Genomic DNA, 51,494 nt, shown 5'->3' with positions numbered 1-51,494 from the left:
TTTGAGTGTGGATCCCTTCGTCTTGTTTCAAGCGTTGCGTGCTATGTTGAAACAAACACTTACATTCGTAAAATACCAAGCATAGACGGTAAAAAATTCAAAGATTAAAATATGAGCGAAGCTTTTCGTAAAAACTATTTACATCATCAGTCTCTATGTACAAGTAGTTGTACATAGAGAAATGGCGTGTTATTATTTTACCTTACATTCGGTATTACATAAATTTGCTGACTAAATATTCAATTATGAGATGCGCGTAGTATGGTGAAATCTAATAAAGATTTATATCGAATAAAAAAATTCCTATGGTTCCGCATATTTTCATATCTTCTAATGGAAAAATTACGTTTGATGAGCTCGATGTTTAAAGGAAATAACTCTTTATATAAAATTGACTTAACAGACAAAACAACCTTAATTTAATTGGCCTTTTTATATTCGTTTATAAGCTAACTGTCTCATAGAATGACAAGGGAATACGACAAGAAAAACTTACTCCCAGCTAGCAAAGTATTTATTTTATTTCGCGATCTCAACGAAATAACGATTCACCCATTGTTTCATTACGAAGCCCCATAACCCTGTTCGCAGCAAGCACTAAAAATAACTTTAGTGTGACTTTTCACAAACTCCATGCAGTAAGAAACAAAATGAAGCAAATTGTGAGAAATAATCATGATATAAAGTGGTAAAATTTATGATAGAAATAACTATTTACAACTAAACAATAATTTAATATAATTACATTATCTTTATTAAATATTAAAACTGTTGTTTGTTATCCTTAACTTTTCTAAATATTGTCGTATAGACGACGTTTGCTTCCAGTTTTGATGTAGCGACTTGGTCCAAACATATTAACAACGTCACCAAGACGATTAAATGCAATGTTTAAAATGTCAAGATCATGGGCAAATATGATTCGAAACCAACCGTGTTCGATACATTCAAATGCAAATCCTGGTACTAAGTACAATCCGTGGTTCATTAACTTATTAAACATATCTATTTCTGCTTGTTTGTCGTCGCTCAAGAGATAATTGGATAGGTTCATCCAAAGAAATAAGCCACTTGTCGGGTATATGTATGGAATAGCCAATTTCTGTAAATGCTGAGTGACAAGATCGCGAGACTTTCTTAGTCGAGAATGATTGATTGATTTCAGTTTATTTAACCATATTTCGTCTGTGATCAGTTCTTCCAGAATGTATTGTGTTGCAGTTGGCACACTAGTGTAGTAACCAACAGATGTTAAAGCCGATTGCAAATCCACATTTTTTGTTATCGCAACGCCACATCGAAATCCAGACAATCCGAAATCTTTGCTGAAGCCCCATACAACATGAATCTTATCACTGTGTTTTAGGTAACTTTTCAGAGAAAGAACGCTTTTGAAATCAACGTTTTCATCGTAAACAGACATCATGTATATTTCATCACAGATAAGATGAATGTTATACTGACTGCAAAAGGTGATATACGATTCAAGTTCTTCTTCAGTGTATATGATTCCAAGTGGATTGTTTGGATTAGATAGAAGAAGTGCTTTGATGTGAATTCCTTCTTCTTCAAATTTGATAAATGCTTCTTCGAGGAGTTGAGTTGTTAACTGAAACGGTTTCACCTGATGAAGAGATTTACTTTCTAAATGCACAGGATATGTTTTAACGCCAATTCTTTGCTCCAAATCACTTTTAAATCCACAGTAGTATGGAGCAGGAATAAGTACACCGTCACCTTCATCACAGAGTGAATATCCAAGAGCTTCAATGACTGTTCCACAGCCATTCATCACATATATATCTTCTCTCTGAAGTTTCTCAGATGGCTTTAAATTTTTTGTTAAGAAAGTTTTTAACTTCTCACGAAATTGATCAGTTCCAGAAAGTTTGCAATAGTGTGTGTACTCCTCAGATATATTTTCAATTTTGATATCTTTGAGTTTCTCCTGCATAATATCGTGCAATAACCTGTTTTCAGCTGTTCCTAAATTTATAATACCAGTTGGATTGTTTTGAGCATCATATGGATTCGAATGCTGTCTGTACCAAGCAGAATGGAGAAGGTTTGGTGAAGATTTACTTTGTAAAACTCTTTTTGACAACATGGTAAATCTTGCGAAAATTTCTTTTTCAGTGTAGGTTATATGCTCCGATATTTTTTGTGAATGATGAATTTTCCTTAGTTGGCTGCTTTTATAGATGGTGCGACATTGCAAATTCTATGCGTTGGCATGTAGTTTGTTTTTTTAATAAACGCACATTGTGTAATTTATAGTTCCGTATGATACAATCTGATGAATTGTTGCTATAGAGTTCTTGTGGTTAAAATGCAGAGGTTTTATTTTAATAGGTGATAACAGTAAAGTCTCTTTTGGTATGTTTCGAAGATGATATTACTTGCTTTTCCGTATTTAGTTGTAATGAGCCGTCTCCTCGAGAAAGGAAATGTGCATATGTCTGATATTAACTGCTACTGTTTTTTTATGTCAACGGTAATGGTGGCAATTAGTAAAGCGTGGCGCATATGTGGATGAAAAAAATTGTAATGGGTGTTTTAATCAAAAAACGCCAAAAGAGTTATTTTCGCTACATTTCTCAATCTTTTCTTAGCATCTGCATAAAAGTACTAACACATAGAGGGTCCAATATCACTGGTACATATTTTGCTTATGCCAACACTAAATATAAGTTTCAAACTGTAATAATAATGATGATGATAATAATTATTTTAGCCTTCTTATCTATTATTTGCATCACTGTGCAATGAGTCTGTGTTTACAGGGGATGACGTGAGATTATCAAGCTTAAAATAACGGATGACACATTTCCCTTAGAATTCTTTTGCTTGTAAGGCATGACTTGATGCACATAATGCAGAAAAGCTGTCACGATGAGCAATTTTTTGGAGCATCGATTTGCATCGATTGGAACCAGAAAAGTAACTCTTTCTAACGGTGGGAAATACATTACTTTAACATCTCTTAAACGAATATAAATCCAGTGTTTATAGAATGTTATTAATGTAACGTGTTTCTCCAGCCAACGTTTTTAAAACGTTATCAATATACCGTGTCTATGTTGACGTTGAAACGGATTAGGATTAAACATTTATAAAACATTCTTATAACAATGTTAATGTTCTTTAAACGTTAGGATTGAGGGTCACGATAAAAACGGGTGACAAATAAACGTGCCGTGATGCAACGTGTCTTTAACTGCTGCCCTCAGAAATTTTTAAACTGATGGCAGTTAAGGTTTGCGTAAATTCCTTATAACTGATAAAACACATGTATATGGGACCTCACACAAAACAAAAAGTTTTTCCAATCTCTTTTTTTTAACAAGAAGATTGGCTTTATTTTTAAGATTTGGGAAAAATTTTGAAAATAAAATTCAGTTTTTAGATAGTAAGTCCTAAAAGTCTGAGTTTGGGTTCGAATAAGGACGAGGAAAAAAATTTTGGTCCCTTTTGCTTTACCGTCTGCGAATTAGGAAGAGATTAAAAGGACTTTTTCCTTGGAATTTGGTACAAATTTGTCCGCTAATTAAATTTTCCTCTAAAAGCTTTAGGGTAAGCTTTGTGCAATAAGATATTGTTATAGATAGTTCCCAATTAATTACAGCACTCCATCGCGTGGGGTGTTTGTTAATAACTACTTCAACTGTATTTTCAGAGTCGTTAAGAAAATCAACCACAATTAAATGCACCGTCCTAAGGACGGGAAAAACGCATGCTAAGATAAATTGCTGACCTCATCGTCACTATTTCCGTCATAGGTAGAACGTGTACTCTTTATTTTGAAAGTTGTTTGCCACAACATAAGCGATCCATTCCACAAAATTAAGCTTTTATTGATTAACAATCCTTTATAAAAGTTAACAAAGAAAATAAATAAATTAAAACATAAACTGTGACGAACAAAATATTCCGCATAGATCGTAACAGGATCATTCTCGAGCCAAGCAACATTCACGAATTTGGCTGAAATTTTAAACTGTCCTTTTCTGTAAACTCTTTGATGCTAAAGTAGCCAATTAGATTCATCTTGGTAGATGTTTGTCAATTGTGATAGAGATCGTTTACACGATGTGATTTGTCACATACTGTTTGTAATGGCTACTCTGTTTTTAAAACTTTTTCAACACAAAACAACATATGCTGTAGTTATGGCAAACTAAATTTAAGAAAACTCGGCATAAGCGTGATTGTAAAAAGTGATATGGATAATCGATTTAAAATTGTTTTTCTGAATGATGATGCAGTTTTATTTTTTCTCTTGTACCAAATGAATGAGCAGTGCCTCGTCATCTATGTGAACGACTTGACCATCGATCCTACCCACACTAGATTCGAACGTGCATTTGCAACCCGACCTACATGGTCCAAATGAACTCTATTAAAAGAAAACCTGCCTGAAATCTGAAGTACCAAATTAAAATAGTGTGCTTTATTATTTTTTAACTTGTCCAGGTATGAATGTAGACGAAAAAAATAATCTGTGATGTTTTAACTTCATGTTCTCCTGATTATATTAATATATTTGGTTTTCGAGAGTAAGAATATTGTGAATTCTCGAAACTTTCTTTGGGTAGTTTAAAGTTTACATTATTAAGAAAAAAACAGTATTAGGTAAGAAAATTGTTCATGATAAAATCCTGTATTTGATTTTCTTAACCAAAACATTACTACTTTTGTTCAGAGATTTTTTTTTTATTTCTCATTGGGTAATTAATAAGAGCAGCCCTGATTTGTAATTATAGGAAAACTGTACTATATCCTCGATTCTAACAATTACCGCGCATCCCACTCTACCACCCCCCATTTATTTAACTAACATAGCTATAAGTCATGTACGACTGGTAAAGTGAAAGTAACGCTGATTGACGTCTGTGGAAACTTAAACATTTTTGATTTTTAAATAGTATTAAAAAAATATGAATTTAATTCCTGGTCAGGTTTAAAAAGTAAAACTTGGCGTGATGTTATTAAGGTTTCACATTGTCTATGTTGACGTACAATATAATTACAATTGCCGGTATAAAAGATGTAAAAGAAACATTAGCACGAGATTTTAATTATTAAAGAATGCAAGTCAATTTAACAACCTCCAACGCCCTATTTGAGACATTAAGCAATATTCACCCACACGCCCATTTACTGACACTACCTTTTTAATCAGTGTAGAAAAGTATACTATGTTTTTATGCAATTAATCACCGTCATGAGTAAGGAATTTTTCTTATTATCATTTTTTCCACCCATGGCAGAGGAGTGTATTGATTTCGACATTTTTTCCGTGTAGTTGTTTTCCGTAAAGCTAAAAAAACAGACCTTCAACTACACGCATTTGTGTTCGTACAGTGCATCCTGTTTCTACAAAAATATTGTTTTTATTTGCTCACAAATTTTTGTGCAAAAACAATCATTGATGATACTTTCGGAGAAGGAGGTAGAAGAAGTGTCTTTGTTCATTACTTGCTCAAACTTTTGATATGACAAATATTAGAAGCAAGAAGCTGTTCAGCATTGTGACTCGGAGAAACCAGCAAGCCCTCAGGAAGAGATCAAGAAGGCAACTAGACTTCAAATACCCCTGGATTTTTTTGGCGCAACCTGATACATGCATATTTTACAATAGCTACATCTCCGGAATTAAATGGAATCATTAGAACAATTTTATAAGTAAAGTGAGGCTGGGGATCACTAAAATAAGAACCAATGGCGTAACTGAAATTTTGTGTTCCTAACGTGACATAACACGAGAAAATACATCTTTTAAAGCAGAAGTTTTCCCAGAATCAATTGTTGTGATTTTAAAAAAGCTTGCACTTCGATTAATTGATTTGTAATGTACTGAGAAAGGCAACAATTTCAGTCTGATAATGTGAAAGAAAAAAATCACTTGAAGCTGAAGTCAAATTTCATAGCTCTTATAAAAAATTGTAATTAAAATGATAACAAATCAGGATAAAACGGTTACTGATCTTTAGAAAACACAACTGCTCTAACATTAAATATTACAAACTAGGGTTTAGAAAGTACTTATTTTTTCCGTTATAACTATTATAGAAATTAAAACTTCAAATAATCAAACTTGTCAAAATATGACAATCAAAATTGTCATTAGTATGACAATAACAGACACAATAATCATATAGTACAATTTGATACATAAATATGTTAATGGCAGCATAATAAAACGTGATATTTACGCTTTAGTATGGCAGAAGAGATTTTGCAGTTTTATTTTGATTTCACGCTTTCTTATTTAAAACATAAAGTCAGTGAAAGCCGTACAACATACTCCAATTACTTCAATGATCAAGATAAACTTTCATATTGAGGTTTCTATGAGTTCATTCTGTGAAATAAAAAAAACTGGATGACTATTTTTAGGTACGGCAGTGTAGCGGCAGGTTTTAGTTCGTGTTTTAGAAACAATCTGTTGTGACGATACAATTATCTTTCGAAAAAATACCTAAAGCGGGCGGTACACGATGCTGAAGTGAATTTGTGGCAAAAATGCCGTAATGTTTTAAATAAACTATATTATTTTCTCATTTCTTGTCAATGAAACATAATTTTTCTACAATGTCTACAACATCGTGTTCAAATGGGGCTTAGTGTAGTGGCATCTATTTTGGTAATTTTGTTATCATTATTTGGTAATATATAATCGTAAAATCCACAGATATTCACCCATCTGGAAACACAGATATTCACCCATCTGGAAATTCATCTGTTGCTACTCACAACTACAACGGAAAATCGGGTGTAGTATTATATACACGATAACGGATTGGCAAGGAAAACGCTTTAGATTAACAACAACAATATTCAAGAGAAAAAAAAACAAGTGGCAGAAATATCAAATAATATTGAGCCCGTAATTTACTGCGATTTAAGAGGATTTTACGAATATCGAAAACTGAACATGAAACGTGGCAATATAAGTTTATTTGATCTGTATGCTGCAGAAGTGTATTGTAGAATCAAGGAGAAAATTAAAATTCTTCCTCTTGTCGGATATCTTGCGTGAAAAATATCCCAAATTTGAAAATATTTCTTAGAGTACAACGGTGAGCTTGATGTGGCGGTACGCTTGTAACTTTAGCCTTTTACAAGAAAATAACATTATAAGAGCATAACACTATTTTATGTTTGAACTTTATCTCTAGAATATAGTACAAAAAGATTGAATAGTTAATTTAAAAATCTAATTTTTCAAATCGCGCGTATTATTTATTTGCTCAGCTAATTCTTGCGCACCCAGGGACTGCGCCAATTCTAATACCAGTAAGGTTGTAAAGATGAAGCAAATACTCACCTTAAAAGCAAGCATATTTGTTTCAGCTTCGTTTCTCTTCGATACCGAAGGTTTTCTGGACGTTTTTGTTTAAAATTCGTACAAAATGAACTGGTTGAGACCAGTATACGCCACTGGTAATAGAAATAAAATTTTTAAGAAATAGTTAGTACACGGAACAAGAACAAAGACGCAAAATATTTCTGACTGTCTAGAAGGCGTATGCAGATAAACACGAGGGAGAGGGTTGGGAATTACTAGTTTTACATACTTTTTCTGGTAAATTCATAGACTGGACAGTCAACAATATTTATTATAGGCCTTCGAGCCTGGACATAGTATTTGTGACAATGACCGTTTTTTAGCTATTTTTTAAAGTGACTATAAACAGCAATGCATAGTACTGTTCACAGTACTGTTTCAGTTGATTGCGAGAGTTTTACTTTGGTGGATATGTGGACCAAGTGAACAACGTTGAAATGTGCGGGATGCACTTTTAACCATATCTGCATTACATAGAAATCCGCGCCACAGCCTAAAATAGAAGAAAAAATATTGAAAAATGGAGCGTACAAAGAATTGGGATCTATTTACCATGTTAACAATCAAAGCAATAGAAATGACCTTTTTAATTGCATGTGCTTACGATCTTAGAAATTCGCCCCTTTTTACTATATATTTCCAGGGTTGCAGCTACGTCAAGCGTGAAAAGCAAATTTTGTGCTATAATAAAACCCTGAACAGTTGCGGATGCACGATATTTTTTATTTTGCAAAGTTTTGCCCAAATTCATTGTTGTACTAGAAGGTGGATTCTAAAACACACAGGAAGCAGATTGCGAACAAAATTAATTAGATAGAATTCTGATACGTCTATATAGCTGAATTGATATTTCCAAACTCAAAATTTCAAAGAGAGTTTTCATTTCAACTTATTTGGTTTATCGTTGACCAATCTATCTTTTGTTTGTGCTTCTATTCTCGATTGGAACAAAAAATCAATTCACTACGGTTTTCTCCGTTTTTAACATTATGATTGAATTAATGTTTCTGTTTTGTCGGGTTTACAGCTCTAGTATTCAAGTTTTATTTTCTAACTATAATAATGTGACATAAAAGAGTAATTCCAGGATGAAAGAGGAAGCAATAAAAAATTGTCTCTTAAGTCATGCAAAAGGTGTAATGACTGTCAAGTGATTGTGAAATTTTTGCAGTGTCACATTGAGTACTGGTGTTTTTCTTTTGGCAGTATAGTAGTATCAAGAATATGTTGAAAGGAGATGGTACCTTTACCGTTGTGACATTTTCAGATTTAAGAAAAGTTTATTGATTCATATACTACAAAAATGTGGCGAATCGACAAACTATTTGTGTAGTAGACTAGTTTTTATTACTCACAAAATTTAAAACCAATGGTAGCTAAGATAATAACCAATTAATCGATCGTCCGCGTTGGTGACAAAACTAACAATGCCAAAAAAATCACGTTTTTAGTGTGCGCTAAACAGATTTCGTTAATTAGCAACAATTTGATTTCACGTCACTCTTCTTGATTTATAGCTATTATTTCAAATTGCTGATTTTAACAGATTGGTTAGGTTTCATAAAACATATAATAAATCTTCAAACATTCAATAAGTTCTTTTTTTTTGACTCGGTGATGAATTTGAATAAGTAAATACTTAAAAAAATGTTTTTTAACGACAACAACTTTGCGTTAAGCTTGGGTTAAAATGTTCTTATATTTTATAATCGTTAATATATATTTTGGCTATTACAGCACAACGAAGAAGGAGAAACTTCTTTGCTATCCGTTTGTCCTGATAGTTACAATGCAAATATCTATATTTAGATTGAAACTATAGCAACGTTCTGTTACTTTCAAAAAATCTCTGATGAACCAAAAAAGTGGGTTGGTTGTTTACGAAAGTAATTAACTTCAAAGGGAAATGGCGTTTTTAAAATAAGTTGCAATGTATGATTTGCAGTATCAATTACACAACCAAGTTCAACAATACGTTAATACGTTATCATGGTTACTTTTTGTTTCGTTAAACAAAATGGTATGTTAAAAACAGTAAAAGTACAATTGAATAATAGTTTTTATTTTCACATATCAAGCTAACTTACACAAGTTCAAGTTGAGATATTATATCATATAATTACAATAGAACGCCTTAACTGCAAGCTTTACAGAAACTTCGCTCGAGTTTAACACGCCTAACCCAAAGCTTTATAGAAAACTTCGCTCAAGTATCGTATTTTTTAAAGAGCTTATTATCAGATGAAACAGTGGTGATCTGAAGTTCGCATACAAACATAGAAAAGTCGTTATCATAAATGTGAATGTTTGTTGTTATTACACGTTTTTATAAAAATACTGAACTTCTAGACAAGGGGAGGGCTTCCAGAAGGGGATGGAAGAGAGGAAGTTGGGTTGAAAAGGTAATTAAAATTAGAATTTGGGGAGGATGAGTTAAAACAAATAGGGGCGGGGACGAAGATTATTTAATTAAATGAAATGTCACTGCAATGCAACATACAACATTGTTTTTGATATTCCTCAGATTATTTGCGTTCTGATATACTGTTTAATTTATAGGCTAAATTGAATTGACTGAATGTTAAGAATGAGTTAATAAATGAGACGAGTGGGTGTGGTTGCATTCGTACCTGCGCAAGCGCCAAAAAAGCAAACTTTTTTGCAAGCAGTTGAGTTAAAAGCCAGATCGTTATAACTTTCGGATGTTATTTCTTAGCATTACCTGCTTGATATTGGCACAATTAAAACTCTGATTGGCTTGCTTTTCACACAAGCAATCCGTGGATTACTCCAAATGTGTTGATATCATCATTTCGAATGGCTTGGATGAAACCAAGTCGTTACCTTAGAAAATTTAAAATTGTAGCCATAATACTGCTCTCATCAAAGTATAATGAATAACACTAACTTTTATCAGTTCAACTATTTTTTTTATATTTTTAATTAGTGTCAATGAATTCCGTAAAATGCACGTCGGTCATTTCTAAAGTGAAGTTACCATGGATAAATTTCGTAACTGTTTACTTGAAAGTCGTTTTCGTACATGACGATACAAAAATTTTTATACGATATCCTATTCCTGACAAGTTTCATCAACAAAACTTAGCCATTTAAAAGTTTCTTGAGCTGGTAAAATTAAGCGGAAAAAAGTGATCAAATTTTTTTCTGCAATATGTTAGAGCAGCATTTTAGGAGTTAAAAGAAGGAGCATTTTAGGAGTTATAATAAAAGAAGTGAGTTGGTGGAGAAATCCATCCTCAGTGCTACCCCCCAGAATAAACAGGGCTAAAGTTCATCTGTGTATGCGCGCACATCCTGACAGGCAAGATAAGAAGCACTACCTAACACAAATTGGCTGTTATCTTTTAACCAATTCCTGGGATCTGGAATTGGGTTTCCTAAACTAGCTATCAATTTCTCTTTTTAAGTGCAAGTTTTAATTATTTTGGCATGAGTTGCTTTTTTTATCTTTATTTCTTCCATCGTTGTGGTCTGTTGTTTATAATTTTTTCTTTGTATGTTCGTTGTTCTTAAACACAAAATCACAACATTACGTCACGCTGCAACTCGTCAATTATCTGGACAATTGCCAGCAATTGGTTTCAGTGTCATAAAGCTCTTTGCCATGCTATCAACAAAGATGTTTTTTAAGGGAGAAAATGTATAAAAAATTATTTTCGATCATGTTTTACTTCTCATTCACTCAAGTGATTTATAAAGTCGCTTTATAACATGCTTGTCAAACATCGCAATGTGCTTCAATCTTAGCAACAGTTGTAATCACATTTCAGAAATAGGGTTTAGCATGCTTTTGTATTAAATAAGGTTCTTATTATTGGAACTAATAATTTTAAAAAAAACAAGTCTGAATTTAAATTGCCTAAGCAAATTTATGCAACTTATCTCTTACAATAATATGAAGAGTGTGTCTGTAACAGGCAAAGTGGTTTATATTTTCACAATTTTCTTTAAAAGCGTCTATAATATATCCCCTATAAAAATGTTCCCTATTTTAAAAACGTTTTGTTTACAATTGCAATTGTCTAGAAAAAATCATGTGATAAAACAAAATGATTTTATTAGTTAAGAAATTCATTGTATGATAATATAAATTTACAGTGACAAGTGCTTTGTTATAAAATATTGTGCAGATAAGTTACAGGCAATTAAAGTTATTGATTTCCGCCCCTTAAGGGGGAATCTTTAAAATCACCTTGAAAGATAGAGAGATAGGGATCACCTAGAGTCTGGACGCGCGTTGTCAAGGATAAGGTATTTACACTGCGCTTGGAAATTGTTGTTTTCGGACTTTCAATTTCTTAAAAGCTAATAGAAATGCGTTATTTGATATTTTAGCTAATAGGAACTCAGATTGTCAGAATCTGATAGTCATGGCTTTCTCCTGCGAGATTTTCTTTCGAAGTTCTTTGAGTTCCAGGTCCCACAGGCCAAAGTTTCTTTCCCAAAACAGTCAACTACCCTTCCTCTTGATATGTTTGAAACTCCAAATTAATTTTTTGCAAAACAGGATGTTTGGTCGACTTCTTGGGTAATAAATGCATGCTGTATCTTTTAAGCTAGCTAGTTTGTTCGTAACTTAGCTATGAGAAAGTGATTTATATTTGCGATTCTTCAGAGTGTTTAAAGCTCTTTTTTTAAGCTACACAATTTTCTAGCATTGCTGCTCAACTAAGCAACGACCTTCCTTATTGCTTATGTAGTTAAGGATTAACATTTACATGTACGAAGTATTGCATAAAAAGTTTAACATAAAGAAGATAAGTGTCATCTTATAATTTTAACATCGCTGAAATGCAGCAGCAGCAGATCAAACGTTTTAATTCATTGTACGTACTTTTTCATTGAAATTGACAACAAATCACTTTGTGATATAAAACATAAATAACTTTCAAATGTTCTTGATTGGATTCCTCTAGGGTTTTCGTTTAAAACGTTTTTCAGCTTTCTTAATGAAATTGCTAACAAACATTTTTGTGATAAGAAGCACACTAAATTTTAAAAAGGCAATTAGTGGATTGTTCCACGGTTTAATTAACTAGTATAATATATAAATAGTTGAAAAACCGCACAGAAATACGCTTATCCCTACTCATAAAAGGATGCAGACAACGCGCATTTTTTGTTTCCGTAACAAGACTTTTTTTGCGCACGAGCAGACAGACGGAATACGGCTATTATTAAAGAGACGAGTCGTTAGCCCGTGGAAAGATCCACGGAGTTGCCTGTCCTTTATATATTACATTTCGTGTTTCCGTAACAGGATGCGGTAACCCTTTTGAACACACAGACAAAATACCGCTATTATTAAAGAGACTAGTCGTTGCCCGTCCTTTATATATACCCGTCGCAACAAAGTGGATAAAATTATATTGCATTTGATATTCGTGTTTCCGTAACATCATTTTTTAACTCAGCGGGGGGTCCCCGCAGAGACAGACAAACGGGATACGGCTATTTTTATGGAGACTAGCCGGGCAACCCGGCATCGAAACGGGGTAAGCCAACCGTTAAGGTGTGATCCGGCGTTGAGCACTCTGAGGAGCGCTTAATAAGAGCTGTAAACTGTGTCACACGATCAGGTGGAACACTTTAGTACAGGTATACAGTATGTCGTAAAACAAGTAAAGCGCATACACCATTATGGTGTGGCGACTGTAACATAATTTTCAAAAAATAACTTTAGCGCAGCAATAGCTGAAAAAAAGTTTACAAAGCGTTGTTACTCCGTTATAGCAAAAACAATCAAACAATATTATTTTATTTTGCGGAATAAGTTTTTGTTAACAGTGCAGCACAGACGTATAGGGATAATACCCTTTTGAAAAAAGCTTTCTCGTAGACTCTGTTTAAATTAAAACACAAGAAAAAGTCCATTGCTAACACAGGGCTGAGCAGTTAGTTCAGGTAAACAGTGTTGCCCATCCGTACAGGCGTGATACTCGATAAAGTTTAAAAATTAGTGCAGGTTTTACAAAAAACAGTCTGTGGTTAAAACTGGGCTAACCGCTTAGTACAGTTAAACAGAGTTGAACAGACGTATAGAAATACCCTTTTCCAAAAAAACTTCATTGCAACTTCGGTTTAAATGAACACCCTGTCGTTACCCGTCCAGCTAAAACAATTGCTCAGCCATTTAATTTGCACAAAAAAGTTTCAGGAAAATAATAAAAGATGTTAGCTACCTAGCTAACTGCATTTAGCATAAGAATTATCGCTTAAGAATATTGTTGTAGCCAAACGGCATTTTTATCTCTATGCTCTCACTCTGTAGCCAAAGATAGGAGCTAGCTAAATGGCTACATCCTCAACATAAAAATAAATGTTGGCTAGGATAAAAAGCTGTTATACCATACAGATTAGTAATAAGTAAGGCTCTAGCTAGCTAGCCTTTAAAATCTTCGTTCCAAGCCAAAAATTCTAAAAATAATGCGTTCAAGGCTTGTACATGGCTAAAAAACGTGACAGTATATTTATCCTAGCATTAAAAACATACAGAAAACAAATATTTCCAAAGTAAAAAGCTTTTAGAACACAAAAATGTCAAATAGATCAACAAACCTAGCGCTACTGACCACGACCACCTTCAAAACTAAAATTGCCACCATATTTCGATCCTCATGTTTCTTTGTTGGCATGTCCAGGCCGCGAAAATTTTGGATTGGTTTTTCGAAGAAACAAGCTTTTTAATTAGTATAGTACGTGCGAGCGGTCAAAACGAAGTCAGTTAAACTATCAGTAAAACTGTCCTATTTGTTTTTTGAGGCTCTTGCGAAACCGGCAAATGAAATCACGGGGGTAATTATTTTCAAAAATGGCGTATTAAAATAATTTATTTATTTTGTTGACTTAATTTATTTTCCTTGATCTATATAATAATACGCCAGTTCTGTCTGTCTGTCTGTGACTTTTGCAAAGTGGATAAACCTTCTTTGATAAAGTCTATAAAACATCGTCTATAAATTTGTTCTGTAAATTACCAAACTTTGACGTTAAAGTAATATTGACGTCAAACGAAAGTATATTAAAATTAGTGAAGCCATTGCATTGCACTTTTAAATATGAGGCTAAATAACTTGGAAACGGGTGGAAATAACTGACGTCATCTCCTGCGTAGGTAACTAGAGACCACCTGGGACCAATTTGGGTAAGTTTCCCAAACCTAGGTCCCCGAATCCGTTTCGGAATAGACGGGTTGATGACGTCACCAAAAAACCTTCAACCCTAATATCTCTGCAACCGTTTGTCAAAAACACGCGATCCTATACATTATCTTGATCAGCGTTTCAAGACCTATACAATGAAGTCAGCAGGTATACAAATTTCTAAATAAAAAATTTTGGGCGGTTGACTGGCCATTGCTGACGTCAGCAAAATTTTAAAACCCTTATATCTCATTAAACGCTTATCAAAAAGACATGATCATATACATTTTCTTGGTCAGCGTTTAAACCTCTGCACAGTACAGGCAACGATTAAATTAAATTTCACCAAAAATTTTTGTAATTGCACTGCTGACGTCAGCAAAAAATCTAAAACAACCTATTTTTCCATTGTCCTTCTGCCTAAGTGGATTTTTCCACGGGCCTTATCGACTAGTTATGGTAATAAAACAAAGTCATTAAATTAATTCAGGAAATAAATTAACTTCTTGAGTTTACTTCAATTAATTATTAATTTCAATTAAGTTTTCGAATAAACAACCCCATGGTTTCTAAAAACTCGCGGAAAGATCAAGAGAATATCGGTAACTCTTTTGAACAGACAGACAAAAATACGGCTATTATTATAGAAACTAGTCGTTAACCCGTGGAAAAATCCACGGGGTGCCTGTCCTTTATACATACTGCATTTCGTATGTCTCGGTACTTGAGTTGCCATCTTGCGCAGAGACAGACAGACGACGCTTTATTATAGAGATAGTCGTTGCCCGTTAAAAAATCCACGGGTTTGCCCGTCCTTTATATTTACCCGTTGCAACAAAATGGATAAAAATATATCGCATTTGATATTCGTGTTTCCGTAACATCATTTTCTAACTCAGCGGGGGGTTCGCGTAGACAGACAGATAACGGCTATTATTATAGAGACTAGTCGTTAGCCCGTGAAAAAAACCACGTATTCACCCGTCCTTTAAATTTACACGTGGCAACAAAGTGGATAAAAATATATCGCATTTGATATTCGTGTTTCCGTAGCACGATTTTCTAACTTAGCGGGGGGTCTGCGCAGAGACAGACAAAATACGGCTATTATTAAAGAGACTAGCTGGGAAACCCGGCGTCGAAACGCCTGGGTAAGCCACAAGTCAAGGTGTGACCCGCCGTTGAACACTCTGTGGAGCGCTTAATAAGAGCCGTAAACTGTGCCACACGGTCAGGTGGAGCGCTTTAGTACAGGTATGCAGTATGTCGTTAATGGAGTAAAGCGCACACAACACTATAGTGTTTCGGCTGTAGTGTACTTTTGAAAATATAACTCTACTGCAACTTTAGGTGAAATAAAACACAATTTAAAACCTTTTGTTACACCGTCATAGGAAAAACAATTGGTTAATTTTGTTTTGTTTTGCGAAATAAGTTTCAGTAAAGGTTAACAAATTAATTGTGACACTGGGCTGAGCGTTTAGTACAGGTAAACTGTGCGGTACATGCGTTTAGACTTAAGACCCTATTTAAAAAAACTACTGCAGCTTTGGTTTATATACAAAACACAGGATACACTCTGTTGGAACGCCGGGTTAAGCCACACGCTCTGTTACCCGGCGTTAAACACCAGAATGAGTGATTAATAAGAATTTTTTAAAAAGTAACTTTCCACAGCTTAAGCTGAAAGAAAGAACACAAATTACAATTCCTTGTTTCCCCGTCAAAGCAAAAAAAGCTGACCAACCTTTTTATTTTTCGGAGAAGGTCCCCGGTGAAAGTTAGCACAGATAGACAATGTGACACATCCATATAGGTATAATGCCCTTCTTCGAAAAAAACGTTATCGCAACTTCAGTTAAACACAAACATAGGAAACAGCCTGTCATTAACTCTGGAATGAGCACTTAGTCAGTTAAACTATGTCGCACATGAGTATATTGCAACTTTATTTTGAAGCATAAGTTTTCATAAAAGTAATAAAAGTGGTAGCTGCCTAACTTCATTTAGCTTAAGAAGTAAGAATTGTGTTGCAGCCAAACTGCATTTAGCTACTTTCACTTTTTAGCTAGAGGTAGCTAGGGAGCAACGCAAGAAAAATTTCACTTGCAAGCCTAAATGCCCTTCGTCAGCGTAGCATGTTTCCGTCAGCTTGTTGAGGCCGCGAAGAACTTGGATTAGTTGTTATTAAAACAGAGCCTCGTGATTGGTTTATTACGCGTAAGCGTCGGTCATTGACCTGTGGAAAGTCCATAGAAAATTTTCCCGTTGCAGCAGAGTCAATAAGATTATATCGCATTTGTTATCTTTAGTTTAAAGATTTCATACGTGGTTTAGCATAATCCAGTGTTGTCCCACATAGAAAAAACGAACTTAGTCGAAATTTTATGCTTATGTCTACAATTTCAATTTGCATTTGACAAATTCAAGATTGAAAAATGCTATAAATCCATGTTGCCAATACAATGCTTTTTTAAATGTGTGGTTTTGAAATATGGCATGACATTAGAACTTGCTTAAAAAGGTTCTTGCAACGACATCTGCTCAATTTCATTTTATAAACTCAGATTAGTAAAACTTTTGGATCGTTAATATGTACCTGAAAAAATTGTTAATTAGCCCATTTAGCTACCTAGCTACCATATTTGCTCTGTCTTTTCCATTAAATTTTCTCTCTTAGTGAAACCTTGAAAGGGTATTTCATGAAATAAGAGTTAACGCAGACGAGTAGAGGCAAATGCTTGGATCAAATATCTATTGGGACACTGGGAGCGATTGACAAAGAGCGGTTGCATTAATGACAAGGAATTTATAAATCATTAAATTGGAGAAAGGAAATCAATGTGCATCCGTAAAAGCTTCGATGTCCCGTAGATTGATACTGTTAGATTAATGTCCGGGACTGAGTCCTATCGGAGATTGGAGAGGTTTTAAAAAGGACTATGGAGAAGTGTGTAATGACTGTCCTGAAGAAAGATGTTTTGGAAGCAGCTGACAACTTGCAAATGTGTGCGGGTCAGAATTCTGGCCGTGAAATGCCTTGCCAGAATTCTGGCTGTGAAATGCCATGCCATGAATAAAATATTGACGATTTTGAATGATTTTGAATGATTTTTGCAGATTGATACTAAAAATGCCTTCAATTCACTCAATAGATCCATGATTATTCATATTATAAAATTTTTTGTCCAGTGATTGCTACTTACGTGTCAAACTGTTACAACATACCTGCCAGACATTTCGTTCTTGGCGGTACAGAGGTTTTTCTGCATTTAAACGGCAGCTGATATGTAGATTGTTCTTCAAGGAACCACTGATCAGACCATATTTTAAGTCTGTCAGCTATGAAAACATCTTTATTCGTTCCGAAATGTTCTAGAATTATGTGTGTGTATTAGAAAAAAAAATTTTTTTAAAAAGTTTATGTAACCATGCTGAAAAATATATAAAAAGACAGAAAGTTAAAAGAAAGACTGCAGGAACACATTTTGTTTTATTACATATTTTACATAATTTTCACAGCAGTTTGATATAATATAGTCTAACAGTCTGTCATTGTTTTGTATCCAAAGTTTGTCCTTTTTCCTAATACGATGGTTGAGCAAGCCCTCATTCTTCTGCAGAAGTCTCGAGTTTGGATATAACTAAAACCCTCAATGCACCAGCAGTCTTTCATTGTGCGAAGTGTTTGTTTTTAGTAGTAATTTATATTTTCTGTTGTTAGACTAACAAATTACAAGGGATATACAATGTTAATTGTTTCTAGGTGGGACTAAAAAGAGAATTTATTGCATTCTCCTACTCAGAGCTCTTTTAGATGTGTTTTGTCAAAGAACTCTGGGGACGAAAATGATTTTATCCTTAAAACTCCCGAGCTTTTAGAACCCAGTATTTATGTCCTTGTTCAACAAAGGTACTGTTCTTATTGACTAACCTAATCCAAAAGAAATTAGATAAGCAAAGAAGTCCCAAGATGAGGTTGCTAATTTTAATTAATCGCTGCTCCACTATTACTACTTTAGGTCTCGTTTACACGTTGCGGATAAAAATTATTTGGAAATGTAATGGACTAGTTTCTAAATGTAGTCACCTATCTCCATTAGGTGTACACACTAACGCTTGTTTGAAAAGTGGCGATTAGCTTTAATTCTGCTGGTCACGATCTTTCAACATCGGAACGAAATCTTCATTTCGGCTATCGGATAGGCTGGGATCCGCGGATTCTTTATCTGGAACGTGTAAACATGGTGTCAGAAACACCAATATACAAGAATGTTTTCGGCAAATCTTACAATTAGTGACATGCAAAGAAAAGCTTGATTAACTTCGTCCCAATTCCCAAAGGCAAATTTTAATGTTCACAAAAATAACATTCTTCAATTGTCCTGATTTTTTATCTTCTCAAACCTTCCTCTAACGGTTATGATATTCACGAGGTCTCAAAACGTCAACTTTCTGTTCCCGTTAACTCGAAAACATCATCATCAAAAGTCATTCATTTAAAGTCATTCCCTGGCAATAAACACCTCACGATTTCGTTGGTGATTCTATAAGCGTCATTAAGTTAAAAAGTCGTCATTCATTCACAATTAGTGTAACAAATTTTATTGGTCGATAGTATTTGAAGTCCGAATTTGTTTTAATCAGTGATATCTTTTTGATAAGTTAAGAAAGGCGTGTCGTAAGGAGGACATAGCCTCGCCCGCGTGGTATGTCGCAAGGAGGCATTGTCCTTGCCTCGTTTACTGCATGTGCTCGAGATATAACATCGGATCGACAATTTATTTTGACTTACGAAACTTAGTACACCATTATCATAGACATTTCTTTAGAAAGTTCTTAAAAGAAGTTACAACAGGTTATCTTCTATTAAGTTGTTCCCTTTATTGCAAAAAGCTGCTAAAATAATGTAAAACACGACTCCGATTACTTTAATTGTGTCTGGGAATTACTTAGGCGTAGGAGGAAAGTGGACAGCTTACTCATGTTTGCCTTACGGGAAATCGTCAACATTTGTTTATCACTTACACAGGTTGTAAATAGAAAATGGGTAATTACTGATTCTGGAAACTAATTTAGTTAAATGACAAATTGTTATCTCTTAGTGCGTCTCTTTTCTTCCTTCTTTTACGTTCTGCAAAGAATTCCTTCGTTTATAAATTTTCTTTCAACTTTTCCAATTATAAACTTTCCAGTTTGAATTACTTTTTATAGTTAGCACATGACAAACAAGCAGATGTGTGTCCCTTCAAGGAATTGTATGTGCAAAGAATACGTCTGTGCAGATTCGTTACGGTTTAGATTGAATACCGATAATGGGGTTGACGAAATTACCATAATAAACATTTTATTGAAACATAAAATACTAAAAAATAATAACACGGAGTTATATCTATTTTGCTACGTAAAAAAGGGACATTAACAATTTCCATAATTTATTGTCATATTCAGTAATAATTTAACTTAAAGATAACTTAATGATCTTTTGTAGTCATGTCTTTTTTAAATTTAAACGAAAACAAATTAAAGTAAAGGTTGAGTATGTAATACCACATCTGTTACAATGTGTTAAATGGGTCGCTAGGTAATTAAAAATGAAGGCTTTTTAGATGATCATGTGAAATTTTGATTTTTCGCAACAAAATCTCAACAAAACTGATTTCAACAGAGACTGATAGACAGTTGTGACACTATTTTTATACCTCTTAAATGATCGTGACTGGCGGCACTTGTGAACAAGATCTATTTTTATTCACTTTAATATAGCAATTTTTGTGTTACTAAATTCGTCTCGGAGAAATCAACAATTTAAATTACAATTTTGTTTTCTCAATTTAGACAATTATTTTGACAGGATTACCTGCATGGCAATGCGTATTCTATAAAATTTCAAATTTAATGAAGAATCAGATAAAGTGATGGCTTTAGACAACATGTTAGTAAACCTCCTTGATGTTACTCCTTGCATGTTTTTTTTATAAAAAAATGTTTCCCATTAAAATATACAAGACAGTATTAGCAAAAAATTATCCTAATAACATGCTCATCTAGCAATATTGCTTGTATGCTAAATGAAGTATAAGCAAAAAAAGTTCGTTTGTGACTCGTATCAACTTATCATATCATTTATGATTTTTCTCAGGTTTCATTTAGAGTATCTTTTCCACGCAAAATCTAGTTGTCTTTCTGTCAGTTAAAATAGGCTGCATAAACAAAAGCAACTGAGGTTGATTTTTACACTAATCTCAAATCTTTCAATCTGTGTTAAGAATATGCTAAGAATATATCAGGATGGTTTTTGCTTAAAAGTTAAGAATATTTATATTAAAACGAAAAAATACTATTCTTATTAAAAGTATCGTGTAGCATAATCAAGGATACAAAATTTTTAACGGCAAAAAAAGGGCCAGTTGATCAGAATAAACTTTTCAATAATTTTTTTATAAGGCTTGAGACCAATTACAGCCTGTTATTTGCAAAGCGGAAAAAACGAATTACTGATATAAAGATATGACAATAACATTGGAAAAAGCTACGAATTCCATTTTTATTTTTCCTTAGTATTTCCCTGTTCGACGAATTGGCGTTGTTCTTTCATCCCAATTGAAGGAATCTAAGTCAAAACGCAATCACGTTCACTAAATATCGACTTAAGTAAGTTCAAGACACGTTTTCATAAAAATTTAGTACAACCTTCGACCTTACCATTTTTAACAAAAATTGGTGAGGTCAACAAGACCATTAGTTGTATCATATGTGTAGACTAACACAAAGGAACAGAGAGGGCGTTTCTGATTATCTTGCTCCACCCAAATGGGGTTAACGCCATATTATTATTTGATAGCAATTTCAAGTTTTAAAATTTATAATAAACTGCAAAAAACATAAAATATTTCCTTTTATTTTTTTCTTTACATTCCTGTCTGAATGAGTGACCTATAAACACTTTTCTGAAATCACAAAAACTTATTTTCTCTTTGGCATCGATAAGATTTCAAATTATAACAAAATACTTTTCAGAAATTCGTCAACATTTTTTGTCTTAGAAACATATTTAATTTTCTCCTAGATACCATAGTCAAAAGGTTTATACAAACAACGCAGCTATTTGGTTACAAGTTCACAAAGAGTTTTTCCATTATTTAGTCACGTTTTAAAGTAGGTGGCTATAGTTGGATACCTTTTTGCTGATGTGTGCATCTTTGAGAGTAATGTTTGTACGTTTATTGAGCACGATTTAACCTTTTGGTGACACCCACCTGCTGTTAAAATGATGTTTTTTTAAGCATTTAAAGTTTTTGTTTTCTTCCTGGCCCTAAACCTTTCTTTTAGTCACGTATGCACCTATTTACATCAATGCTCCTTGATAAAGAACGTTGTTACTGATAAAAAAAACTGTTCTACGTGCATTCATAGCAGGTGATTGTTCTTGTCACATATATGAGTGTAAATTAATTCAAATTGTGTGATTACCTTCTATGCCTTCAGAACAACATATGTTTAAATGCTTCGATGATGCAAAGTCATCTACAAAGAAAGAAAGTTCTCTGTGGAAGTTAGTTTTAAAATTATTATATAGGAAGCAAGGTTGAAGATAGTTTTTATGTATTCCATTTTAGTGACAAGTTTTTGATGAGGTTCGTTTTAGATTGAAGATATCTGCGACGTGTTTATTAGTAAGGAACACCATTCAAGTAAAAGGCATACAGCTGCATGTCGTTCTTTGGTGACGTTAGTTCTTCCCACTTGTGGTAAGAACAACACAAATTGTCATCCACAAGTTTACTTCAGAAGAAAGAAGAAAAACATGCGTGGAAAGCTGTAGAGTGAATGCTCCTATATCTACAGTACTCATGCTTATGGCAGTGCTAAAAGGTGGATGACAACAAGCAATGTTCCTATCAACCTGGATGGACATAAGTAGAGAGAAAAAGAAAAAGAAAAGATGGGACAAAACCTTGTAAGCTACTCACTTTCTTAATCCATTTAAAGTCTAAGGGCTTAATACTTAAAAAAGACACCAGTGAAAGGCTCGCGCGGTTTTTTAATTTTTAGTACTAAAAGATTCTTATTGGATTTCTTGAACTCAGATTGGATTCAGATTACCTATAAGCTGTTTTTAAATGTTTTTCCTACTGTTTTATTGGGTAGAAACAAGGACTGAGAAAATGCGTTTATACAGTTTTAAAATATTATGCCTTTTTATATATGACTTTGTTAAAAGCACAAACTTTCAAGTGAAACTAACTAAATAGCAAATCATTATTTTCAATAAGGATCATGTTGATTTCATTGAAATCGACATCAACTTGTTTCTGCACGATATTCAATTACTCAAAGGTTAGGACGAAAAGTTAATAAAAATATATTCCATGGTAAATTACTTTTTTAAACCTAAAAAATCCGGTATTGAAAGTTTTTTTTTTGAAAACTTTAGCCTCTGGATTTCTTTTTAAAAAATACGTGTATTGCAAAATTCCACAGACATTTATTTAGAATATGATAAATATTTACAAGAGATACGAAGGAAATAGAGTTATTTATTCTAGCGTCTAACAAAATATTTAAGTACGAAAACAATAAATAAAAGCAAAAAAATTCAGATTTGGCATATCATATCTATTGAGCTTTAATGCATATATAGAGATTGGACTAAAAATATTGGTGGTCTTTGAATGTTCGTCTGTGTTGTTTGTTTGTTTGTTTGGCAAAATAACTTTGTTCAGTGTAAAGTTAAAAGTGATGAGCTATATTTGTGACAAGGTAAAATCTTGAAGCTTAATAGTTGTTGGAGAACAGACTTTAATGTCAAATGTTAATCGATACGTATTTTTTAAATTTTAAAACTTTAAAACTAGAATATGTACTTTTTGTTTACAATGTTGTTGGTATGAATATTTGTGATCTTGAAAAATTCGTCTCACATTATTTTTGGCAATCGTAGTGTCTTAAAAACAAACCATTCATTTTTAATGATTTTTTTTCTCTTTGGCACTCAAAGTCCGCATTTTCCTAACAAATAAGGGTAATACCGTATTTATTGATATTTTAACTTGGACTTGACGAAAAACTAAGCGTTGAGCACCATAACCTCAAAGACTTTGTCAAGTTTATGTACTTATAATGGCAGCATAGAATGACTTGCTCTACTTAATTATCGTAATCACAATAACACCAAGCAAACTGAATATTTAAAAATAGTTAAGCGTTGAGAATATTGGAAAGAAAGAAAGGCGACTGGTTTTTTTGGACGTTAAAAAAATCTAAAATGTTTTATGAAGGAAAGTAAAAGTATAAATCAGTTAAATAAGATCCATGTGAAACAAAACAAAATTTATTTTGGACAATGATTGATTCACATTTAATTCCGTCATCGTGACACCACTACAGCACGTACACTGCCTTCCGAATTCAACTTTGTACTAACTTATCTACAGAAACAAAGGAATCAGAGATCTCCGTAAACTATTACTTTGGACAGGTACATTTTTAGAATGTTGTTTTTTTACTTGATTGAAAACAAAAGATACAGATCCCACATTTTTAAGAAAATACGTGACTACACCTCATGTGGAGGCACGGTAAAAAAGAAGAGTATTGTTTTTTTGTGCGCATAGTGGCGTATGGAATGTTCTTTCCGTTTTTTCTTAAGAAACCTTAAGCTTTCTCTTGTCTTCGCGTTTATTAGGGATAACGGTTTTTGTATCTATCAAGATTAGATTGATGAACCTGATACAGAGTAAAAAGCTGTTTGAAAATGTTTGTCAATGGTTACAAAACAAAAATATTGGGGAGGAAAACAATATCGCAAAACAACAAAAGCAATAACAACAAGAAGAACAAAAAATATATATCTATCTCATGTTTTTCCTTGTACTTCCATATTACGCTGGGTGGAATCTCTTAAAAACGGCGCGCCCATGTGGGTAAATATCATTATTAACCCCTACACTTTCTGTCATCATAATTAAATTAGATCATATCTTTTTTTTTCATTGCAGTACTGCAAAACAAACGCCCTTGTGTGAGAAATGAATTAAATTTAAACAATGCAAGAGATGTAACTGCGCAAACAAAATGTTGCTAGTACAAGGAGACACCTCACCTGGATAATCATTTCATTTACATCTGCTGGATATGGTGAAAATATACACCACTGCCAACAGTCATTTCCTGTCTGCCATAGATTAATAATCATTTAAATATAAATACCTGCGCCTAATCATTTTGACATTGCTATATTTTGACATTCTGTTGGAAAATTTGATATATTAGCAACTTCAGTCTTTTATAATTTGTTTTACCTTTATTATCTACTAAACACTTGGTTCCCGTTATCTTTAACTTCACGCTTTCAAACCTTGGTTTCGTAAGCATATACAGCCTCGCTATCTTGAACTCCTCCATCTCGAACTAATTTTTGGTTTCTGGTGACATATTGCAGCACCTCAAAGTTCTCAAAAATTTCGCTCAAAGAAAAAAGCTCTTCATAAACCTTTTTGCTTATGTTTTCGAACGCTATTTCAGTTTCGAATATTTTTATTCTTACCGTAACTGTGTTAAAAAAGCTAAAACCCAGCTAACGCGAATTTTCTCCTAATGTAATTTCATTAATCTACAATTCGCACTATCTCAAAAATCGCGTTAACTTGAACTTTTTGTCCGGTCCATTGAGAGTTAGAAATAACGGGAGTCGACTGTATATTATTACGTTACAGTCATAGGCTCGGTGCCAAAATTTGGAAAGTGCAATAGTTACGATTAGGTCAAGTGTAGATAGTCCCTGAAACATAAAGTTGCAATGAGCAGTTTTTACTAAGGGATTAAGAAGAATTCAATGTTTGTTTACCTAGGAATGGAAAAGGCACGATCGCGGAAGGATATTACAACAGACTACTGATTATTAACTATTCGCTGGTCCCTTTCTTATCTAAACATGTTCAAGATTGTTAACATCAAACTTAACCTGTCTTCCGCAGTCGGCATAATTGATATGGGTACCGATTGAAATGCTACGCAAGTGATATATATACATATCAACTTAAACTGGGAAAGTGATAATAAAGAATATGCGGTAAATTTCATTAAACTGAACAAATCGGATATTGTGTGATCTTCTAGCAATAATTAGTTAATCACGTGATAGTCCTAGATAGTAAGTTAACGTGCATTGTTAATTTTTGAACTTATCAATGTTCACCTGTCAGTGTTCAGTGTCCTTAAGCCTGAGGACTAGGACTTAGGATCTTAGGTTATTTGATTAAATCGATTCAGTTGACGTGGCTCGACGTGGATTATTTTGTTGAGCGAGCGCGCTAAAGAACGCGACTAGAAAAAACCCAAAGCTTTCTGCCTGGCCTACACGTGTGCAAATATAGTGACTTTGCACACGTGGCGAGCTGCCTTTGTCTTAATATTTTTGTCCAAGATTGTAGTTTATTTAACAACAACTTTGCTAAACATGCTATTTCGCAAACATTTACTAAAGATTTACTTCGGTATACGATTACATAACTTGATTTTAACATAGGGAACTTGTTAAAGGTGTCTATTTTTAGTTTGAAATAAGGAAGTTGAGTCATATATGCTGCCATACCCTTATTCTTGCAAAGTTTAGAGTCAATCTTTTTCACATATCAATTTTACTAAATCACAGCGTTTTGTTATTTACAAACGGAAATACCTGCATAGTTAGTGTAATTTGAAGTCTGTGTACAAAAATAGCCAGTTAAATGGGATTGTGCGGAATAAATAGTAACATTTAGTGTAATAGTGAGTTTTAATTGATTATATTTATAAAAACATTCAGCTACGTGACTGAACTATAAATGCATCTAACTTAATTAACGCAACAGTTAAACACCTTATATATATGTATTTGAACAGTTTTATCCTGGTCTAATTATATGATTTTTTTTACATATATCCTGGACAAGTTAATACATTAAACGCACACATAAACAAGGTAATTAAATCGTCGTCAGAAATAAGGTGAAATAAGCAACAAAAGTAATTAATTGATAACCGATATTATCTTTGTCAGCAGGTACTTAGTCATTCATAAATTATATAGAAACACAGCTTCTTTCTAAAAAGAATGCAATTGCCTTTTAATTCATAGGTTTATGCAGGAGGTCTGAAATAAAAAAAGCAACGTCATTTGGTAATCAAAATATACAATTGCCCGCAAAGAAATCATCAATTACCTTTAAATATTGCAGGCATGCCTTGGATACCAAAAATAAATGGAGGCCAATTATGGGTAAGTACTATAAAAGGAGGGCTTCGAAGAACTTCATGAACCATTCATCCACAAGAGAAAGAAACAAGTAGATCATATCCATAGGTCATCTTTATCAAGTAAGAAAAATACCTTTTTTTAACGAAAGTCCTTTGCTTTTCAAAGAATTAATATCACGCCGCTACAGCTGTACCATAATACATTATTTAATATAAATCCATTTCTAGAAAGAAGATGCTGTCTAAACGAGTATCAAAGAAAAAAGGCTCACCTAATATGCTGCATAGCGCATGGTATAAGCAAAACAGGAACCCATACAACGAAAAAACCAACCCAAAAGGCATAATTAATTTGGGAACAGCTGAAAATAGAATAGTTTACGACGTGGTTAAAGAAAAAATGAATTCTGTCAAGGCATCTGACATTCCAGAAAAATATACTCATTATTGCAAACTCTCTGGAACTGACGAGTTTCGAGATAAGTTAAATACTTTTTTCACGAACAATTTCAAGCCTTCTGTCAAGCTTCAAAGGGACGACATTTATGTGATGAATGGCTGTGGAACAGTCATTGAAGCTCTTGGATATTCACTCTGTGATGAAGGTGATGGTGTACTTATTCCTGCTCCATACTACTGTGGATTTGAAAGTGATTTGGAGCAAAGAATTGGCGTTAAAACATATCCTGTGCATTTAGAAAGTAAATCTCTTCATCAGGTGAAACCGTTTCAGTTAACAACTCAACTGCTCGAAGAAGCATTTATCAAAGCTGAAGAAGAAGGAATTCACATCAAAGCACTTCTTCTATCTAATCCAAACAATCCACTTGGAATCATATACACTGAAGAAGAACTTGAATCGTATATCACCTTTTGCAGTCAGTATAACATTCACCTTATTTGCGATGAAATATACATGATGTCTGTTTACGATGAAAACGTTGATTTCAAAAGCGTTCTTTCTCTGAAAAGTTACCTAAAACACAGTGATAAGATTCATGTTGTATGGGGCTTTAGCAAAGATTTCGGATTGTCTGGATTTCGATGTGGCATTGCGATAACGAAAAATGTGGATTTACAATCGGCTTTAACATCTGTTGGTTACTACACTAGTGTGCCTACTGCAACACAATACATTCTGGAAGAACTGATCACAGACGAAACATGGTTAAATAAACTGAAGTCAATCAATCATTCTCGACTAAGAAAGTCTCGCGATCTTGTCACTCAGCATTTACAGAAATGGGACATTCCATACATATACCCGACAAGTGGCTTATTTCTTTGGATGAACTTATCCAACTATCTCTTAAGCGACGACAAACAAGCAGAAGTAGATATGTTTAATAAGTTAATGAACCACGGATTATACTTAGTACCAGGATTTGCATTTGAATGTATCGAACATGGTTGGTTTAGAATCATAATTGCGCATGAATTGGACATTCTCCAGACTGGATTAGCTCGATTGAAAGATGTGTGTATACAAAACAATAATATTTCACCTGTAATTTTAACAGGTAATAAGCGTTCTCTTACATCAAATGAGTTTTTTCTTAATAAAAAGATTAAGCAAAAGAATTACCTAACAGACATTAATGGAAACAGGATATAGACTGTTAAACGAATGCAATTTTCTATAAACAGCTTGTAACGATAATATATTAGTTTTTGTATAAATTGTTTATCTAATTAATTAATGCAATTTTGCTGCATGTGTTAAATTTGTGGTTTTTTTGTTTAAAGTAAGCACGGTCATCGTGTTTTCATGAAGCGGTTAACAAAAATTCCACAACATTTGAAAAAATTTTATCTGGGATTTGAGTTGACGTCACATTCAGTGATATGATTTCTTGAAATGATTTTTTATTGCAGCGATAAGGTGATTGCAATATCAATTAATGCAATTTCCTTCTCACAAAATAAGTAGCCTAGACGAGAGAAACTGTTTTAAGCTCGTCCTGTATTTAACTCAGCTACATTTATCATTTATTGTTAAAACATATTTATACAGGTAAAAACCTTTTAACGTACATATACATTGCTATCAATAGGTGCCCTGTTAAACAAACAAAAAAATTAATGTATTGAGATTAGGAAAAATGTTAAAAACATATCTAAGTATGTATATAATATAAGTATGTTCGCTATAGGAGAGTGTAGAGAGAACACACAGTCGGAGAAAGTATCAAGTGCGAAGGACTTTTGTTTTCTACTAAAATTTTAAATTAGGTAAAAATAACATTTCCTATCAAACTGCTAATTACTTACAAATTCTAAAAGTATTAAAGTTATTAACGAAAAAAAAAAAAAAAAAAAAAATGGTGCGAATCCTGTAGAAAATAATATTATATTTACGTGAATAAGAATATACATTGTGGAAAATTACAAAAGAAAATGCGTTTAAAATACACTTTTGTACCAGCTCACTAAAAAACTCCTCACTAAAAAACTCCTCACTAAAAAACTTAAAGAATTGCCGAAATGACGTTCCACAAACTTTTGATTTCTAATATAACATTAGTTTTGATGAATTTGCTAAGAAAGTAAAAGTTTGTTATCTATTATTACCAATTCTTTAACTTTTCGTATATTAAGGAAATTGACATCTGAACTGCTTTCAAAGCAAAATAATGCGGAAACAGCGTGTGCCACGCTAGATCCTGATCTCTAGTGATGATAACCGACAGCTTTAATTCGTAACATGGGACAGTCCGTATATAGCTATTATTAAGGTCCAAATTTGTGACTGTCACTGTTTATTACTTGTTGTGAAACTACGGCAATATGTAGCGTTAGCTTACAACATTCATCGTCAATGAAAGCAGTTTCGTCACACATGCTGGCAAAACAGCATTTTCTATTACGTCGCCATTTACATTTAAATTAATGAGAAACTAAATGCTACGTGTTAAACGTTAAATTATACGTAATTAAGAATACGCAAACTATTTATAACAATCAAACGAGCAACCACATTTCAATTGCTCTTACGTAGATGGCTACAATACATGCGACCTTTAAAGTAAACAACATTTACAACAATGTATTAAATTTAAGAAACCGATTAGATCAAAATGCTTGGCCTACGTTCTTTGAAATTAATATGTAATTGCTAGGCTTCCTCTACCTTTATGTGTGGGGCCAACTATTAAGTATGTAGGCAAGCCGAGGGTGGAGGAAGGTGTTTCAAATTGAAAAAAGTGAAGAGGTGTTACGCATTATGCGTACATGTACTATCTATCTCTTTTTTACTTCCGACAGCATAAACTCTCAATTATCTCATGCTACGTAAACAAAAATCGAAGCAACAGAGGGGTACTACTCAACTGATTTCAGTACTGACAAATTAAAAAACCATTAAAAGCCTAAAATGATCAGATTTTATTGTAATAACTTGGGTACTAAACCTCGGAATGATGTGCGATATAGCAGAATGCTCACAGCCTGAAATAGCGTTAAAAGTTTTTTAAAATAGTTCATTTTGTATAGCAGCAGACTATGTTTTACAACTGGTTGGCTACGCTATCTTATATTAACTTAATAAATGACCTTTAGTATTCCTTAGTAATGTCAAAGATTTTCAATTTCTTTTAATTATATCAAGGTCAGTGAAGAAAAATCATCATTTAAGACAATTACTAGATTAAAATACCAAAATAGATTAATGGTTGATGACGAAAGGAATTGGCTCTCAGAAGTGCATCTCATTTAAATTAAAAAATGTTTAAACTTCCCAGAATGAAATAAAAAAAATAATCAGTTTGTTTAATAAGAAAAACTGACAGTAAATGTCAAAAAAGGCAATAAGGATAGAATTACTGTCTTTTATCCCCTGTTTCCACGTATAGTTTATAGTAGCATTAGAAAGACCCGATTTCAACATGTCTGAGGGGAGTCTGTGTATAATTAGAATCTCAATACCTTTAGCAAATAGTGTAGATAAAGTTGATTTAAAATAAAAAACGAGTACATGGATGGATGGCAGCGATTCGAGGAGCTGGAACTACCTCCCAAGGAGGCATTCTACAGCAAGCTGAATATGAATGGTATCAGCGACAGGGACTATACGTATGCGAAAGAGGTATGGGATTTCATTACCCCGGAGGGTGATAACGTCACCATGTGGGAATACCATGACATCTACCTGACCATAGACGTACTGCTATTGGCCGACGCCTTCGAGACATTTCAAGGCGTCTGCTTGGACAGCTACAGCCTTGATCCCGCCCATTTCTACTCCGCACCTGGCTTTGCCTGGAAAGCAGCCCTGAAATTTACGGGTATAAGGTTAGAGCTTCTCACAGATCCCGACATGCTCCTGATGTTTGAGAAGGGTATAAGAGGAGATATAACCCAGGCCGTACACTGATGTGCAAAAGCTAAAAATAAGTACAGTTTAGTGCATGTTTAGATATAAAGTTTTGTGTTGTTTATTGCAAATTGACAGTTACAATATGTCCCCAGATTTTACATATACAGACAAATTAAAAAGAGCTAATGGTGTTCCTTCCAATTTTATTTGTGTTGTTCCTATTTTCTTATACTTCACCTTATTTCACTCACACACGACTTACGCTTGCAAAATCTAGGATCAAAATTCATCTTATAAAACGAAACAATGGCAATGTATGCAATAGTCCAAATAGTTGTGCTAATTTAGGCTCAATATGTCTACCTAGAGATACATTTAAATTAATTCTATCCATTATCAATCCTGGTATCTTCTTTATCAGATTTTGAAGTTAAAATGTCTGCGCTGTCTTTGAGACATCTGAAGTATCTGGCCAAGTTTTTTTTCTTCTTTATAAATAGTAGTTTTAAAATTACAGCCATTTATTGTTGCGTTCATCCATTATTATTTATAAATATATCTGAAATTTGTAATTATGATATTTTTTAAACTTGTTTTTATTCTTTTTACCTGTCGTAATGGTCTCCAGTCGTTACCTTGACTTCATTATCGCATATAAAACATGTTTTTTTATCTCTTATTGTTTACGATAGAATAATAATTGGAGATTGGTACCAGTTACTCGTTGGTGTTCTGTGTGTCACACAAAGCAACGTTGATCTAAAAAAATTTTTTCAGCTTTATTTTTATCACTGCGATGAGCCATCTATGAACCCTTTTTGCGTATTTTTGTATATGCACACATATTCTTGTAGACAAAAAAGAGGGCTTTATGGGCACTTCTGAAATTCATACAAAATTTTTGTACGAGATCCAAAAAAACTTTTTAACTATTTTCTCTTCTTTCAAAATAACAATTTTAAACAAATATTTCGTTCTTAAAATGGATTTATACCAATTCTGTGGTCTGTTGTTTACATTTTTTATCTACAGAAATGGTGCGCATATTCTCAACATAAAATCAAAACTATAACTAACTAATAACATTTTACGTAACTACTTATTTTCAGCTTCGTTTTACCATTTATAATTTTTTTGTGTGCAGTAATACGGTGTCTGTGTGTGTGAGCGTCGACGTCAAATACACCTTTCCTGAATTTCATAAATTATAATAATTATGACGTCATCCGAAATTTTATAACGGTTCTGTGCTCATTAAATATGTATATTCAGATAGAATAATAAATTATCATGACAAAAATGAAGTTTTTAGAGCATTATAATACTCTGGTTGGATTATATATAGATTTAAAGAAAACAATTATTTTGAAAGCGACGCTATTCTTAGAAAGCTCAGGTATATAAAGGGTTTGACCGTAAATTTCAGCTCACAATTGACGAACAGAAATATTTACGAAATTAGGTAATTTGTTCTACCTTTTGCTAAGGAACTTAGGGATAAGAAACATTTTCAGCATCGACCTCTTTAATTGAGTTTGGCATGATTAGTCAAAAAGATAAAGTTATAACTGAAGTTATTTTATTGCATAGGGAGATTCCCTGCACATATTGTTATTTTATTGCATATGGAGATTCCCTGCAATTATTGTTATTTTATTGCATAGGGAGATTCCCTGCATATATTGTTATTTTATTGCATAGGGAGATTCCCTGCATATATTGTTATTTTATTGCACAGGGAGATTCCCTGCACATATTGTTATCGACCGCCTGAAGGCGGTCACTCCCGGACGCCCTGGGTGCGTAGTCTTTCTTGCAAAAAATTTCTGCGTTCGTAGCTGTGGTCCCATGTTGAATGTAAAGGTCGCGGAATGATGGAGATACAGCTGAAAACAGTTGAAGATTTGCTGGCTTCGCCATCATATGATGAGCAGCAGACTGCCCTTGAAGGAACAAGTGTGCACGCTGCTGTTCAATTCTCTCTCTTTCGAAGCAAACTTTACTATAAGCACGTGTTTGTGGTGGCGGTATTTTCACATCTCTCTCTTTCGAAACGAACTTTACTATAAGCACGTGTTTGTGGTGGCGGTATTTTCACAAGTAAGTAGAATTATTATAGAATTTTTATTTCAACGGATGAGCGTGAAGGCTCGAACGAGCATGAAAGCTTCACTCATATTTGATTGTTCAGTAAAGTGAAACTCGTCTAAAAAATGTTCATTTTTCAGCGCTACCATCTCTTGAATGCGGTCCTTAAAAGTCCAGGTATATACAGCTGTGCAATAGACACATTTTTAGAGTTGTGTTACTATGTTTTTTATCCATATCTGAAAAATATTCATCCAGATATGACACATTTCTGTCACAAAATATATGACGCATGTGTCAAATATGACCAACATCTATCTTCTAATGTCACTGATCTTTCACTAATTTACGACTTGATCGCCTATAATGTTAGGGATCCCATTTGGACTTTGATACAATCAAGATGTCCCTCATTTCGTAGGAGGGACTGCAATGCTCAGTTCTCAGAAATTTTTCAGGAATCAGTGTTTGGATCTTTGAATGATTCTGAAAAAGCATTATTTATCACATCTTTCAATATAATGATTGTTGCGAGTGTTGTGGGAGGATTATATGCGGTTCGATGTGCAGTTTCGTACAATACGTGTCCAATTATAGATCTCTTCCACTTGCTCATTTCAATGACAATTGGCATATGTATTTATTTGCACATAATTTTTTTGTCACTAAGATTGTTTGTCCTGTGTGTGGAGAACGTACTACTGTGCCAAATGCTTTGACCACCCCAGCAACAGTTTTGTTCATTGAGTTTTCCAAGGAAATGCAGAATCAGTTGAAAATACAGACCATCATTGAAGTGGGTGGTTTGCGGTATAAACTTTCAGGTGCAGTGAAAAATAAAAATATGCATTTTACGACATGTGTTACTTTTCAGAATTCATGGATGTATATAGATGATTTGACCTTCAATGAAGAGCTGGTTCTTACAACCAATTATTCGACAATCATTTGCTTTTTAACAGAAGCGTTGGATGTACAATTTGATGAGTCTGTAGCGCAAAAAGATTCTACAGCAACACCGCCTAAGGAAATGATCGTATGTTGTCCCATTATTGAGAGTATTGTCGTGGAAACCTTCTTACAATGCAAAATATGTAAGGGAAAAGTAGATATTCGTCCAGGAACTGGTTTGGCAACCTGCACCAATGTTCACTGTGGTCGAGATTTCTCAATCACTCATTTAAAGCAGCAACCGAACTGCTGCCAAATATGTGTTGTTTTGGATATGAGTAACAAATATGTTGCTTTAACCGTAACTGCTTACAGAGAAGTCCTTGAAGAATATTTCAGCGAAGAAATTGCGGATGAGGTGAAACTGCGATCCGATTTGTTGAATCTCACAGATGTTGATTTTGTTATCACCAAAGGTCAAAAAGTTAGCAAAATGACCATGCATAAAAAATGAACTATTCAAAGATGATTCCACTATGGCTTTTTTTTTTTGTACTACTTGTGTTATTATTACCGTAGGACTGTGAAAACTGCTTATTTCATGCTATATATGTACCAATTTGTCAGTTGTAGAAATTGAGCTGATTTGAGAGATCATGATCCAACACTTCGTTTCTCGTTAATTTTCTATTACAGCTTTTATATGAAAACTCTTTTTATATCATGTTGATAGCTGGTCTAACACATAAAGATCAAACACTTTTTTGCTCTCTATTTTTTGTTATTATTTTGATAGGTATGTGACTTTTCTTTATTTTCACATTGTAAATATTTACTTTAAAAACAAAAAGTACGTTTGGTTTTGTTATACCATGCTTCTTCAATTTCCAATGCTGAAAAGTAACTACGCAATGTGGCCTCTTCCCGCGCATTATATTCTGTTTTTTCATGGCCAAAAATTTTCCAATGAAAAGTTGACCTGCCCTAGCCGTACTGAACGATGGAAAAATGAATTTCGCGGTATTGCAAATTGGCCACCTATCGTAGCGTACCACTTTTCCAACTGCTGCGCATATGCAGGCTTTGCAGAAAATAGGATAAGTTCTTCCATAGAAAGTATGGAACCAGCAGCATATTTAACTGATTCAGGTATACAAATAGGTTGAAAGGCAGTCAATAATAAATATCTGTAATATATATACATATAAATTGGCCTTCAACAAAAGTGATGATATATATGACCATTCGCAAGAAAACTTATTTATTTGAACTGAAAAATTGATGCACGCAGCGGTCGCACCAGTGTGGACACTGCCCTAGTTTTATTGCACAGGGAGATTCCCTGCATATATTGTTTTGCTAACTGCTTCACCCTCACCATCTATCGCAGCAACCGGAATGATATTTTTTCCAATTTATTTTTTCTTTGACGTCAAGTTTGGTGATGTCACCTTAATTTTGTGTTTTAAGTCCATAAAACATTTTTCGCCCTAATTAAACCGAAAAAAAGGCAAAAGTTGATCGGGATTCATAAGTCGAAGACCCGAAAACTTAACAAAGAGTGGCAAGAGGGATGGCGAATCTATAAAGCACCTTTTTGAATAGTGACCAGGGCTACTATCAGTTATAGCTATGTCTAATAAGCGCATAACGTCGTCCTCAGGACTTCTTAGACCTTAAAAATCATTATCTCCTCTATTAAAAACCTAAGAAGCCCTGGGTCGCGGCGATAAACTCAATCTAATAAGTGCTCCCCCTTGCTCATGAAGGTTTGTTTTATCCTTTTTAAAAATCGCCTCGTTATTTTTGTTGCCAGAAATCCTTGTAAGCTGCGTTGGCTACGTGGACTTCAACAAGCACCGACCATTTGTTTCTTTAAAAATGTCCGAGAGGCGGCATAAGTCTTTTTTCGTACAAAACATAAGTTCATACTTATATGCTACGCGCATAAATTATTTCGAATTTAAATCCGAATATTCTGGTCCGTGGTAACATAAATTTAATGGAAACTTGGTGGCTTTCCTCCCCAGTTCAGACTAAGTTGATACCTGAATTAAAAATTATAAATATAAATATAAATATATGCATAAAAATTATATTTACAATGTTTTTGAGGAAAGCACTTTATTATAATTATATTTCTTAAAAAAATGTTACTTGTCATGTTCTTAATTATCAAAATTATTTAAAATAAAATCAAAACTTTGCATTATCTTTAATTAAATGCTTTACCTTATTTCCGGCTCGTTCGCAATTTTTATGCAAATTTAGTATTAAATCCAATTTAAACATACCACACAAGCAATACAATAGCTATTTGAGGTTATCAATTTGTAATTTTTAATTCCGCAAATTTGATAAACAATGTGCTCATTCTTAGCTTTTTACTCCGCATTTTGCACAATTCTCGAGAAGTCATTGCAAACTTTTGAACGCAATCGTAGTTGCAAAAATTCGTCTAATTTACGAAAAGTTGCCGTGTTTTTAATACAGCCTACATCTACCATCAAAATTTAATCATTCAAAATGTGGGGACACAAGACTAAAAAAAATGAAAATCCTCCTATTGGATCTCCTCTGAGTGCCACAATTTTTACTTGCGATCAAATGGTTGGCGGGTTTTTATGTAGTACGTTATTCAACATTTGCATTAAATTTCATTAAAAGTTTCAAGCGAGAGTCATCTACATGAAACCGTTGACTCGAACCATTACTGTATCCCCATTATAACTCTCAAAGGGGGAATAAAACAATGTTTGTTTTCAATGTAAATATTATTTGCCCTAACAATCTATTTACAAAAATTAGTGAATAATAACATTTTCTAGCTACCAATCTTGGAATATGTTCAATTGATCTTTTAGGGGTTTTCATATTTATACGTATTATTAAGTATTTTTCTATATCATACTGATATTAAGCACAATTTTCTTTATAATTATGGGCAAAGTGTAAGATGATATTGCAATAGTCGCGCAATGTATTCCTTGTATTTTAATCCTACAAAATGCAGTGGAAAAAACCTGGGCAAAGATATACGACCAGATTCGCATTTGTGTCCATTGTGGCAAAAAACATCACAGCGTGCGAAAGTACAAAATGTACTACTACATTTTGTACAGTACAACTTCCTTGAACATATTATCTTTGAAGAAACATTATTGGCCATTGTCGGTGTTTCTCGCGTCTAGTCTAAAGGCTAACGTTTCCTGCTACCTTACCAGTTTCTAATACATTAGTTTTGAAAATCTTGCAACAATAGCGCTTGTTCTTTTTATCAGCTCCCAAAAATGTCCGATGTTTATTTTTATTTTTTTTCAACAAGACAAAGCATAGATAAAATTCTTAATTATTAATTTGGATTATACTTCGGAGTATTTTTAACTCTTGTTTAATATCCTGCCTTCACAAGGTTATTACAAAGCTGCACCACCAACTGTTCACTATCTCGCTATCAGTACCTTGTATGAATAAGCTTGAGTCATATATGATACACAAACATGATAATGGTTAGCGATAGGAAACTGCACCTTTATCGTATACAAATTGCATTACAGGGGGCGTATTCATGAATGGCCATTGTGAAATATCGAAGTTGTTAAAGCAGAAATTTATTTTTACCTGTTGACGTGATGACGACAATCGAATAAAAATAGTAGTTGATAATAGGAAAATTATAATAGACTATGGAAATGCGAAAAAAGAAAAAAATGACAACGCCTGCAAATCTGTTTTATCAGACTCTCTTGAGGGCAACTATAATTTCTAAAACCAAATTTTTAGCACAGGCCAATCAATGCCATTAATTAATTTAAGTTATTTTGACCAGTCTCTGTTAATTTTCGAAATATTAACGTTTTTTTTACACGGTCATGGTGTTTATGAACGCTGTTTGTCAGACCAACGTGTCTGTTTCTACATCTCTTTGAACTTTGAAATTGACCACTGGTTACTTTTAGATTACACACTTTTGCGGTCAGAACCTTTTTTTCGTCAGAAAGATCTTCTTCTTCCACGAATGTTTATGCTGCAAAACTATTTTAAAATTATTCAACTGCGAAATTTCTGCCAGCGAAAAATGTTGAATTTACTTTTCCGCGAAAGTTTTTGCCCGGTTTTTTATTTCAGTAATTTTTACTTTAGAGAAAACGTAAAAGCATTAAACACATTTATATACACATCTATTAATGCATCAAATTCTTTTCTTAAAAAAGAAAAAGAAAGAAATATAATAAGTGGAATAAAAAACAGACATGTGAATCAGTTTCAAAAAAAGGCCAAAGAAGTTTTTTTACCCTCATCTGATGGTCGCCAAACTTCATAATCTTCTCCGTCCTCCAATATTTCGTAGCTCTTTAAATGACCAATCGCTTAAGCTTTTACGAAAAGAACACAGTCTGATTATGAAACGGTTAGTGACTGCTATTCTCCATCATTGGTGCAGTATCGTTGAATGAATTGATTGAACGACGTATATTCAAGCCTAAACCGAGTTACCAGATAATTACCATCCACTATATATGTGGTTGTAAAAAAAATTATTGTGTAAAAGAACCGAAACTTTTACCCTGCCATTTTATCTAAAATTTCCATCGCAAATGTCTCTCCCCGCGAAATCTATAAACTAAGGTACCAAAATACACAAATTTGTGGTATAAAGTTTTTGGTCTTAAAGTACTTGTTGTGTATCTTCGATAAATTGCAGTGCACAAGGTTTATTGAGCAAGACATTACTTATCATTATTACTTCCATGAATATTTATAAATTGCACGGTTAATGGATTATAAGAAAAAGTAGAAAAAGTTCTGCAAAAGTCATATTGCTGCGAAAACTGATATACCTTAAACTTCGTCGAGTTGACAAAAACCTGTCTACCTATCTATAGAATATTAAGAATCAAGTCTTTTCTACAATGCGCTCCTACACTTTACTCCTTATGCTTTTTTATTTAAGCTTAAAAGAAAATTTAAAGATCTCAAAAAGCTTTTGTTGTGAACACTGTATACAGTGTAAAAAACAAAGTGAGAGGGATAAGTTAAAAATAGCAACATAAAAATCTACGTGACTAATTGTTTATTACACCATTCATTCCATTTGTTTTAATAAAATTAGATAAATGGAAATAAAACCACAAATCAATTTCAGATTATAGCAAATCGGTTGACTTATTTTATCTACATAGCTCTATGAATACCTTACCATTTACCATAATTGTTTATTTTGTTGTCAATTTCTGCACTCCAGCGAGGAAGCGTGTTTTTGCATTTACCCCAAGCCCAACATAAAAATAAAAAAATTTTCTATATGAAAATAAAGACTTTTTTTTATTTGAAACATGATTTCAGATTGTAATCACCTTCAGTTTCGGACAGTTACTGTTTAAAAGGCAAAGTGTCCCCAAAAATTCTATAGAAAATCTTAAATTTCAGGCAGCTTACCTGCCCTAGCTTCGTTTTTAATTTTGCCAATGTACACAAATGCCTGCGTAATAAAAGTTTGGTCAATATTGAAGTAGACAAACTTTGTGTGTTTTGAGTGATTGACAGTTCTACTTTCAAAGAAAATTAACAATGTTATGTGGTGTGGGAAAGCTGTTCATGTTTTAATCTCCTTGTATAAACTACAAATATTTGTGTAATTTTTGCCAAATCATAAAGAATGGGGATAACCAATGTTTACCTGACGATAAAAGAAATTGATTGACGCAGTTTGATCTGGCGTTTTGCTTAACTAACCTTTTTTCAAAAATAAGGTAACTGTGGGAAAGCTGTTCATGTTTTAATCTCCTTGTATGAACTACAAATATTTGTGTAATTTTTGCCAAATCATAAAGAATGGGGATAACCAATGTTTACCTGACGATAAAAGAAATTGATTGACGCAGTTTGATCTGGAGTTTTGCTTAACTAACCTTTTTTCAAAAATAAGGTAACTAGCTAAGGATCAACCTAATCCTTTCCTTTCTTGCTAAACTATCTTAACTGTCATTTTTGTCGATTTCTCATTTTTTTAAATTTATTTAAGAGGTCAGCGTAGCACGTTCTTATTGCAGCCGTGTAATTACACGGTCAAAGATTAAGTTTGCGGGATGTAATAACAAATTGTTAAACGTGCAATAAAAGCTTTGAGCTAGAGCAATGGAGTTACATGCATTTTGTGTTTGGCTCGACACATAACACCAAGTATTGTTAGCAGTCAGCTTGAGATGCGTGGCTCGACTCAAACCGTATAAAAGGACTGACTCAAATTTGAACGGGGCAGCTTATTAGATGCGCTACTAATCTCATTCTCAACAAATTTAGTTTGCCTCGACATGTGATAGTTTGTAGGGTTCCCACGTGTTCCTAGTATAATTGATTTAAAAATTTCGTGCTTTGATATGCCGAAAAAATAGAACATTTATGTATCAGGCTTCATATTCTCGCTAAAACAAGCGTGGGGCAAGTTTAACTCTGTCAGCGAAAAACTTTTTTACGAATTTGAATCCTACGTATTTTATTCAAAAACCAATGTGGACATATCATACATGTGCAACTTTGCCTTAGCACTAAAAGTTTGTCATTTCTTAAACATGATAGTTTAGTAGGGGATGTTTCAGAGATCTTCTCGTGTCGTAAGGCAAAGTAAAATAATATTGGATATCTATGTATATAATTGCGAAGGACAAAAATTCAAAAGATTTAACCAATCAGGTACAAGCTGCTTATTACTGTTTACTAAGGGTAATTAATATTTTCCGGAACCGGATGGAAATGGCTACTTCTTCCGTAACGCTAGCAACTAAATCTCTTAAAGTTGATATGAGAAGTTTATGTGCTTGCTTGTCACCTTTCACACTTTCGATTGTTTCCTTTATCTTCCTAGTCTTTGTTCTAGATTCGTCGATGATTTTCTATACATTTTCTAGTACCTTAAATCTCAAAAGCATATATTCTAAAAATGTTTTCCTCGCTGTTTTTTAATCACGTGATTAGATAATGATGTCATAGAAAACATTTTCGGTGTAAAAAAGTTAAGAGGAGTCAAATTTTAATTACTTTAGCTCTTATACTATATAAGATATTGACAGTTGAACATTTTTACACTTTCGCCTTTTTCATCTTTTTGAACCCTACACAGCATGAAATTTCCGGCAAATGTAGTACCTACAAAAATGTTGCTTTATTGCAAATTACGCGAATTCTAATTTTTTACACAAACCAAGTTTATAATAACATTATTTTTCTCTTTCTTCTAGTACTATATGTATGTTTTCACAAATAATCAACCTTATCATTTGCAGTCCTAAAAATTTACATCAACATTTTTAAACCTGAGCACATATTATGTTGTGTAATTTGTTAGAAGAACTTTTCAGTGAAAAAAAGTGTATGAAATAATTACATATAATGTTACTTTCATGTTGTTACTTTCATGTTGTTACTTTCATGTTGTTACTTTCATGTTGTTACTTTCATGTTGTTACTTTCATGTTGTTACTTTCATGTTGTTACTTTCATGTTGTTACTTTCATGTTGTTACTTTCATGTTGTTACTTTCATGTTGTTACTTTCATGTTGTTACTTTCATGTTGTTACTTTCATGTTGTTACTTTCATGTTGTTACTTTCATGTTGTTACTTTCATGTTGTTACTTTCATGTTGTTACTTTCATGTTGTTACTTTCATGTTGTTACTTTCATGTTGTTACTTTCATGTTGTTACTTTCATGTTGTTACTTTCATGTTGTTACTTTCATGTTGTTACTTTCATGTTGTTACTTTCATGTTGTTACTTTCATGTTGTTACTTTCATGTTGTTACTTTCATGTTGTTACTTTCATGTTGTTACTTTCATGTTGTTACTTTCATGTTGTTACTTTCATGTTGTTACTTTAATGTTACTTTAATGTTACTTTTATGTCACTTTCATGTCACTTTCATGTTACTTCTTTGTCACTTTCATGTTACTTTCACTTTATTTTCATGGATATGTTTTTTATGATGCTAGGGAAATACATGGTTGTCGTTAATGCTCTGGAAACACATTTCACGAGATTATGCGCGAAGGTTCTACTTGAACAATAGTTTATTATTCCTTTTCTTGATGTATCCCTTATTTATGCAATCTGTTTATCTAGAACTTTCTTTGAACTTATGTATATACATTATATAGGGCAAGGTTGTATATTAGTTTTTAAATACGAAGAACATACGTAAACACTATAGCAAAAAAGAACTCAATTTATTTTAAGTCTTCCATGAATACAAACGTCACAAATGTAGTATTACATAAAAGCCATTTAAAAGTTCTTCCAAATTAAATTTTTTCAGGAAGATATTTTTCTAGATCAAAAGAATGATGCATCATATCACTGACCTTTAAACGAAAATTTTTGAGTCAGCGGACGCCAAATGTTGAGAATGTTCGAGATAGTAAATGCTGTAAATTACCGATTAAGCGCCCTAGCCTTTTATATAATTTTCGAACTATTACACTCAGCGCCTTTTCACACAGGGCAGTTATTTGATAACATGCGCCTTTTTAAAAATTTGACAAAAGAAGCAATAATGATGGATAAGAGATCAACAATAAAAATAACGTAATAACTATAATACAAAAGAGATTACAAAGGTCAATAATGTTAGCACGTTCAATGCTTTTCTTTCTTCATCTTCTATATCGTTTCTTGATTTACTAAATCACATAAAATGCCACTGTAAATATTGCTACATATGGATAAACTACAAAAAATACTTGTGTATTAATTTTACGGCAATGCAAATACTTTGTAACACAATGAAATTGATAAAATTGACAATTAAAACAGGTGTAGCATAGTAGAAGCGTGAGATGTTTACGCCTTAGTATAATAAAACATAACAGTTGATTTTTATTTCCACATTTCCTTATTTAAAAAACAAGGCCGGTCGAAGTCTCGAACGATATCTCAGATATTTCAATAATCCGGACAATTTTTACTATTTTTTATTTAAAAACTAACATGATGTATGTGTATATAGTATAGCTGCTGGTTTATGAAAGCTTATAAAAGTGCGTTTTTAAGCCTTTGCAAATGCTTTGAGCAACATGTTAATGATTATGCAAAAATTTTTCTACTAGCCAGCCAGCCAGCCAGCTAGCTAGCAACAGCTTTTTCCTTTTTAATCAGATCTGGCTAATAGTTTTTTTTGCTGCCTTATTATTGCCCAATTATAATGTTATACAAGTAGCTACAGTTATGATTATCCAGTTAGAATTGAAGTAATCAGCCGCAAAGACGCATTCAGTTATGTATGGCTAGCTAGCTAGACAATGGCTACCTAGCTAGACAATGGCTGCCTAGCTAGAAAATGGCTAGCTAGCTAGTCGATGCTTTAACTCTTTACACTTGCCCTGGCATCTGGAACACGCTTGACTGTTCCAGCTATGACTGGGCAATGACAGACTGAGTATTTAGGGCGTGTAGTTCGCGAACAAAGCCTAGAAGTTTTTCGGCGACAAAATTGATTGCCTTGAGGTAATTTATATCCAGAACTAGTTTCCATGAGTTCATTCCGTTATTAAAGAAACTCTACTTGACTACTTTAGCTACGAAAGTAAAGTGACAGGTTGTAGCTTGTATTTTGAACACAATCTGTTTTGACGATGCAGTTATCTTTTGAAAAAATACTCAAAGCAGGTGATACATGATTCACTTTTTTGCATCTAATTTGTCGAATTCGAGATTTCAAAATTCGCTTATTTGTAGTGTCGCATGCACAAATAAGTGGACGCTAGGTTCAAACGGGAATGAACTATTCGATACAACATACGATCCAACATGTTAGTCCACAAACGCTAAATAAAAATACAAAACCTTAAGTAGTAAAAATGCAAAGGAGAATATAATAAAAGAAAAGCAAACATGCACACACAAAAAACCCACCCGTATAAAAACAAAACTTAATAAAGGACCCATATATCCACCACAACAAACAAGATGGGAAGCAAGTGGCCCAGTGGAGGCTAAAAATAAACATATACTACTATAAGAATAGAAACAGGCATAAAAAATCTTACTATACCACCTTGACAAAACCACCACTAGAGAACATCACACACAAACCACTATACACACATACTAACTCAACACACACATTAAGTCTACTATATGGCAAACATTTAAAATACAACAAATCCTAAATTAAATAGAGAACTTTGAAAGTAACACAATATGTCGTTAACACACATGAAAACGGAGCGACAATAACATACATTAAAATAGTAACAAATTAATCATCTGCAACATTTAACATAAAACTCAAGGCTGGGAACATACAAAAGAAATAAACACAATCTTCAGGGATTTCTAAATGGTGGCTTTGCTGTGCCTCAGCAGCAACAAAACTTTTGTACAATTTTTTAGATTTGTCGAAAAAGTGCAACTAATCACACTCTTTGAAATAAATTTCAAATTCAACTGAATCAAAAAGGGTGATGACATGACCAAATTTGTCGAATTTCATATTGCGTATTCGGCAAAATATATTGGACACTCCCGTGGTCATTATTCTGCGCTTTCATCCAAAGGTAACTGGGATCTAGCCCGGTCAAGAGCAATTACTTTATTCCAGCTGCCCAGAATTGCTATTTTGTTCCAAAACTATGCAGTAATTAAACCCCTTTTCCTTGGCGTTACGACAATTCCAAGCCCATTTATGAAATTTACATTTCAAGGCGATTCTAATGCTGAAAACCGCAAGTCAAAATTCGTAAGGGAAGTACGTTTAATTAGTGAAAACCTCTGGGTATTTTCCCCTATTTGACCGAGCTGACGCATGCCGTCATAGTGGATGCTATAATTATCAAAATACGGTCCATAGGTTATTCTTGGGAAACTATCCGGTCCACGGTCGGCAAAGTGGCTCAAGAGTTGAATAACTACTTTAGTGGAGAGTACTTCTTAGGAGTCCATAAGGCGACTACTTTAAGGAGTGTTTTAGTCAGCTGGGAATCAAAAGATTCCCGTACAAAAATAGGCAAATTATATTATTAATTATATAATTGAATTGACACTTTGCTTACCACCTAATTTACAAAAAGCTACGTATAAGACATTGTTTGAACTGCAACTGCTTTCTCAAATAATTTTGAATTTTCTATATAAAGCTATAAGAGTGGTTTCAATAACATTTTTTACATGTCACATAACCTGCTGTGTTGTCGTCAGATAATCCGAATTGGTACTGTAAGGATTAGCACGTAATATTTAATCCCGTTGCTCCCTCTTTTATTTGCAACCAATGTACTGCCTTCTGGAAACAGCAACAACAACCTCGATCCCAAGGCCTGTAGCGTTTTTTTTATATGAGGATGAAACGCGTACGAGACCCTGGTATAACAGACTTGCTCAACCAATGAGATTGAGTGTGCGGCTTTTTTAAATTATGTTAAAAAGATAATAAATGTACAAGTATTTTTTGCAAGCACAGTATTTTTTTAGCAACAACAAATATGGCGACCAGCATTACGAAGATTTTTATGGTTACTTGTTTGTGAAGAAAATATTTCTCAATTCACATTATTTTTGACTTTCCTTGCATCGTTTACAAATTTATCGAACCTGATCAAAATTTTTAAGCATTACATTTGTTTTCTCACTGATGGTGAAAGCAACAGCTAGCTAGCTATATACTTCTCACCTTTTGTTGGGACACAGTACTTGTATATATTTTTAAAAAACTGCAAATTTTATTTTAGTTTTCATATGCTAAAAAGTAAAGAAAACTTGGTACAGATGCAACTGTTGTGTGTATACTGACTAACTGGCTAAATGCTGTTGGCTTGAAGATTTTTCTAAATATATTTCTGTTTTTAGGCAACGAGAAAGAAAATATCACACAACATAAATTTTATGGTGGATGTGTATGTATGTTACAAAAAAATACACAAGATATTTTGGGTATCGCAAGTCTAACCTCAGCTTTTGGAAAGATTGTAGTGTGAAGAGTGTTTTTTTTACAATTTATTTTACAATATTACAACAATAATGATTTTGGAATTTACAAGGATGACGGTTTGGTTGTTTTAAGAAATAAAAGTGGTCCACAATCTGAAAAAATCAAGACACACATATATATAAAGTATATTTAAAAAACATGGTTTCAATCGTCATACAGTGTATATAATGTCAAAATAGTAAATTATATAGACCTTAATGATTCGGCGTACTGATCGTTTTGTAAACCTGATAATGAAATCCTCTATATAAAAAAACAATCAAATCACCTGCATAACATTATGAACATTAATAAAATTACTGTGACAATTCCCCTATCAATTAAATTAAGACTTTCAAACCTATCTTCTAGCGAGGAAGTATTATGGATCCATACCAATTTATAAAGAATCGTTCGCAAAATCAGGATCTAACCATGAGTTTGTTTATCAACTACATAAAAAAATCCAGAAAAATTAGAAAGAGAAAAATCATCTAGTTCAACTTGGCGTATAGTCAAAACGTTAATTCAAACATAGCGAAGTCAGTTCTAAATTTGATTGATAAACATTTTCCTCCAAACCATAAGTTCAGAAAACTTTCAATCAAGTAAGTTATAGTTCATGCCTAACATCGCGTCATTTATTAATTCTCACAATAAAAACATAATTCAACCTGAAAAAAAAAGTCAATGAGAGACACCGTAATTGTGTAAACCACAAACTTTGTCCGATCAAAAATCTTACAAAAAACATTGTATATATACAAGGCAAATTTACCAGGTTACAAGGAAAAAGTTTATACATATTGGAATTAGAGAAACGAAATTTGCCACACTATGCAAATCACAAAAAGTCATTTTTTATAACAAATTTTATAACAAACTTTATTGCAAATACTTGTACAAACTAAGTACAAAACAAAGTAATTGTTTTTTCTCAACAGCAACACTCAAAATTGCCTCTGAATGGCAAAATCCAATCCAATACAAATAATAAATTTGTATTTTATTGGTTAAACAGAGATCCTCAAATAAGATCTATACAGTATTCTCCTCAAAATTTAGATCATGTAAAATGTACACCTCTTTACAACTCAAGTTGTTTCTCATTTCCTGTATTGAAAAAGGAAGTCAACAGAGTGAATTTAATAAGGCTTCGACTACGGGCGTTATGAATATTTTTCATTTTCTGAAGAAATAATTACTCTTGCGACATGAAAATTTAGTATGTTATTGTCAGTAACCCTACGTAAAACATATATATGTGAAAGAATTGTAGCTTTTCTTATAAAAAATATTTTACAAAAAATATTTCACTTCTCATCATGGTCAGAACCTTCTTAATTTACTTCTCTCTTTCAATTCTCATTAGAGCGTTGTAACGAAAGAGAGATTTATTTAAACAATGGCTAGCTAGCTAACTAAAACTGTGAACTCGTGTATTAAACATTTTTTGTCTTTGTTTCTGATGAAATCTGGTTATAGCTAGCTAGCTAACAGTTGAAAAATTGGAGATTTTTCATATTCTTTATGGAACACTTCGATGACGTCCTGTCCTCGTACTATTGACTGTAAGCACTTGACCTGTTAAGGTCAAAAAAATTTGGGCTCTCTGAAGATCTCTGAATTTTCTCCAGCATTTACCAAGTGGTCCATCCTTTCATCTGTTATTTTTGCAGTTGGTGTAAATTATTCTATAATATTTATAATTGCTGTAGTTTTTACTACAAATATGATGTAGTTTTTACTACAAATATAGCACAAAATGACTAGAAAGCCAATAAGGGTTGTATTTATTCTGTACCTCTAGCTACAAAATCCAGTAACACTTTACAAATTCACGCCACTAAAACATCATCTTCGATCGAAACGTCACGCATACATTACTTTTCTCTGCATGCTTAATTTTGGGCGAATTTATGTCTGTTGTACCAGGGTCTCGTACGCGTTTCATCCTCATATCAAAAAAACGCTACAGGCCCTGGGATCGAGGCTGCAACAACAAGTCTTGATGATTATTAATGATGGGGCACGTGCCCAAAATACCCTGGTATCGTTGAGTGATTTTTGGCCATTATATGGCTAGATTATGCGAACGCGGAATGCGTTAATTTATGCGACTAAGAATAGCGGGATTTTGCGGAATTTTATGTTCCAGCAACAGAAAATTATTGTTTTACGACTAAAATATACAAGAAAAATTATCTTAGTAAATTCAATAAGCGTCTTTTAAGTTTAAGAAAGAGTTGTGGTGTTTTATTAGCAGGTTACATAATACTGCGATATAGTTGAGCTAGCTAGATACTTTCTGAAAACTTAGATAGTTCATGTGTTCATGTTTTGTGTTGTTTTGAACAATGAGAAAAACAAGGAATTAGAGAGAAGGATATATGTAGACAGCTTTAGATATCATAAAAGTTCGCCTTAGAAATTCTGACATTCTGTTATGTAAAACAACAGAAGCATTAATGGATATTTTGGAGAACTAATTTTTAAAGAACTAATTTTTTGCAAAGATAAAAAGTTCTATTCTTAAAAAAAAATACCTCCTTAATCTAAATACAAGTATGAGTCAAAGTACTGAATTGAAAGGAGCAGAAAAATTGTTTACGTCACATGTAGAGAAAATGTTCTTGTCTATTTTGCTCTGAGCAAAGTAGAATTGAGTTTAACTTGTTAATTGCGTTATGTGCGAAAAAAAACAAGTTGAGAATTGTTTAGCCAATCAGGTTATTTCATTTGTGAGAATTGCGAAAAGTTTGTTTACTTTCTAAAATGCGCAATATTATGAAATGGAAGATACATATTATAGAAAATTTTCCTAAAGTGGAAAATAGTAGTTATGGTGCCCAGATGTTAAGGTGCCCAGGTAAGTGAGCTGTAAAATACTTCTTGTTGGAAACCATACCTTTAAATTAAAATAAAATTAAAATAAAGAATTAAATCTTGCTATAGCTTGTTTTTATGTTGATTTGATAAATTTGAGTCGAAAAATATTTCTACTATTATCATAGTTCCTGAATTTGGTAGTTATCGGGGACACGAAACGATTTTTGACAGTATATAAATTTTGACAAAGATACATGTGCAAAAAACATTATGAGCAATTCTCGTAATTAAAATTGCCAGATTGGGTCTAAATAAAATTATGTTTCATGCTTGATTGGTCAGGGTTCCCACTCTTTTTTCCAAACAAAATTTAAGAAGATTTAAGGACTTTTTTGAGGAGATTTTTGTCATATGAGGCGAAAAACTTGCACTTGTAAAAAATGATGGAACACACAGACTAGCATCACAGTATTTTATTACAAAAGAACTAGATGCTTTACTTTTATCGTTAAAATGATAATCTTTGTTACAAATATGACGTTAATTTGGATTCTACTGACGTGATTAAAATTTATTTTTTTTAAAAAAGAAATTCCCTTCGAGTGAATAAGTCAGTGAATAAAAACGACTTTAGGACGTTTCGTCAATAATACTTAAGAAGTTCGAATCTATTGCAAAATTAGGAAAATAACTAATTCTATGCATATGTGACGTCATTTCTGATCCCAATTGCGTCATCAAATTAATTTTTTTCACCTGCAATCTGTTTGTATTTAAAATCTCCACCAGTATTCCAAGTTTTACCTCCCAATCATAAATCCTTCTTCCATACTAGACCAAAGAAGACCAGTGTTAATAGGGTTAATTTTGCAGCAATTTCAGTAGAATAGCTTAACATTTGATAAACATGAAATTTTTACTAAATGTTCATTCTTTCAGTGGGAGGCCATAACATAATATGTCTATGCGACAATATGAATATTGAAGTTGTACATCTGATGCGATGAAATCAACACAAATAGGTAAAAGTGGATGCGTTATTATTGGTCTCATCCTGCAATTTAAATAGGCTACAGCGCGATCATTTACATATTTTCCCATTTGAGTGGCATAAGTCCCAACGATTATTAATTTTTTATGAACAGGTTATGATCTACAAATAATGCTCTGATTAAAAAAAAGTAAAGTTTTTAACTTATCAGTATTAATTAAAGCAAAAATGGTTGTTTAAGTCCTCATCACTTTTGAATCTTTCTTGTCCCTCATGACTTGTGATGTCCTTTCCAGTGTGGGTCATGGAATTTTACGTTAGCCATAGCGGATTTGAACAGCCAATTGAGACACAGGGGCGGATCTAGGGTTAGGCAGCCTAGGCAATTGCCTAAGCCTAGTTTTGTGAACTAGAAAAAAAATTCTCTATAGATAGAATAATCTATAAAAAAAACTAAATTATTTTTATCAATTTATTTTTGGCATCCGCCGATTTCGACTAAGACGATGCGCGGCGTGCGTGTTTTATTTTACTCAAATAAGCAAACCCGGGGCGATCTTAGGCAAAATGTCTATTCGCCTAAAACGTCCGCGGGTTTTAAAGTTCCGAATGAATGAAAATCACAGATGGAAGAAAAAACGCCTAAAACGTCCGCGGGTTTCCAAGTTCCAATGAATGAAATTCTGGAATGTGAAGAAAAAACGCCTAAAACGTCCGTGGGTTTTAAAGTTTAAACGCCTAAAACGACCACGGGTACGGTTACATGGAGTGGATGTTTCTTTTTCAACATGGTTTACCTGGATCAGGTGCAATTGCAGGGAGCACTTCAAATGTCTAGAATATTAAAGCAATTGTATGCCACCTAAGTTAAATAAAGAAGTTTTGAATTTGGAAACCTTTTCAGATATTGAAAGGATTGGAAATGCTGGAGAGAAGTATTTTGGCCACGTGTGCCGTGTTGTTGTCTCAAACCAAACCTTTATCTTCCTCTGCAAGAGACAATAAATTCAGTAATACTTGAAATATTTTAGTTTTAGCTGCTCCTGAATTTTAGGCACTTTTGTGTCAAGAACTATTCTTAAAAGTGGTAAACCACCAGATGTTCTTACAAAACGTGTAATTTAAATCTTTTTCTTATCAAAACAAAAGGTTTTAACTTGGCCTTGATCAAATGCATTGTTTAAAAACATAAAAGCCCAATGCCAAACGAGATAGCTAACGGAGGCAATTTATGTAAACACTGTCTTGGCGGTCGAAAGATGTTTTGATGTGTATGTTAAATTCGGTATAGAGTATTACTAGCTACCTGTATGTGTATTAGTTGGAATTTTGTTAGTTTTTTTTCTTTAACGTCTTAAGGGTCACTGGCTTCGTGTAGGCTTCGTGTAGCCGTTTATGCAACTGTGTATCTTTGTTTCTGTTTGGGAGAGAATACATTCTTGTAAGATAACTAAGGGACAGCTCTTTCATGAACGCAAAAGTCCAAGCTAAATGTTAATAGATCTGCAGATCCCCTTTCCCTCCCCTAAACATCAAATCAGAAAAGGTAATCTTTGAATGTTGTCAGTCCTTGAAACCATAAGCACTCATCCATGTGTCCCTGCTAAGCAGGTAGACACTAAAAGTTATTAATTCTTTCTGTTCTCTAAGAAATCGATGTATACAG

The 51,494-nt window shown here is 33.3% G+C and overlaps 2 protein-coding genes across 2 annotated transcripts; one reads left to right on the top strand and one right to left on the bottom strand.

The window, feature by feature from the left end:
- Positions 1-668: 668 nt before the first annotated feature.
- LOC130655117 (probable inactive 1-aminocyclopropane-1-carboxylate synthase-like protein 2) lies at positions 669-3,307 on the bottom strand. The gene has a single exon (XM_057457816.1). It carries the CDS (start codon positions 2,105-2,107, stop codon positions 794-796), a length of 1,314 nt encoding a protein of 437 aa, XP_057313799.1. The 5' UTR covers positions 2,108-3,307; the 3' UTR covers positions 669-793.
- A 22,786-nt stretch (positions 3,308-26,093) lies between these two features.
- Positions 26,094-28,369, top strand: LOC130653662 (probable inactive 1-aminocyclopropane-1-carboxylate synthase-like protein 2). The gene has a single exon (XM_057456183.1). It carries the CDS (start codon positions 26,990-26,992, stop codon positions 28,367-28,369), a length of 1,380 nt encoding a protein of 459 aa, XP_057312166.1. The 5' UTR covers positions 26,094-26,989.
- The last annotated feature ends 23,125 nt before the right edge of the window (positions 28,370-51,494 follow it).

Source organism: Hydractinia symbiolongicarpus, chromosome 8 (genome assembly GCF_029227915.1).
Source record: "Hydractinia symbiolongicarpus strain clone_291-10 chromosome 8, HSymV2.1, whole genome shotgun sequence".
Classification (NCBI taxonomy): Eukaryota; Metazoa; Cnidaria; class Hydrozoa; order Anthoathecata; family Hydractiniidae; genus Hydractinia; species Hydractinia symbiolongicarpus.
The sequence above is the reverse complement of the archived record's forward strand: the minus strand, read 5'-3'. Positions and strand labels throughout refer to the sequence as shown.

Excerpts from the sequence above, each read along its gene's own strand:
- LOC130655117 (XM_057457816.1), bottom strand. The coding sequence starts at position 2,107 with ATGTTGTCAAAAAGAGTTTTACAAAGTAAATCTTCACCAAACCTTCTC.
- LOC130653662 (XM_057456183.1), top strand. The coding sequence starts at position 26,990 with ATGCTGTCTAAACGAGTATCAAAGAAAAAAGGCTCACCTAATATGCTG.